This window comes from Vigna umbellata, chromosome 4, assembly GCF_029865625.1.
Source record: "Vigna umbellata cultivar VRB3 chromosome 4, Vumbellata_1.0, whole genome shotgun sequence".
Classification (NCBI taxonomy): domain Eukaryota; kingdom Viridiplantae; phylum Streptophyta; class Magnoliopsida; order Fabales; family Fabaceae; genus Vigna; species Vigna umbellata.
Window position 1 is genome coordinate 36,989,727 of NC_142168.1, and position 72,089 is coordinate 37,061,815.

At 32.4% G+C, this 72,089-nt stretch overlaps 3 protein-coding genes, 1 long non-coding RNA gene and 1 pseudogene across 5 annotated transcripts in view; 4 read left to right on the top strand and 1 right to left on the bottom strand.

Annotated features, from left to right (window-relative positions):
• The first annotated feature begins 9,864 nt into the window (after positions 1 to 9,864).
• On the top strand, positions 9,865 to 20,424 carry LOC124822667 (thyroid adenoma-associated-like protein). Its single transcript, XM_047294697.2, has 4 exons — positions 9,865 to 13,463; positions 13,752 to 14,002; positions 15,494 to 16,084; positions 17,798 to 20,424. Exons 1-4 carry the CDS (start codon positions 10,158 to 10,160, stop codon positions 20,187 to 20,189), a joined length of 6,540 nt encoding a protein of 2,179 aa, XP_047150653.1. The 5' UTR covers positions 9,865 to 10,157; the 3' UTR covers positions 20,190 to 20,424.
• Positions 20,425 to 20,612: 188 nt separating this feature from the next.
• Positions 20,613 to 24,641, bottom strand: LOC124822691 (ATP-dependent RNA helicase). The gene is made up of 2 exons (XM_047294725.2): positions 22,222 to 24,641; positions 20,613 to 21,228 (listed from the first exon to the last, which is right to left on the bottom strand). Exons 1-2 carry the CDS (start codon positions 24,639 to 24,641, stop codon positions 21,174 to 21,176), a joined length of 2,475 nt encoding a protein of 824 aa, XP_047150681.1. The 3' UTR covers positions 20,613 to 21,173.
• A 753-nt stretch (positions 24,642 to 25,394) lies between these two features.
• Positions 25,395 to 26,972, top strand: LOC124822630 (uncharacterized). 2 transcript variants are annotated; one of them, XR_007027585.2, is made up of 4 exons: positions 25,395 to 25,535; positions 25,770 to 25,981; positions 26,145 to 26,326; positions 26,454 to 26,972. It is a non-coding gene; the product is annotated as an uncharacterized LOC124822630 (long non-coding RNA). The 2 variants fall into 2 exon arrangements; XR_015786086.1 differs by lacking the exon at positions 26,145 to 26,326.
• A 21,361-nt stretch (positions 26,973 to 48,333) lies between these two features.
• On the top strand, positions 48,334 to 49,249 carry LOC148200062 (uncharacterized; annotated as a pseudogene).
• Positions 49,250 to 71,130: 21,881 nt separating this feature from the next.
• Positions 71,131 to 72,089, top strand: part of LOC124824941 (transcription factor MYB30-like) — a 1,661-nt gene continuing 702 nt past the window's right edge. Inside the window, exons 1-3 of the mRNA XM_047297462.2 lie at positions 71,131 to 71,563; positions 71,701 to 71,830; positions 71,916 to 72,089. The exon at positions 71,916 to 72,089 is cut by the window's right edge and continues 702 nt beyond it. Coding sequence (XP_047153418.2) covers positions 71,434 to 71,563; positions 71,701 to 71,830; positions 71,916 to 72,089 — 434 coding nt within the window. The 5' untranslated portion in view covers positions 71,131 to 71,433. The remainder of the gene's footprint in view (positions 71,564 to 71,700; positions 71,831 to 71,915) is intronic.

The window sequence follows — 72,089 nt, forward strand, 5'->3', positions numbered from 1 at the left end:
AAAAAACAATATTAATTTATTTTAATAAAAATTGAGATTTTAAATTAAATAAAAAATAAAATATAAGAAAATTTTAGACTTTGTTATGAGTACTTCTGTATCATAATGTAACATTCCATTTTTTACTAGTATAAAACTTTTAAAATAAGTGTCACAAATATGATAATTGATCAAAAACTTAAAATTTTTAAGTCACACACACACACACACACATATTCTAGACTTGATATGAGGGTTGTACACTTATAATAGTAGAACAATTGTCCTTGAATTATCATACAAGATTAGTTTGTCAATCACTTATGGACAAAGAACACCAGACTATAGGCTATGATCTCCTACTATTCCTCATCACATAATTCATTTTCTATCTGAGATGGAATGATCATTAGAACATTAGAATAATTCTCAAGATTTTGAGTTTCCTACATCAACCCCTACATTACACAACACCATCATGGAATCTCTCTACAAGAATCATAAAATTATGTTGATCTACCATGCAAAAAATCTAAATAAAATATTGTCAAATATGGAAGATATTACAAATGTTTTCTAAAATTGTTTAAATTTATATATTTTTAGAATGAAATTTGAGTTGATTCTCACTGCGAAAATTAACACCAATAAATATATATATATATATATATATATATATATATATATATATATATATATATATATATATATATATATATTAAAAAAAATTGAAAACATTTTCTCTAAATTGCAACCTTTATTTCTCTCTATTTATAATATAATATGTTCTGCATATATCCTAAACTTCAATACATTTTTATCTTAAAAAGTTTAAATATATTAATGAGATCCTATAAATTTTAATAATTAGAAAATATAGATATAGTTAAATATTTTAAGTAAAAAAATAAAACGATTTGTTAATTATAAATTAAAAAATTTATTTTAATTTAAAAATATTTATTTTTTAATAAATAAATTTTGGTGAATAATTGTTAAAAAAATTATTAGACGTAATTAGATATTAAGAGATATTCTTAAATACTATTGTTAGATAAATAATAATAAAACAATATATGATTTTTAAATATTAGGCTTATAAATATAATATGACAAGGTTTACAGAGAGAATTTTAATAGAAATTATGACAAACTCTAAAAGTTAAGTTTTTATGAAAAATAAGAAAAAAAAGTGAGGTAAGAGGTGGGAGAACTTACATTTTTGTTTTCTTTTCCTATTTTCTTTCTTCTATGTGTGCATGATAAATTAGGTTAAATTGTAGTTATTTTTTTTATCTTTTGAAGTTTAAAATAGTTTTTATTTAAAATAAGTTGGTATCTAGAGAAATTGATAATTGATTTAGATACAAAGTTTTAAAGGGTTTTTTTTTAGAAAGATGATATTTTGATGAAAGAATGTTTTTTCATGATTTTGAGTTTGAGAAACTTTTAATCAAACGTTTTTCTTTTTCAGTAAAGATTATGATGATAAAAAAACAATTTTTTATTAACATTTTTAATAAAACAAAAATAAATTTCTATTTTAGTTATTGTTAATTATATATTTTAGAAAGCGAAAAATGGAGACATTACATGTTAATGAATTCCAATTTCTGATCGTATTAACCCAATTTAAATTTAAATATGAGTTAAAAAGAAATCATATCTTAACTTCTATAATTAAATTCATATTTTGAAAAGTTAGATAAAATTTGAACATCAATTAACAAACTGTTTCGGTGTACATTTGTCCGGTGTGTCTTTATTGTTCCTGGCTGTCTGAGACGCTGTCTGGGACGCTTGCTCTTCTCCAATTGTTGCTCTTCTCCAATTGTTGCTCTTCATACTCGCCAAAGGAGGGGGAGGTACCTGCAAAGATACTCCGACGCTCAAGTCAGATGTGAATTATGGAGCCTTAGCTCTCAAGGGAATGATTATGATACTGCTCTGAAATATTATTCAGGGTCTCTAGAGCATAAAGAGAACGTACCTGGACCTTGGCCCTGTTACTGTATTTATAAGCAAAATAAGAAATAACCACCTTACCTAAAAATGTGGTTAGTGGCTTTATAAATATCTTAACCGTTTAAGATAAAATATCTTACTACATAACATGCCCCCCAAGTCCGAGTTAACCGTTCTGTTTTATGGACGTGGTAACTATAGGACTTATGGGTTTGAGGGAGGCTGTATTCGCTGTGTTGGGGGGTGTGTTTCTGGTTGTCGCTAATGTGTGAATTGAACGTTTTACATCAAGGATAACCGAGCAGTTGAGTTTGATGGATGAAAAAGAGGTGGAGACGAACGACAAAAAGCTAGAATGAGTGAGGCCGAACGTGAGGATATGTATGGCCGAGCGGTAGAAGCCGAAGGGAGGCCGAACGACCGACTGATTGAACGCTCGTACATAGAGATTGTCGAGCGGTCGAAACCTAAAGGTCGAACACCTTTAAGGCCGAACGGCCGATAGCTTGGACGCTTGTACACAGGGATTTCGAGCATTTGAATCCAAAGGGCGAGGCCGAGCGGTCGACTGTTTGAACGCTCGTACTCATTGATTGTCGAGCGTTCGAATCCAGAGGGCGAGGCCGAGCGGTCGACTGCTTGGACGCTCGTACTCATTGATTGTCGAGCGTTGAGGCTGAACGACCAACTTTGTGAACGTTCGTTGACATTTGATTGTCGAGCGTTGAGGCTGAACGACCAACTTTGTGAACGTTCGTTGACATTTGATTGTCGAGCGTTGAGGCTGAACGAACGACTTTGTGAACGTTCGTTGACCTTGATGGTCGTGCAGATGAAACCAAATGACGAACGCTTTCGATGTCGAACGACAGAATGTTTAAAAACTTGATGTTCTTGGGCGAACATAAGCTAGGTTAGGGGATGGTTCCCTAGGTTTGATGGTCTGGGTGTTCTAGGGCGAACATCTACCAGCGGGAGTGTATCCCGTAGAACGCTCGTGGACATGGATTGTCGAGCGGTTGATGTTCTGGGTGTTCTTGGGCGAACAAGGGCCAGAGGGAGTGTATCCCAATGTTCTGGGTTGTTCTTGGGCGAACAACGGCCAGAGGGAGTGTATCCCGATGTTCTGGGTGTTCTTGGGCGAACAACGACCAGAGAGAGTGTTCTTGGGCAATTTCCTCTGAGTCCGAACGACCTCCTGTTTGAGCGCTCGGTTTTCGGTTGATCGTCTACTGCGACCTGCACAAGATATATAATATATATGTAAAAATATGGAGCGTTGTAAACCTGGCGGTCGAACGTCAATAGGATCGCATGGTGGAGCGTGCGTGCCGATAGATGATCGAGCTGTAGAGGTCGAGTTGAACGAACGTTATTAAGGACAACGTCTAGATGCTTGATGCTGAATATTGCCGAACGGCGGTGAGACCGAATGGCCGAAATCACGTTGAGGCCGAGCGATCGAGAATAAGTTGAGGCCGAACGGGCTGAGAATATGCTGAGGCCGAGCGGCCGAGAATACGTTGAGGCCGAGCGACCGAGATCACATTGAGGCCGAACGGCCGAGAATACGTTGAGGCCGAGCGACCGAGATCACGTTGAGGCCGAACGGCCAATAATAAGTTGAGGCCGAACGGGCCGAGAATATGCTGAGGCCGAGCGGCCGAGAATACGTTGAGGCCGAGCGGCCGAGAATACGTTGAGGCCGAGCAGCCGAGATCACGTTGAGGCCAAACGGCCGATAATACGTTGAGGCCGAGCGGCCGAGATCACGTTGAGGCCGAACGGCCGATAATATGTTGAGGCCGAACGGCCAAGAATACGTTGAGGCCGAGACGCACGAGCAAGACCGTTCGACCAAAATGTTGAGATCGGATGTGACCGCTCGGTCAAGATGTTGATGCTGGACGTATGAGCAGGTAAGTCCGTTAGGCCTTGATGTACCGAAGTTGGTGAGCGTTGGTGGTGAGACTCTGTCATCGTCGATCGGTGCCAATAAACGAGCCTGATTTGGGTTACCGAGCGACGGCTCTTTACTCATGTCAAGGTAACCTCGCGTTCGGTCCTATCACCTGCACTTCCAATTGAAAATTCCAGAAGTAATGAAACTAGAGAAACTCTTAAAATCAAGTAATCTATTCGAAGATATCATAAAAATTAAATCTTGTTAATGTTGAGACCGGCCACGCAGTGATCATCATCGAGGAGACAGAACTGCTCGGGATAGTGAGCTGTGCATCGCCCTTTCGGGTTTGAACCAAGGCACACGGCCTTATTACCGCCACTGCTGAAGGTTGGTCTTAGCCCATTGATCTTCCCCTGCAACCTAGTCAGATGTTTCAGTTAAAAACAATTTTGAGCGGGAAGAAACAACAATGTAGTGGTCTCTTGGGCTCGTGATCGGCGGTGACAAAGACACCGAAACACTGGCCGTGTTGAACGAGCGTCGGGGCTGTCGCGGTTGCGGTGCGACCATTGATGGCGCGCTTCCGGGAGTCGTCGGGCACCATGGGGAGGTCGGCGGTGGCGTACCAGAGCCCTCGAAGGCATAGTGGGCGTGTGTGGCGCGGCGATGACGGAGCGATGATGGGACAAGATCGCAGTGACTACGCGAGGGCGGTAGTCGCTCTAATTTGCGGTGCGGGTTTTCTTCTTCCAGAATTGAAATTTAGGGTTTCAGGTTTCTTACCAAATTTTTCCCGGCTGGTGTAGTTGTTGAGCCGTGGCGGAACTGTGTCCGTTGTAACACCCTACTATTTTAAAGGGTATTACTGATAGTAGAGACTAAATTAATTTGATATCTCTTATAAACAATCAAACTTTATTTCATTTAATCCAAAGTACAATACCAAACTTACAAACTTTAAACAATATAGTCTTCACCATTGAAATTTCAACTTATAAGTTTTACACAACATAATCTTCCCCATACAAATTTATTCTTTTACAAAAACCCCTGAAAGTTTTTGCCCGCATCTCTCTCATCTCTAAGCTTGTTCAACCGCATCTGCAACATTATCTAATCACATATAACATGAGTTATATGATCATAGTACAAACAAATAAGGGTAAGCCAACCTTATCATAAAATCATTAAACTTGTAATAAAAATATTATAATCATGTATTTTTGCAATTGATAAAATATCATTATTCCGATGTCATTAATTCATCATTATCAAAGTCATCTTTCCCATTTCCATAAATCTTACAAGTGTACCATGCTTACTCATGAAGCCTTATGGTCAGACCGCTCTCTGCCTGCTTCCTTAAGCCTCACTTATATACTATGTCTTACTTTCTGAAGCCTTACGGTCAGACCCCTCTCTGCCTGCTTCTATATAACTTACGAATCATATGTTTATGTCAAAGCCTTATGGTCAGACCACTTTCTGCCTGCTTTCATAAACCTCAGGTGTTACTTTGCTCATACCAAACTCTCATGGTATAACTCGAACATACTACTCCCGGTAGTAAACATCATTTCATAAGTAATGATTTCTCATATCCACTCCAACATTTCATAAAACCAACAATTCATACCCTCTTATCCACCTAACTCAATCATGTTCATTCTTTAATCAAGAATTTATAATAACCCGTTTTGGTATCAATAAATTAAACATATTACCATATATTATGCTTCATATTATAAACTCATTTTTGCCCATAACGAGTATAACTCAACATATTTTCACCAAACAAAGATCATGGATCAACCAAAATATATCAACATATCGTAGGAACTACATATTAAAGTCTGGGCTCAATGTAATAATAAATAAAATATATATGAAATTTTTACCATGATAATATTATGCATCTACAATCAACTTGTTTTATTTTATTTTCATCCTAGTAGAGATTTTTCTTTATTCCAATTGGTCACCGGAGAGGACCCAGATGTCTGAACGCATCAAACTCACCTTCGACGTCAGCACATATGACTAGTCACAACTGACTGGACCAGGCCAGGGCTGCTCTATGATCAGGGATGTGCCAACTCAGGTTTTTAAGGTTCCTCTATCCTACCAACAAAGGGAGGCCCTCAATAATTAATCAATTTATTTATTTAATTTATCTACCTTGTTGTCTTATGCTCTAAATCTAAAATGTCTAATTTTAATATTTTTACTTCATCTCACAACAACCTCAAACAGTATCTGTATATCTATTTAATACTCATATATAAGCAATTACAGAACCCTTACTCCAGACCTTCCAACAAGATCAATTTCAGCCAACAAACTCATTCAATAAATTCATCGCATCTCAACATGTACAATTTAACAGTTTCAGTTATAACACCCAATATAATAAAAGTCATAAAACAGTTTCGCAAGAGAACACCAGTTCAACATTCGTATATTTATAAATTCATACAAAAATAATTAGTTGCCCTTACCATCAAAATAATATTAATATAAAAATTCAGGGGAAACAAGAAGTTGAATCTGGCAGAGCCGGTTAGACAACTTCTCATCCTTCCACAAAGATGAAATAAAAAGAATAGATAAAACAATAAAATTTCTGGGGAAACAAGAAGTTGAATCTGGCAGAGCCGGTTAGACAACTTCACATCCTTCCAAAAATACAAGATAAAGAAAAAAAAAAAACAACAACAAAAGCTTTGGGGAAACAAGAAGTTGAATCTGGCAGAGCCGGTTAGACAACTTCTCGTCCTTCCAAAAATACAATATAAAGATATAAGAAACAACCAAAGTTTTGGGGAAACAAGAAGTTGAATCTGGCAGAGCCGGTTAGACAACTTCTAATCCATTCCAAAAATGCAATAAAATAAATAAGTAAAGCAATAAATAGTTTGGGGAAACAAGAAGTTGAATCTGGCAGAGCCGGTTAGACAACTTCTAATCCTTCCAAAAGTGCAATAAAATAAATAACTGAAGCAATAGAAAGTTTGGGGAAACAAGAAATTGAATCTGGCAGAGCCGGTTAGACAATTTCTAATCCTTCCAAAATACAATAAAATTAAATAAGGAAAACAATAGAATGTTTGGGGAAACAAGAAATTGAATCTGGCAGAGCCGGTTAGACAATTTCTAATCCTTCCAAAATACAAAAAAAATAAACAACTAATAACATACAAGTGGCATAACATAATCAACATTACATTTTACAACTATCACACTTGGATATCAACACAAAGTATACTCTCATTTAAAATTTAAGATCATACAGAAACAAAATACTCCATATTCAAGATATAAGATCAGAAAAAGCAAAATATAGCATATCCAAGACTCAAGATAATACAAAAGGAAATACTCAAAGTTAGCTCCCCTTACCTCTATTCCAGACTTAGTTTCCTCTTCTCAAACCGTTCTCCGGAAACCTCCAGCATTTCCCCTCTTCAACTAGAATTTACTCCAACTCTCTTCTCTCACAATTTCTCTAGAATTTTGGTGTAAATTTCCAGCCTCCCCCCTTGGCTATTTATAGTAAAAAAATTTACTATTCATTTTTACTATTCATTTTTACTATTCATTTTTTTATTCATTTTACTATTACAAAAATAATTTTTTATTTGCAAATTGGTGAATTCTGATCTCAATGCTACGTGTAACACTTATCCTTTCCAAAAATAATTTTTTTTTTTTTACTATTCACTTTTTACTATTCACAATTTACTATTCACAATTTACTATTCACTAAATTTTTTTTTTATTTTTTATTTTTATTTTTTTATATTTTTTTTTTAAGTATCTAACAAATATTTTCAAGGATCTTACATCCGTTGTGATGGATGGGTCCATCTCACTCTTATAATCTTTCACGGTTTGGGATTGGTTTCGAGCTTTGTTGCAGGTCTGGGTTTCCCTAATTAGGATTAGGATTCCGGTTGAAAAGGTTAAGGTTTTGAACTGGGAAGAACTCTTTTAGGGTTCCGATGCTTGCGTTTTCTGTGTTTCCGGGTTGTTGTCGGAGTTGCGCGAGTGGCGCCGCCTGAGATTGTGCAGCCTGCGAGAGGAGGCAGGGATTTGATGAGGTTGTTCCAGGGGTTGAACCAATCTTGAAGCCCATAATGGGGAGGTTTAAGGCCTCCGGTTGCGGAATAGGATAAGGGGAGAATGTTGCTGATAAGGAACCGAATGGTACCGACAAGGGAGCGAAGCATTTCGAGGGTTTGCTTGTCGACCTCGACGTGGTCGATGGTGGTGGCGCAGACATCGGGGACGAAGTCCATGCACCACCCATGCTCCTCCTCTTGCAGCTTGAACGAACGGGCTTCCACCTGCTGTATCTGAAAAGCAAAATTTAGTAGAACCTGGATTGCAGGATGCGAAATTGTTTTAGGTACACCGATGTGAAATCTCAGCTGAGCTTGAGTTTCTTAATCAACATAATCTTATCTTGGATATGTTGAATAAAGCATTCACACCACGTCAAATTATTGCATAAAAGCAACTTATTAAAATATCATAAGTTTCTATGATATGATATGACTATTTTTCCTTTTAAAGTAAAAAAAGTTTTTTGCTTTCTTTTCAATATAAGTTCTAAAAAAATGAATATTTTTTAACAAAGTTTAACGGTTATTTCCTAAATAAAGGAGTAAAAGAAAGAAACGAGCCAAAATAATGTATTGTGACCTCCACTGGAAATTGACGCATTCGTCAAAATTGTTAACAACATCATTATATATCACATTTTTTAAAGATATATGTGATTGTCATATAACTAGAATAGGTGGTAAAATAATAAAATATTAATGAGAAAGTTTAGAATCTTAGGGATTTCCCACTCATCTTTTACTAAACTTCAACCGACGGCACCAATATGATGAGCCTTTCCGAATGTAGACTCAAGATCAATATCCAATATCTGAATATTCCTGGAAATTCTCAAAACAAAAAATATCAAATTTATTATTGAATTTTTTGCTCTTGGTGCAAAACCTGGTACTGATCCGAAGTAGCGATGTTGAGACCGAGCACGCGTCTGGTTTTATGTGGCTTCATGGGGATGCCGCTCGGCCCCACGGTGGGCGCCAAAATGTTTCGGTGTACATTTGTCCGGTGTGTCTTTATTGCTCCTGGCTGTCTGAGACGCTGTTTGGGACGTTTGCTCTTCTCCAATTGTTGCTCTTCATACTCGCCAAAGGAGGGGAGGTACCTGCAAAGATACTCCGACGCTCAAGTCAGATGTGAATTATGGAGCCTTAACTCTCAAGGAAATGATTATGATACTGCTCTGAAATATTATTCAGGGTCTCTAGAGCATAAAGAGAACGTACCTGGACCTTGGTCCTGTTACTGTATTTATAAGCAAAATAAGAAATAACCACCTTACCTAAAAATGTGGTTAGTGGCTTTATAAATATATTTAAGATAAAATATCTTACTACATAATATACTGAATTAAAACTTAAATAAAATAAAAGTAATAATAATTATAAAAAAATATATAAAAATAATAAATTATTCCAATTTCATTTTATATATGACAAAGAGATAAAAAAACACGTGAATAAATAAGATTATAATTTCAAGAATTTTAATTTTTTTAAAAATCATGACTTTAAAACATGTATAATTTGATAACAAAACACTTAAAATTTATAATCTTAAAATAAGCATAATTTGAAGTGCTACAGCGATAATTTTTTTATTTACAACATATAATTATAATTAATACAAATAATATAAATACTAAATAAAAATATCATATAAAATAAAAAAGCTATATTGTTTTGATATAATAATATATAATAATGTAACAAGTTTTTAATTGAGCACATTAGTTAGGATAATATGATGGTGACTATAAAATAACGATCTCAGATAACTATTATACTTAGAATTATGTGATTGCTAATTACTAATTTGCCACATTAATTAATTTCGTTCGAATATAATTTACCAATTCAAGAAATATGGAAAACCAACAATGTCACTTGATGGTCATAGCAAGAAAGACTTAAAAAAATTTAACTAATCCTAATTAAAAAACAGTACCCTAGTGCGGCGCCTCCTCCTCCTTCCAATCCATGCACCATAACCCAGTGCTCACTCTCCATCTGAGTGAGGCATTTCATCGAACATCATATCGGCACCTCTTTCCCTTCTAAACACCCAAAACGAACTCTCACACTCACGCATTCACTGTCTGTGTGAGGAATTTCGTCGAACATCGACGCGTCGCCACCTTCATTTATCTTCGAAGACTTTGTGAGAGGAATTTATTTTATCAAACATGTCGTCGGCGAAGTGGCGCGCCTTGCAGCATCGCCACCGCTACACCTACACCGCTGTGGTTTTCCCTCCGTCGTTCCTCTCCTCCCTCTCCCTCCTCCTCTCCGACCCTCTTTTCTCCCCCTTCCACTCTTCCCTCCTCCACTTCACTTCTCTCTCCTCCACCCTCTCCCAACTCTCCCACGCCAAAAACCTCGCCTCCACCTTCCTCCACCTCCTCCAATCCCACCCTCCCCCCGAACCTCAAACTCCTCTTAACCTTGCCTGCGAACTCTATCTCCACCTCCTCTTCCTCGAAAACTCCAACCCCCTCCACAAAACCTTCCTTTCTCCCCTCGCCAAAACCACGCCGTTCCGCTCCATCCTCGCCACTTCCTTCGGCACTCTCCTCCATAACAACCATGCCTTCCCGCGCTTCGCCGTCTCTCGCGCCGCGCTCTCTGTCCTCGGCATGCCCAAGCTAGACTACCTCGCCGCAGTAGTGGAAGATTGCGCTGTCCTCGTTGCCTCCGATGCCGTTAATGGCCTAACCGGCGTTGTTTCCGAGACTGAGAGGCCTTCGCCTGTTCTCATGGAACAATGCCAGGAGGCTCTGTCTTGTTTATATTACTTGCTACAGAAGTTTCCTTCCAAGTTTCGCGAAAGTGAGGGTGGTGAGAGCGGTGTTGTCATGGAAGGGATTGTGAGTGTTGTGTTGAGTGTTTTGAGTTCAACTGCGTTTTCGAGGGACTGTCTCGTGGCGGCTGGTGTGGCTCTGTGTGCTGCTTTTCAAGTTTGTGTGAGTAAAGAAGAGCTTGGTTCGGTGTTGATTCGAGGGGTGTTTAATAATAGCTTACAGGGTTTGGATTTGAGTGGTGGTGGTGGTGACATTGGTGAGGTCAGGGATGTGATTGGGAGGATTCCTTGTAAGGGGGATTTGTATTTTGGGATTTCTGGCCTTTCTGTGTTGAGTAGGCTTTGTTTAATTAGAGGGGTTCTCACTGCGGTTTCTAGGGACTTGCTTAATGCTCATTTTAGTGGTGTGGGTGGTATTAAGACTGTCTTGTATGATGGGGTTTTGCCTGAGCTGTGTAGATTCTGTGAGAATCCTGTTGATGGTCACTTCAACTTTCATGCGCTTACGGTGATGCAGATTTGTTTGCAGCAGATTAAGGCGTCGTTGTTGGCGGGTTTAACTGATATGTCCGGGGAGTATGAGCCAATTCCGGAGGAAATGGGGGTGCGGTTGCTTAGGATTATTTGGAATAACTTGGAGGATCCTCTGAGTCAAACAGTGAAGCAGGTGCATCTCATTTTTGACCTGTTTCTCGACATTCAGTCTTCCCTCTGTGAGGGTGGGGAGAGAATAAAGGAGTTTTTGGTGAAGATTGGATCGGATCTTCTTTCGTTGGGGTCTCGGTGTAAGGGGAGATATATTCCATTGGCATTGCTGACGAAGAGATTGGGAGCGAGGAAAATGTTGGAAATGACTCCAGATCTGCTGTTTGAGACAACACAGGCATATATTGATGATGATGTCTGCTGCGCTGCCACATCGTTTCTGAAGTGCTTCCTTGAGTGTTTGCGTGACGAGTTCTGGGAGAGTGATGGTATTGAAGGAGGATACGCTCTCTATAGAGGGCATTGTCTTCCCCCAGTTCTGTATGGGCTAGGTTCTGGATCATCGAAACTTCGCACCAATATAAATACTTATGCCCTGCCAGTTTTACTGGAAGTGGATGTGGACAGTATATTTCCCATGCTTAGTTTCATCTCGGTTGGGCCAAATGGGGATGAGAACAGACTACAATATACAGAACTTGTTTGCTTGGACATGGAAGTGAATCTCGAACAGAGAATTGCTATTCTAGTTTCATTGCTGAAGGTATCTCGGTCACTTGCTTTGGTTGAAGGAGACATTGATTGGGCAGAAGATCCTTCAGTGAATGAAAAGGAGCCTGGGCTGGGAATTGAAAGCCATGCTATTGTTTGCATTAAGGGAATAAATGTTAGGATCCATGTTCAGTGGCTAGTAAATGCATTGACTCATGTGGACGAGTCACTGCGTGTTGATGCTGCTGAGTCTCTTTTCTTAAACCCCAAGACAGCTAGTTTGCCTGCTCATCTAGAGCTCACTCTAATGAAGGAAGCTGTGCCTTTGAATATGAGGTGTTGCTTCTCAGCTTTTCAGATGAAGTGGAGCAGCTTGTTTCGTAAGTTCTTCTCTAGGGTTCGAACAGCCCTGGAGAGACAATTCAAGCAAGGAAACTGGAGCCCTCTCGAGCATGCTAAAGGTAATGAAGTTTATCCTTCTAAAGGGAATGATAAGGAATCAACAATCAAAAGAGCCGATCATCTTTTTCACTTTATGAGGTGGTTGAGTGGCTTCTTATTTTTCTCGTGCTATCCTTCTGCTCCTTACAAGAGGAAAATAATGGCGATGGATCTCATCTTAATTATGATAAATGTTTGGTCTATTAAGTCATCAATTGGTGATGAGTCTAATAGTTCTTTGCCGGGAAGTCAACTTTATCCTTACAACAAGGGGATGACTTCATCTGATTCAACTCTATTGTTAGTTGGGTCAATTGTTGATAGTTGGGACAGGTTGAGAGAAAATTCATTTCACATATTACTCCATTTTCCTAGTCCACTACCTGGAATTTCTAATGAAGACACGCTGAAGAAGCTAATTGCTTCGTCAATGAAATTAGTTTGCAGTCCACGTGTAAGGGAAAGTGATGCTGGAGCTCTATCCTTACGACTTATATTTAAGAAGTACGTGCTGGAGCTAGGTTGGTTGATTGAAGATTCATTAAATGTTGTTCATTTAAGCTCAAAGTCTGAATTGGTAAATGAAGTTAGCCAGTCCAATAAATCCAGAAATCCTGTAATAACGTATTTGAAATCAATGATTGATTGGCTGGATGCTGCTGTAAGAGATGGGGAACAAGATCTTTCTAAAGCATGCAAAAACAGCTTTGTCCATGGTGTATTACTTGCTTTGCGCTATACTTTTGAGGAACTGGATTGGAATTCTGATGTCTTATCATCTAGCATCTTGGAGCTGAGATATTTGTTGGAAAGACTTCTAGATCTTGTTGTTCGGATAACTTCATTGGCACTATGGGTGGTTTCTGCAGATGCTTGGCATTTGCCTGAAGACATGGATGAATTGCTTGATGAGGATAATCTTTTGATGGAGATACCATACGATGAGCATATGCCTTCATCTGAATGTGAAAATAATAATTCAAATCCTTCTCATGATGATGGCCGATCATCAGAACAGATAGTCATGGTTGGTTGCTGGCTTGCCATGAAAGAGGTACCTAATCTGAACAGTGTCTAAGAACTGTTAAAGCATTGAAATATAGTATGATGTTTTCTCTTAAAAGGGGTAAAGTAGAAAGACTAAAGATTTCAGTCTATCATTCATTGTTTCTTCACTTTAATTTTGCACGCCTATAATGTTAGAAACGATACCAATAGAATATAATATAGCGTACTAGTTATTTCAATGGTGAATGGAGTCAGAGTGGTTCAGTACACGTAATGGTATTAGGTCTACATATTTCTTCTCTTTCCTAATGTTTCACCATGTTTTCTTCCTCAGGTGAGCCTTCTTTTGGGGACTATTATACGAAAGGTGCCATTGCCAAGGAATACTTCTTCGGATTTATCTGATTTAGAGGGGCATTCTGTTGACTTTTCATCTGATTCTGTGCTTGACTTGGAACAACTTAAAACAATAGGAAATCACTTTTTAGAAGTCCTCTTAAAGATGAAGCATAATGGTGCAATTGATAAGACGAGGGCTGGGTTCACAGCTCTTTGCAATCGATTACTCTGCTCTAATGACTCAAGGTATGGATTTTTGTTTTTCTGTTTTGTTTCTGTGAAATGAGTATTGGATAATGCATATCAACAGAAAACTTGAGTAGAGAAGGATAAAAAAGAAGAAAGGAATACCCAATACGAAGGCTACAAATGTATTCTGTGTAAATTATGAGATACAATTTGTCAATTACAAAATACAGAGAACTGACCCCTAATTATACTGGAATTTCAGTTATCTATCCTTGATAGGATTATCAGTAACTGATCCCAAAAATGTTATCATAAGATAATAACTGATGGCAGGATGACTGTTTTACTGAAGATTATAGATACAAGATAAACACTTTATTTACACATAATAAAGGCTTAAGAATAGCAAAAATACCCAAAAATAAGACGTGTTCATATATCGGAAACTGTGAGATGTAAAGAACACACTACAGATGGCAAAGAGATTCAGAACAGGGGAATGGAATTATTTGTTGATGAAATCTATTATTTATTTTACCTTTTGACAAAAAAATAACTTTTATTGGAGTGAAAATAGCAGAAGTCCAATTAGGGGGAGGATAGAATACATTTGATAGAATTAGAAAGCATATGACAAAGGACCATGATTAACTATATAATCCTTATCTCATGGAAGTTTACAGGCTATGGGATGCTCTTGATGAAAATTTTTGTCTTTCTCTTGTATAGTCTATTCCAAATAATGCAAGGTACTGAGCTTGAAATTGAATCTTGCAAGTGGACTCGCAATGCTACATATCATGTTTGGTATACTGAGCTTTCTAAAATTAAAATTCTAATTCCAATTGACAATAATTAAAATAAAGCATTCTTGAATAACCTCTACATTTTGAAATTTTTATTTTGGTATTCTTTTTAAAATTAGAATTATAATTCGCAATTAATAGTGACAATTTCAAGCAATTGAAAACTAATGAAATAAAGCATTCACTCTGTAATCCAGACCATATAATTCTAACTACAGACTTAATATGGCGCTTTATATATTTTCGAGGTATTGTGCAATCTGTGTTATACTATGGCGCATTTGATTAGAGTATAACTCTTGTACGGAGGAGATTTCATTGGATCTGCTATTGACTGTTCACTAGGTCTAAAGGGACGGATTTATAGTTGCTGTACTTTCAAATAATGAATGCCTAAAGTAGGAGGCTTCATTGCTTCTTTAGTATCTATGTTTTGCTTATAAACGTTAAAAGCAATTTGGTATTTAAATTCCTATTTTCTTCACATATACCATCGTAAGATAAAACTATGACGTGATAAATGAGTTGTAAAATTTTAGTTACGATCTTGTCACTATCACATGCTCACATACAATGTACTTCATGAAATGAAGATTCTTGGCTGTTATGTTCTCTCGTATACATAATACAAAGAGAAATATGTTTGTTTGATTTAAATAAGGAAGTCTTTGTCATTTTAACTAGGCCATTATATCGGAAATCATATGTTTTTGCCATTTCTTAGATGTATCTTCCTTTTCAGACTTCATAGAATGACAGAGGCTTGGATGGAACAACTTATGCAAAGAACTGTGGCCAAAGGACAAGTAGTGGATGACTTGCTGAGAAGAAGTGCTGGAATACCTGCTGCATTTATTGCTCTGTTCCTTTCAGAGCCAGAAGGCACCCCAAAGAAGCTTCTGCCTCGGGCATTAAGATGGCTTATAGATGTAGGTAATGGGTCCATGCTGAATCAGATTGAAAACAATAGCTTCAATGGTGACCCATGCAAGTCAAATGATTCTGCAAATGGAAATAATTCTACACGGGCAGCTGAAAGAAATGTCAATCTGACGTCGTCAAAGATCAGAGATGAAGGTGTCATTCCTACAGTACATGCATTTAATGTTCTAAGAGCTGCATTCAATGACTCCAACTTGTCTACTGATACATCTGGTTTCTCTGCCGAGGCTTTGATTTTGTCCATTCGTTCTTTCTCTTCACCGTATTGGGAGATTAGAAACAGTGCTTGTCTGGCTTACACTGCCCTGGTTCGTCGCATGATTGGATTCCTTAACGTTCATAAGCGGGAATCAGCACGACGGGCAATAACTGGACTTGAATTTTTTCACAGGTATGAATGTTGGATCTACTTACTTTTAGCTATTTAAAATCATGTCATATGAGAAGAACACGTTCATATTTCAATCCAAGAAATTTTTTGCTAAAATTTGATTTATTGCTTCATGCATGTATCCTGGAAGTTTTTACGATCTTCTAATATTGGTGCTGCTTGCAATACTCATGAATTATGTTAGGGTAGATGCCTTGCAATTATAGTTTTTAATCGTGTGCTCTATTGGTATGGCCTCACGCCACTATTCATCAGGGGACGCTCTGTTGAAAGAGGGAAAATCCCCCTGTTACTTGTTTTATGAGACACTGGTCCTTTTTTTTGATATTTCAGTCTTCGAGAGATAGGGTTTCTGTTACGAGACCCACTCTGTGGCCATTTGAAGTTAAGAATGAACATGAGATCAAACAACTTTTCTAGTGACTAAAGGCTGTTCTTTCTATTCTCCAAGTTTTTTTTACCTTTACAATACACAAAGACGAGTTTGCATTGACCTTGACACCAAATACTGTTTAAAGTTTCATTTAATTGATTATTATTATTCCTTATACATATTTCTGGCAACAGGACAACTCTTTTAAGCTTTAAGTTCAATTTCTAGTAATTCTAGTGAGTTCAATTTCAGGGTACTACTCGGTTAGATTATCTGTATTATAAACTTTTTAAATTATTCATAATACATGTTAGGTCTGCAGTTATGCTACCACAGTTGAAATATGACACTGATTTTTTCATATATATGTAGACTTATTTTTACTTTGTTAAGCGCGTACAGAAGTTTGTTTATTCATATTATATACATGCATAGAAAGTATATTAAATTAAGAAGGTATTGAGATTGAATCCACAAAAGGAAGAGTAAAAGGTAGACAAGTAGATGAAATTTAATCACTTTTTATTCCTTCAAAGTCTTATGATCAAACATGTATTGTAAGTAAATTCTCTTTTTTTTTACATTAGGATGGAATTAATGAATTTGTTAAAAAGCTGTAGGTTAAAATACGTTCCGGTCCTGATAATTTTGATGATAATTCAGGCATTGATCTGAATTTTGGAGGTAAGGGATCTGAGAATAAACTCCAAGGAAGTATAAGAACTTTCTATAGAAAGGCGATGATTACTATTTAAGACTAATAAGCTGGATCTTAATCTTTTTATGATAAATGCTAGATTATAAAACTATTCTCGGGCTTCCACTTTGTAGCCGAAGCTTTTGATAGAGTTGATCTTTGGCTATAATCATCACATTGATAATAACATGCTTGCTGATAAAGTGGGCACAGGCTTAATGAATTTCTAAGATTGGAACATCTCCCATGTTGGAGGAGGTATATATATATCTGGCATAATCATAAATTTGTTATTATATTGCCTTTTTTCTGAATGTTGATAAGTTCTCTGGTTTCTGGCATTGCTTTAATCTGCATAGTGTATGTTGATAAGTATAGATATGATCGGATGATTTTTGAAAATGGTTCACTTGGCATTTGTCCATTGTTGTACTGTAGATGGAATGTGGTAGCAGTTGTGGCCGTCCTTTCTGTGTTCATATCACTCCACACTGTCCACTAATGATGTATGCAGCCCATGGGCTCGCTGTCCAAATCCTAACGTCATATATACCATTACTAGTTCTGGATATCACTGTCTGTTATGAGTGTGTATGTTCAGAGGTGGTGTGAACAGTTACTGATGACTTTTTTTTGGACCTAGGTATCCGTCATTGCATTCATTTCTGTTTAATGAACTGGAAGTTGCCACAGAGTTTTTGGGTTGTGCATCTTCAGAAGATTTAGAGTCCATCCGTGGAAATAATTTGCATCCGAGCTTGTATCCAATTCTGATTCTCTTATCAAGGCTCAAGCCTTCATCAATTGCTGGTGAGACAGGAGATGAGCTAGACCCTTTCCTTTTCATGCCTTGGATTAGAAGGTGCTCAACCCAAAGCAATTTACGAGTTCGTGTTCTTGCATCCAGAGCTCTAACAAGTATAGTATCAAATGAGAAATTGCCTGCAGTCCTTCACAATATTATATCCGAGTTGCCCTCTGTAGATAAACTGATCAAATCAACTAGTTTTCCAATTTCTTTCAACTTCATTCATGGAATTCTCTTGCAGTTGAGCGCTTTACTGGATATAAATTTTAGGAATCTCGCTGATAACTCGAGGAAAGATCATATCATTGGTGAGTTGATTCAAAATCTTCTACTACGGTCATGGATTGCAAGGCCCACTCATTGTCCGTGCCCTATCCTTAATGAAACATTCTTAAGAGTTCTGGATCAAATGCTCAATATGGCAAGAACATGCCAGATCTCAAAACATTTCCGTTCCATTTCCAAGCTGCTATTGGAGCTGTCAACAGAATGCTTAGATTTAGAATCACATAGCCTGTCATATTATGATCCAACCATTGCCAAACTTCGTGAGCAAGCAGCCATTTCATATTTTGGATGTTTTTTTCATGCACCTATGGATGAGGAAGAGACAATCAATATGAGACTAAGGCATTCTCTTCCCAATTCAGAATCATTTCCTGAAGATGAAATGGAAAATACATCTTTTGGTCTTTTGGATAGGTTGATTTGCTGCTTGTCAGACTCATTATATGAAGTTCGGCTTGCAACACTGAAGTGGTTGCTGAAGTTCCTGAAAGCATCGGAGCCTTCTGGCAAGGTCTATGATCTATTCCGTAATGACATCACGGCTGTTCAACTCTGGGTAAAAACTAACCTTCATGGAACCTTGGTGAACATTTTGGCATCAGAGAAGCACCACAGATGTACAAATTACATTCTGAAGATCCTTGTAGCTTGGAATTTGCTGCAGTTTGGAAAGTTGGGTCAAGAGAAGTGCACCGGTACAGGTTATGTTGGTGAAATGGACTTTGATTCCGTATTGAAATTTTGGAATGAATTAGTTTTCTTGTACAAGCAAGCAAGACATGCAAAGACCCAAGAGACCCTTGTTCGCTGTCTGGGAGTATGCATCAAGAGAATTACAATGTTGTTTGCAAGTTCTATTATACCAAATGACGGAATAGATTTTTCAGTATGTGGTGAAATTCATGAGGAGGAAATGGTAGTTTGTTTGTTTGATTGCATTGTTTTTTTCTGTAACATGATTAAACAATGTAGTTCATCATCTGAGCCGGCGAGTATGCGCTATGCAGCAGCTGAATCTTTGATAGCATCTGGTTTGCTTGAGCAGGCTGGGCTCCTTGGCTCATTTGTTTTAAATAACCAGATTCCCTTGGGCACTTCATCTTGTTTTGTGAAAAATGAAGCTATGAACTCGTATGCTCATCAGGTACTAGAGGTGTGGCTCACATGCATTAAGCTTTTGGAAGATGAAGATGATTCTGTTAGATTGAGGCTTTCCTCAGATGTTCAGAAGTGTTTTACTAAAGAAAAAAGTAGGAGCAACCACCCTCCTGGATTGGTTCCAATCCAAGTAGATAGAGTGATAAGACTCTGTTTTGACCACCTCTCTTCCATTTTTGGCCACTGGATTGATTATTTCGATTATCTTTGTCAATGGGTATTACGTGCTGAAAACTGTGTAGCACCCGAAGGAGATCTTGTGAGACGGGTATTCGACAAGGAGATTGACAATCATTATGAAGAGAAGCTGTTGATCAGTCAAATTTGTTGCTCCAACATGGAAAAACTACCTATTTTGAAGTCCTGGGCTGAAAGAGATGAATTCAGGAGCTATTTACATGAATGGAGAGCTAGATTTTCCCATCAACTAGTGTCATATGCTCAAGACCATATTGTGAAACAGGAAGGGAATGATTGGATAGGAGGCGTGGGTAACCATAAAGATGCATTTTTACCCTTATATGCAAATTTACTCGGTTTCTATGCTATTTCTAACTGCATTTTCCTTGTATGTAATGATGCCAAACTACTACTATCTGATATAGTTGTTCTTGGAAGAGCCATCAATCCATTTCTTAGAAACCCTTTGATTTCTAACCTATTTAAGTTAGTTGTAGAATCACATGAGAAAGTGGCCGGTGATGTTGCTGAAGGCTTGTTTCCTCAGATCGAAAATTGCTCTATCTGGGATAGTTTTAACCCTTATTTTCTTCTTTATTAGGATTTGTATACTGGGTGTCGATTCTCATAAAAGTCCTTTATGGGGAGCTTTTACCAAATTTTGAAACTTCCATACAATTTCCCCAGTTTGTGTATACAATTTTGTAATTGGAATGTAATTTGTTAACAGATTTTGTTTGACAAGCTCATTTCTTCCCAGGCCGATAACTATTTTCCATAATTTATTACTGTTTTGGCCAAAATATATATAATAAAAGATATTTGTTTTTCTTTAATGTCCGTTGCATCAATTATTTTATTTTACCAAAATATTCTTAATTAAAGTATTGATTGTAGTGGAAAATAAACAGAAATCAAATAAGTCTTAATGACATTTATTTATGAACTTTAGAACAATTTTATTACTATATATTAAGTCAATCAGTTACTTTAATTACAATAAAGTGAGTAATGAAATCTAAGATCTAGTAAATACACGAGATCAATTAGAACCACACTTACAACACAACACGATTTCTTCTACGTCAGTTTTGTATTACACAAATGTCAAGCATTTGGCAAATACTTATATGTCACAAAAAGGATAAACCTATAAAAACCTCAACAAAATCTTAACTTGCGGCATAACGAAATTAGTCAAGAATATATGTATGTTTCCTTCGAACGGTAATTATGATTGACCTATTTATCCACAGTAAAGTTGAACAAATCAGAATTTCTCGACTCCATTTTCACACCTCATGATTTGGTGAACTTGAAAATCCGTAAATCTGTTATAAATAAATCTCTTCTATTTCAACTCCATCTCAGAGCAATACTTACCGTTAACTTCAATGTTCCGATACTCCGGTAAAATGGATTGTTACCGAAATGAAGTGTGACAAACGGGTAACTTTTCATATTCATTTCAGAAAATTCCTATATGATCAGAACTTATAGGGTACTTATCCCGCAGAAAATAAACCTTAAAGATCCATCCCCAACAGAAGAGAGAATATTAGAACTACCTTAGGGTCATGACAATTTAGCTAGCTACTTTCTTTGACTTATCAAGCTGTAAAAAATCCTGATGACGATTCCTGAAGAAAAAGAAAAAAACCTTGTAGTCAGGTAACACCGATCATGGGATAGATACATAGATGACAGAAAAAAAGAACGATAGAGCATATAAAAAACAATGGATTTTGAACGCATTGAATTATAAAACGTAGAGCTGGAGAAGAAACAAAGCTAGCATAAGAAACAGCTCCAATACATTCATAGATAAATCATTAGCTGCAGACTTCAACCGTGAATTATTTCTTAATCCATGGACCCTTTTGATTTCCTATCATAGAAATAAAAGTTCAGCCTTCAATTGTATCACCAGTACAACTACACAAATTAACTATAGTGTTAGTAATATACTTTAGCACATTCTTCAATATTGATTCATTCTTCAAAATGTTATCACTTCAAAAAGTGATTGATTTGCATGATTAACTAGTTTGACCTTCTAGAAAATAAACTATGATATAGCATGTAGTAAGCATCTCTCCCTCCAGGATGTTGATCCCCTCCCACCAAACAACCAGTCACCAACAAATTCGAAAGGTAAAAAATATAGAAAACATAGTACCAGAAAATAATTTGAACTTACAAGTTTTTCATACTCAAAATGAAGTTGTACTTTTCTTTTGGAATGTAAAATTTGTTGTATGACATTTGTTCCCTAAAATAAATTTTCTTTTGCTTTTCGTCCACGCTATTTTATTTTAATCCTTCTAATATATTTACTTTTCGTTTCGGTCCATAATCATTTGGAGTTAGACCCTTTTAATAATTAACCGTAACATTTTACCCCCTCTGATAATGTTTTCAACAATCATAATTTGTGTGCCACAATGATGAGCCACCAAAATCTCACAAGATATCATCACAGCCAGCCTTTCCCTTAGATAAAGAAGCCATATGCTTAGATAGTAAAACAGAAGAAGTTTGCAGCAAAAGAATAGATCTTTGAATTCAAATTTAGTGAAATTAAACAAACACTTGGATAAAGATGGTAGACAGATAGATCCAGGGATTCTTACTTATATAATTTTGTAAGTGATTGTGGCCTTGAATAGTTCATTCCCCGTTTTACAGTTTGTAATTGAACTGCACTCCCTGTTTCTAGTTGCCTTTCAATTTTTTCAGTTTTTTGTGTCCCTTTATTCCTTGGTTCAGGTTTCCAGTTAGCTTTGACAAGAGATTCACCCAGTAAGTGAGCAACTTCTGAAACCATTGCCTCTACTTTCTTCGCATAAGGAAATGTCTTCTCGTCAAATTGGTTCGACAACCACAAATACATAGATAATACTTGATGCCTAGTCTCAAGGTCTAGGAGTTCAGCATCATTTCGAGCAGAACTTTTTGGCATGCCCATAGCTACATTTACAGGGAGCTTCTGACCAAGCGATGTTGCATATCTAAGTAAATGGTGCATAGCTTTTGGTTCTCTAACATTGACAGGAGCAAAACAAAACTGAAAACGATCTTCTAGAGATAATCCCTGAACCCTCTCTAACATATTAGCAATCTTCTTGATGTGACCATGTTGACACAAGAAGTATGACCCGTCCAAACGGCAACTTTCACCAAATTTTTCTAATATCTGGCTGAATGTCAAATCCGGAAGTTGCCCAGCAAACAATTCAATCTGTTCATAATATGGAAACAGGCCTACCTTTTTCACATTATCAAAAGGTTGCTTCAAACACTCAATTAAGTAGTCCAAATCATCTAAATGCAAGGTTGTGGCAAGTCCATCAGGATATAGGCATCCTCTCCGGCCAGCTCTTCCTGCAATTTGCTTAACTTGCGATGCTGGAACAGGAACCATTTTGTCACCATTGTACTTTGAAAGGCTATTAAAAATCACCCTTCTGATGTTAAGGTTCAGGCCCATTCCCACTGCATCACTGGCCACCAGAACATCATATTCATTACTTTGGTCGTTGAACAAACTAGCCTGCTGTCTACGAGTTTCAGGTGGTAGAGCACCGTATATCACACAACAACGGTGTTTAGTCTGCGTCTCAATTGCCAACTTAACCTCAAATATCTCTCTTCTAGAGAATGCAACTACACAATCCCCAGACCGAATATTTTCGAGATTTCCTAGCAGTGTCTTAGCTTCAACCACCAATGGTTTGAACCTCTCATAATTCTGTTCATACAACTCATCCCCAGTGTCTTGACAGATCTTCTTGACAATATCCACAACACTAGGATCACCACACAAATGTATCTCATCAGCCTTCAACCCAAGGAGAGCCCTTGTCCATGCATATCCCCTATTAGGATCTGCCATCATCTGAATCTCATCAATAACTGCCACATCATACAATTCCTGTGTCGATGCCATTTCCACAGTACATGCAATATGATCTGAAAACGGTACACGCTTGTTTTCCTGCCCAGTCAACAGGCTGCAATAGATCCCCTTTGCATTAACCTTGTCAAAAACTTCCATAGCCAACAACCTAAGTGGACTACAATAAATCCCTTTCTTCGCCTCCATAAACCGCTGCAAAGCATTATACGTCTTGCCGCTATTCGTCGGCCCACAATGATAAATAATCTTCCTTTTCATCGCTCGTGCGAATGGAAACCAAGTGTGTGGCTTGGTGAGGTCAGCCGACTCAACCATATTCCTGAACCTCTTTATCTCATCAGGAAAATTCTCCAAACAAAACTCCACAAATATGGGAAACAAAAAACTCACCGCCTCATGGCTCGGCCCAAGATACACCAAGTACTTGGCAACATCAGCAGGGCAGTTCTTCATGAGAAACCTCTGGAACTTGTGTACTGCTGTGGGAAAAAATGACAAACCAATATAAATGGCAAGGGCCTGATTGGATGCCCAACCTGATTTGGCAAACCAAAGGCACACTTCTCGCAGCACCTCTACCTCTGACCTATCCAGACTTGCACCCCGTTTCCCAGTGCACATTTCGCCGTACAACTCGACGGGATCACGTGATGCCATGTGAACAAATTCATCACTCTTCTTCCCTAACTCATCGCCATTATCACTACCACTACTAATACTACTACATTCTTTCAAAGAATCAACAATCTCTAAATTGCATTCATTACTACCATCATTTGCAACAAGCCCATATTCAGAAAAACCATGAATACTACTACTAGCCTCATTTCCAAGCTCAAAATCAATGTTCTTACCACAATCTGCGTCGAACTCAGATATCGGCGTCTCGCCGCCGCCGCCGCCGCCGCCCTCCTCATCCCCGTATGCGGAAAAAGGTCTTGCGAGGCGGAATCTTTCGCCGGTAAGTCTCGAACTTTGAGAGAATCTCGGGCGAAGGAGCGGGTTTGAGAAACGGGTCAAAATTGGGGAAAGCGGGTTCTGAAAAGTGTGGAAATGGGAGTGGTTGAAGAGAAGAGCTTGAAGCTTTGAGAGGGTTCTCTTGCGTGTGCACAAGTGGAAGAGGCCTCTAGCCATTGGAATAGGTTCAACAAAGAGAACGAAAGAGAACACAAGGGTTTTTATTTTGTTCTAGCAATGGTGGATATTAGAGGAAAAGAGAAAGGGTTGGATGAATTTAATATTTGACAATTACGGCGTGGAAGTGTGTTTTGTGAGAATGAACGGGAGGAAAATTAGGGAAGGGTCTGGTTAGGGATTTAGATTCGGAATGGTATAAAGGTTTATTGCAAAGGACGGTTGTGAGTTTTTTTGTATTTTTTTATCATAAAAAATTTAATATCACAAGTTCAAATTTTTTACTTTAAAGAAAAAAAAAACAGGTTACCCTGTGTTAGTTTCAAAGGAGGGTACTCTAGAAGGGAATCTGTAAAGACATATTGGAGTGGGTATTAATAAAGATTATGATTTCGTTAATAAGAGAAGAGACACCTGGAAGAGCCATTGACGCTGGAGCGAAAAGAGAACCGGTAAGGAAGCCCTAGAAGGCTAATCGAAGGAGATGGGAGGAGGGATGGCGGCAGCGGGAAGGAAGAGGGCAGCGGACGGTGGTGCTGACGGAGAAAGGATGAAGACAGCATTTCACATAGTTAACTAGTTAATTGCCCTAATATTATTACGGTTCAGTTCTTTTAACCTTAACTATAAAATAATTTAATGAGTTTTTAGTAAAAATAGTTTAATTTTTTTTAAGTATAATATAATAAGTTAACTGTAGTTTAAGTTCAGTTTGGTGAACTATGACCAGCCCTGATGCTTCTTGATTTCTTTCTTCTTGTGGGAGCAGCATCCTGCCTTTTTCAGATTCAAGACGGGTGTTCCTTCCACTGCTGGATAAACCTTCAAGCTTTCCATTCTTGCTTTCACTTTTGATATCTTTTTCTCGAAAGAGTTGCTCATCATTTGCATTGGGTTAGGTTTTCTCAAACTTATGATCTCTGCATGTTTGTTGATATGCCCATAAGAAAGTGATCCCGTGTGCATATGATACTTCTATGTTTTTTAACTAACAACGTTCTCTATAATAATGCTAATTAAGGAATAACATTCTACTTAAATTTTCATAACCAGAACATCATAACATGCTAATTATGATCTCTACATGTTTGTCGATGTATTATCTGAATTTGTGATGGGGTTTTTCAGGATGTTGCTGAGGATTTAGGGGTCTACATTGTATCATTTGACAGACCAGGGTATGGGGAGAGTGATCCTCATCCAAGCCAAACTGTGAAGAGCCTGGCACTAGATATAGAAGAACTTGCTGATAAATTGGGACTAGGATCCACATTCTACATAATAGGTTTCTCTCTTGGGGGTCAGGTTGTTTGGAGGTGCCTTAAGTACATCCCTCACAGGTATGATGTATTCAGGTTTGAGGTAACTCTGTTGGCCTCAAACAGAACATTCTTTGGTTTTTTTTTCTTTTGTTGGCATGTAAATGTTTGTCCCTTTGGTTGAACTTGCATTTTAGTTCTTTCAGTGATATAAGATCTTTGTTACTCTGCACTTATTATGCAGAATCTGTTGGTCCAGGCGGTCAAAACAAACTTTGAATGAATATTAATGTTAACTTCACGAGTGTAAAATGCTGAGGTTTGGGAAATTGGTGGGGTGATTATGCTTGTCTATGACATCAAGATGAGTGGGGCAACTGTACTTGTCATACCAAATTATGCAATACTTAAGACTCTCATTTCTGTGTAAGTATGCAGTACTTAAAGAATTGTCTGCAAAAACTACACGAGGACATCAAATTTCTTGAAATAAGTTATATGAATCTATGAGCCACTTTCTTTATCTGTATTCTTTAAAATTTCAATGGTGCAGGTTGGCAGGTGCAGTGCTGATTGCCCCAGTGCTGAACTACTGATGGACTGGTTCTCATCTGGTGTGGCTTGTAATTTGTAGATTGAAATGGTTCTATCATGGCTTCCTGTGTAGAGTCTCATGCGATTCAGGTGCGTTTCCAACCCTATTTTGTGAAATTGTACCTTAAAAGGTCCTTTGAAAACTCACAAATCCTCTACGTCGAGGATCTGTGTGATGAAGTCATCGATACGTTGTCAGGGGAAGAATTCATTTGGCTCGCACCATTATATTTTGTTATCTGTTGGCATGAAAGAAGCAGATCGGTAATTAATCGTTAGTTTCTGTTATATTAGTAAGTAATCGTATAGTTAGATCTATTATTTAGAAATATAGTGTCATGTTTAGGAGATTGCCTACAACTTCAGACAGGCAGGTGTAGAATCTGTGTTCTTTTGTTGTCGTTAGATTATAAAGTCTATCGTCTGTTATAATTGGTATCAGAACTTCTTCATATAACTGATTCAGAATTTTATTGAATGTTTTAACGCATCTGTGAGAAAAAAAAAACAGTAGCAACGGTAAATGTGAGATAAACAATCCTTTGCATAGAAAAGAAGAAGAAACAGGGGAGATTCAAACACCAGCAAATATTTAGAACCTGCAATTTCTATATTTGATGAGTTCGATGGGCACTGTTACATTTCCTTTGTCGTTCTTGTATGTCTATTCATCCATGTCAAAACTCATACATGATACATTATCGTTTCTATTGCCACATTTAATCATATACATTTTTATATATATTAAGTGCAGGATTTCGATGTAGTTATGTATCATTTGATGTCATCATTAAAATCCCTTTATCGCACTGATAACTATAATGTGTTATTCATAAATAATGATTTAGAGGTTTTGTTTAGTGGTGCCTTCTGATTAACCATATATTCAAGGTCCACACTATTTTTTAAAGACTTGCACATATAATTAAGACTACTACTTTAGTTTTGTAATGGACAACTTTAGTTTCATAATTGCCTTATGAAGTTTTAATATATATTTTTTTTATATTTGAATGTTTTGTTATTTTGGTGTAATTATGTTATTTTGATTAACATAATTTTCATTTATTTTTTATAATTTTCATTTTTTACTTTTACTTTCTCGCATTCTATTTGTTTCATTTCTAATTAATAACTTTAGTTTTCTTTTATCTTAAATTGTAATCTCTTAAACACGGTATCAAATTTAAATAAACCATCACAATAAATAAATAAATATATTAAATTTAAAATTAATATGTTTGCAAATTAATTAAAAAATAATTAGAATTATTAAGTACTAGTGAAAATACATTATATGTTCAATTTTCTTTTATAATAATAAAAAATAATAAATTATTGTTACTATTATTATTATAACTAACATAAATATAACCACGTGTATTCGTATTTTTTAAATGTTTTTGTTATATTATAAGTTAAAAGTATAAATTAAGTTAATATATAAAAAAAAATTAAGGGTTAAATATGTTTTTCATCCCTTAAGTATCACACGATTTTGTTTTTAGTCCCTACTCAAAACTTTGATGGTTTTTAGTCCTTATAGTTTTGAAACTCTGAATATTAGTCCTTAAAATTGGACGGTGTTAAGTTTTAGTGGATATGGCAAACGGCGTTCTTGATTGAAATCAGATTTAGGGTTCATAATTTGTCAAAGTAAATTTTTCAATTGGGAGGAAAAATAGTTTTACTCGAAGCATTATACTCCAAACATTGTACTCGAAACCTTTCACTCGTAATATATGAACAAGAAGAATAATAATTATAGTAGCAATACAGGAGAAAAGAAAAATTATTGTTTTCCCTTCAATTGCAAATTGAAAGAGACAAATATTATGCGAACGAAGGAACTCTAGATTTTCCTCAAGATAAGGCTCGGGTCACAGGTATCTGCACCAATTTGCAACCTCGTATTTAAGTTTCACGCTTAAACATTAAAAAACACAACAAAATCTGCGGAAAAATCAAAATATGAGACACATTACAGAATTCTTTAATTTAATTCTTTATTTGAGGGGAGCGGAAGGGGAAAAAATGACTTCAAGCGTGAAATAATCTTGAAGAATGAAAATTGAAGGTAAGGAGCGACAAACACGATGGAACGAAGGTTTAGGGTTTGGAGAAAGGGGAAATTGGAGGAGGTAGGAAAGCTGGATCGGAAAATGCAGTCCTCGACCATGGCGAAGTTAGGGGGCGGAACGAGAAGGGCGTCGTTGTCGTCGCCGTTCTCGACCTCCACGATCAACCCCATCGTTGGTTGTTCCAAGCCCAATGTGGTTTGTTTGAATCTCTCACGAGTACAATCCTTCGAGTAAAACTACTTTTTCCCCAATTGAAAAAATTACTTTGACAAATTATGAACCTTAAATCTGATTTCAATTAAGAACGTAATTAACATACTTAATCTCAGTTCAACACTTAAACATCCAATGTGGCATAGAGTGAAGAGAGCAGCTGATATTTCACGTGGCATCACCGTTTGCCACATCCACTAAAACTTAACACCGTCCAATTTTAAGGACTATTAGTCAGAGTTTCAAAACTATAAGGACTAAAAACCATCAAAGTTTTGAGTAGGGACTAAAAACAAAATCGTATGATACTTAAGGGACGAAAAACATATTTAACCCAAAAATTAACAGTAGAAACTATAAATATGAAAAAAAAAACTTGTGATAGTTTTATTCAAAATATTTTAAAATAATTTAAAATAGCAGTTACAAGTAAAATAAAAATAAAAATTGTGTAGAGATATATATTTATACATAACTATAATTATAGAATTAAATATAAATAATTTTTTAATTTTATTGTAAATAGATTTTATTTATTTTGTAGATAATTTTTTAATTTTTTAATTAAAAATGGTTAAATTTAAAAACAATCAAATAAAAAGAACAGTCACTTAAACACAATAAATGAGTAAAACAGTTAGATATTATAACGGATGAAATTAAATAATATAATAAAAATGCAAGTAAGGTTCTCGATAGTATTATAACGGATATTATTTTATAAATTTTTCAATTATGTTTTTTAAAAGTTCTTTTATTTTGTACGTGTTAATTTATAAAAGGATTAATTATATTTTTTTAGATGACTTACAAAGAATTTCGTTAATATATTCGTTTGCGTATTTTTGGCGGGAATAGTTGAGGCTTGAAAAATGAGAAAGCATAATCTTTTGCCTTAATACCCTTTTTTGTTCTCATTTTTGTTGGATAATGTCAATTCAGTCCTCATTTTTAAAAGTGTTTGGAATTTAGTAAAATTTGTGTCTAATTTGTTCTTTCCGTTAAGTATAACCAAACGGAGTTAGTGTGATGATGATTTGGCACCGATTATTGGTAACGTGTCAATATATTATTTGGTGTGTGCTAATGTGGTGAGGTTTTTAAAGTTAGGGTTTTTATATTAGGGGGAAAATTGATTTAGGGTTTCTACAATGCGACACCGACATCAACCTCTCCCTCCTCGGCGACGCCGACATCCGCCTCTCCCTCCCCGGTGACGCCTTCGACCTCGTCATCCACGCCAAGACCACCCTCGTCGCTCCGCTGGTCCAACCAACATCGTCACTACAGATCAGACATCGCAAAACAAAGAACCCTAAAACGTGCATAGAAACACTTCAGATAACAATCTGAACCTCCGCAAAAACGAACGCAAGAACAGGAAATCAAACCCTACTTCTCGCCACTGATCGGCAAGATGGAAGAACCTCAACCCAAATCGAAATCAGAAAAATCAAGAATTTTCCCAAAAACAGAGCGAAACAAAACTCTGCATCCCAACTCTAAAAAATCAAATATCAAAAGAGAACCCTTAATGAACCCAATCAATAACAGAAGAGGAGGAGAAGAATTGGCCGTGAATCGGAGAGAAGGAACCTCCGTCGCGCCTTCGCTGCCATTGCGACACCGTTCGCACCCAATCCGCGTCCACCCTCACGAGTTGCTTCGAGAGCCGCAACGAGAACTTCCACGAGACCGTAGAGAGCCACTACTGTGGCACACACTGCCACGAAAGAAACGTCGCGCCTGGTTCAACGAACTTGAGCCCCTCCTCCCTACGACCACCGCGCCAGAACCCAAGGAAAACAGAGCCTCTAGTTTGTGAAACGAAGCAAGGCCAAATAATTTGGGGAAGAATAGGTTCCTGAACGAAAAGAAAGAAATATCTTCAATTACATTATGATTCCCAACAAGTTACAATGACCCTGCTACGAGACCATTCCTGGAGGGCTTCGCCAAGGATCAAGCTAGGTTCTTTAGGGTTTTTGCCTCGGTGATGCAGAAGCTGAGTCTGCTCAATGTGCAGACAGGGAGAAAGGGGGAGATCTGACGCACGTGTGATCAGATTAATTGATTCTTTCTTCTTTTTGGAAGCTGTTGATGATTTGATGATATAAGATCTTTTGATTTAAGATTAGAATGAGAATGAAACCTCTGTTGTGCATGAATTTGATGTTTTTGAGGTTGATTATACATACATAGAGCTCGGTTGTGTGAGGTGGGGAAATGGGGGAATGAATTATTAAAGAAGAAGAAGACAAACAGAAAGAAGAAGACCTAATTATGTAAGAAAGTAACACGTCAGCACGCACAAAATAATATATTGACACGTTATCAATAATTGGTGCCAAATCATCAGCACACTAACTCCGTTCTGTTATACTTAATGGAAGAGGATAAATTAGAAGCAAATTTTACTAACTGTGAACATATTACAAACACTTTTAAAAGTGAGGACTGAATTGACATTATCTAACAAAAGTGGAGACCAAAAAGATATTAAGCCTAATCTTTTTTCATGTAACTTAATATAAAATATAAATTATTTACAATATTTAAATCTTGATTTTTTAATTCTAAAATAATAACTAATTTCTGAAATTGAAATATATTTTTAAAAAGAAAAATATTTCTTAAAAACTAATTTAAATAAAAAAGATATTAAATCATCATTAGTGAGTTATAATTATATTAGTTAAATTAAATTAAGGGTCATCGTGGCATTTTTTTACAAAAGGTTCAATGAACAATCAATCGAAAATTAACGAATCGAAAATAGTCATTAAATGACTTGATTTTTTTAAATTATTAACTTGAGAATTTTCCCTTTACATTAAAAACATAATTATGAATTTTAAATTTTACAGAACAAAGAATAAAAATATAAAGAATATTTTAAAAATTAATTACATAATAACATTAATTTAAATTTTAGAAAAAATAAACGCATGAAAATCACTAAAGAAAAAACTATGTGATTAGTTATTATAAATAAATTATTAATTTTATCAAAAGATTTTATGTAAAATTTGTTTATACTTAATTAGAAAAAATTTTGCGCCAAAATTAAGTTCATAAAACTATGAATATGTTGTCTCTGAATTATTTTAAAAGTAAAATATTTCTTCTAATATACAAAATTTTTATTTTTATTTTATTTTTTATAATATTATTAATTAAAATTTTAAAAATACAATCATTAAAAAGATATAATCATTACTATTTTTTATAAATAATATTTTATGTAAAGTTGTTATAATATTTTTTTATATGTGAAGATTTTACTGTTATTATCTAATTATTTCTAACTATTTTTATTATTTTTTATATATTATTAACTTATTTTAAGTGAGGAGACCACAGTCTACTAAGAGACCATTGTTGGGAATTGGAGATGGAGATAGAGATGGAGATTTCTTCTTTTAGAATGCTCTATGATGATCTCATATCAGAAATTTTGTCATGGCTTCCTACGAGTAGTCTCATGCGATTTAGGTGCGTTTCCAAGACATGGAATTCTCTTATCAATAATCCCTACTTTCTGGAATTGCACCATGAAAGATCCATTCTCTTCCAAGACTTAAGTGATGAAATCCAAACTTACAATACTATGGGAAAATATTATATGGCTCGTGCGTTTTTCGGGAAGGGAAGTTATGTTGCTGGTAATAGAGAAATAGATCGCGCCAACAAGTGTTTCGATATGGCAAAACAACTTTCACGTGCCGCCGGCGTTCCTCGTTTTCCGATCCACTCTTCTCCGGTAATCCCGTTTTTGCAGGCCTTGGGTATGCTCTCCATCTCCTTGCCCATTTAATCTTGTTTTTCCATCAGCTGTTCCTCGTCTCTCTTTTCTTTCCCAATAATTTCTATCATCCTCTTTTCTCTGTCATATATTTTCTTTTATAAGTAGAGATATTAACTTTTGTAAATCAAACTTTGATCTTTTTCAACATTTTTGGATTCTTTCATTTTCAATCTATTATTTTGATTTGGTTTTCGCGCTTCATCCTCGTTCATTTTGTTGTTTTCGAAATCTGTGGCTATGCTTCTTCTTGAAGCAGATTTACAGAACATTCACTCATTGCGTTGTGTTTTTGGGTTTAGGGTTCTCGTAACTTCTGATTTTGTCTATTTTACTTGGTTGGATGCATGGATGTATGGGTTTAATGGTAATATATTATTATTTTCTTAAAATTTGAAATTGTTTGTTTAAGTAATATAATATTATATTAAAAATGTGTTCTTTGATGGATTAAGATTTGTATATATTATTTTTTGAAATTTGAAATTGTTTATTGGAGTAATATAGTATTATATTAAAAGTGTGTTTGGTTGTGATTTGTATATATTATTTAATTATTGATTATTATGGATGATTATTGATTGGTTGTGTATTTAATAATTTAAGTTAATTATGTTATTTTTTGTTTCGTGTATCGAAAAAAAATCTTCAATGATTGAATATTAATTTAATTGAGAAAATTAAACACAAAGAAATTCATCAATTTATCGTTAAATATTGTATTCAATAATTTAAGTTATAATAAAAATAAATTTTAGTTATTGATAAATTTATTTTAACATGAAATCAAATTTACAAATAAATATAAAATATGAAATATCTTGTAGCCAAACAAGGAAGTGGAAAATATTTAAAAACAATTTTTCATTATATATATATATATATATATATATATATATATATATATATAGGTGTTCAAGTTTTAAGGTTAAGGGTATTTTAATAATTTTCATTCTCAAAACTTAAAAAAAAAAAAAAAGAAACCCCCAAACCCTTGCTCACCTCTCTCATTCCTCTCAATCATTTCTCTTTCATCTCTCTCACTCTAACCTTTTCTCTGTCATCCTACTGTAGTTCCAATTGAAAAAATCAGAAACACCCTCTTGTCTCTGTCATCCCTACTGGAGTCTCAATTGAAAAAATCAGAAACACCCTACTGTAGCCCCAATTGAAAAAATCAGAAACACTTGCCGTTAAACAATCTTACAAAAAAAATGATTTTATAATGAGTTTTGATCTTATAATTTTTGTCTCATCTAATTTTATCCAATTTTCACAAGCATGAAGGAATTGGTAATTGACCTGGAAAAAATCAGAAATACTTGTTAAACAATTTCTTACAAAAAATGATTTTATAATGAGTTTTTATTTTATAATTTTTGTCTTATCTAATTTTCACAAGCATAATGACATCAGAGGAATTGGTAATTGGCCTGGAAAAAATCAGAAACGCTCGTTGTTAAACAATTTCTTACAAAAAATGACTTTATAATGAGTTTTCATTTTATAATTTTTGTCGTATATAATTTTATCTAATTTTCACAAGCATAATTGACATCCGAAAGAATTGATAATTGGCCTGGAGGGTTTTTTTTAGAGATGATGATTCAACATATGCAGATGATGAAACTAGAGAAATTAGTGAAGATGGTGAAATTGAAGAGATCTTGAATGAACCTTTGCCTGAAGGTGAATATGTCAATGACTCAACTCTTTACAAAGGCAAATTGTTTAAAGGCAAGTGTTTCTGATATTTTCAATTGGGACTACAGTAGGGATGACAGAGAAAAGGTTGGAGTGAGAGAGATGAAAGAGAAAGGATTGAGAGGAATCAGAGAGGTGAGCAAGGGTTTGGGGGGTTTCTTTTTTTTTTTTTTAAGTTTTGAGAATGAAAATTATTAAAATACCCTTAACCTTAAAACTTAGAATCCATGATATATAAGGGTATTTTTGTCTACTAAAATCCGGTACACATTGCTAAAATGTACCAACTGAAAAACAGGCGTACGCGCGTTAGCAAACCCCTATATATATATATATATTTTGGTTGTTCAATTATTTTATCTAAAATTAGTTTTTATATAATATACTAAATTGGTTTCTATTTAAAATATCTATATATTTCGTTGCTAAATTGATTTCTATACATTTGGTTAGTGGCTAAATTGGTTCCAAAGATAATTGGTTGTTAAATTGGTTTCTGTATATTTGATTACTAAATTAGTTTCCAAAGTGGAAACTAAAAATGGGTAGCTAACATTTTCTACCAATGTTTCAGTTATTTATGACTATTTGATCCATTAAACATATAAATATATATTATTAATATAATTTTTTATTATGAATTTTGTTTAAAATCTATTATAGGATACATGCGTTTAATTACGAGTTTGCATTTTTTATATAAGAAGTTTGATACAAATTTAAGTGGGACTTAAACTTATTAAGTTTGATATAAGTTTGAGGAAGTGAATTTTAATTTTTTTTATTCTATCAAAATTTAAAATAATTTTTGGTGGGTGTGACAATGAGAGAAAAATACATGCAATTAGCCTTTAACATGAAATTGGCATTTGAAATCACTTCCCAAATTTTACACTTTTTTCTAACGATGAAAAGGTTGAAAATTTTCTCTTCTCAAACCTAATCTCACATCCAATTTAGTTTGTACATGATATTATCAAAATAGTTTTTTACCCAAAATCACCCTTATATATTTTCATGAGTATGTAATTTTATAGAATGCAAAATATTTATCTTTTTTATGATTATTTAGTATTTTAGATATAGAATTTTAAGATTAAAAAAAAGTTAAAGTTTTAAGTATTTTGATTTTTTTTAATTAAATACTATATTTTTATTTTAAATTCTTAATTTAAATAAGTAATTTAAAAAATAATAAATTATTGTTATTATTATTATAACTAGTGTAAATATAATAATGTGTATTTGTATTTTTCTAAATATTTTTATTGTATTATAAGTTAAATATAAGAAAAAACAATTAGCAGTACAAACTATATGAAAAATTAAAAAAACAATCATAAAGAATATTCATAAAATAGACAAAGATTCATCATGACACATAATTCATTCATAACGATAAACATATCACATTTAAAAACTCTTACTATACTCATTTTATTCAAATAATGCCCTTGAATTAGACTAGTGAATCTTGGGGTCATTCTTATGAAAGGACCACTTGTCACTCCCATCACCTAATCATTGTCTTCTACATCATGAGTATGAATGATTCGATTCCTTTCTTGGAAATTCCCTACAAACCATCCATTCATATTTGTATTTCACTTTAAAAACTAGAAACAACATTTACCAATCATTTTCACAACAATATTATCACTCAATAAATTTCGATAATACTTTTAAACATGCATAAACTCCATAGTGAATCTATCTCAAAAAAGTCAAAATAAAGAAAAATTCCAACGTACACACTAACACTCGGAGGTGGTGCTTACCGCTAAACTTTTCGTAAAATGTGACACTCAGCAGCACTCCTAGCACTTAGCGTTATTCTTCTCACAAAAATGGGCGTTTGAGGAAACTTTCTGGTGCTCAGTGCCCTGAAACTAAAAATGCTCCACACTTGTAGTGAAAAATGATGCTTCAGCGACTTGCTACCGCTCAATGTTAAAACATTCAAATTTTATTTTGCGCAGAGTGGTACAAGACTGATGTTCAGCGATCTGGAGCTAAAATGCTCCTAGACTTGCACAAGGAACTGACCTTCAACATTATATCAAATATCAAGAGATTAATTTATATTTTGGGGAAAATGGAACCTGTTCAGTTGATCAAATTGGTATTCCCTTCTTAGATTTTGGTCAAATTCAACATTTAATGTCAGGACACATACCAACTTGCTCAATTGATCAAATCCTAAGTTCTTCAATCAACACAACTCAACCAAGACAAAGAACAATACAAGCATTCAAAAAACCAAATTCAGCATAACAAACCTCATCATATAACTCAATCATGCACATCACCAATTTAGATATATCTATAACTTAAAATAATGAAATTAGGTTCCTTACTTGAAAGACAAACCAACTACTCAAGAATTCCTAAAAACACCTATAGACACATAATAAGCTTTATTTGCTCTATGAACAACACAAACACGATCAAGACACACCATTAAAATCACTAATCATAGAAAGCTTAAAAACTACATGCAAACTAAGATAGTCCACATGTACAAAAGAATGCACATACTAAGAAAATGACAGAAAATTAACTTACTCTATTGGAGATACTGATGAGATAAAAGTGGAGAGCTCGCCTCAAGAATCACTCTAGCAGTCTTTGATTTTTAAATAGATGAACTGATAGTTAGAAAATCTAGAGAAAAGGGAGAGAACTCTAAAAAGAAAAGGGTTTAGAGAGATGGCGTGATTTTGAAATAGTAGAACTCGTTTATAAGAATTCTATTTATACTTTAAGTTTTTTATTATTAAAATAATCGAGTCTTACTATTTTAAATACACTACCAATTCTAAGACACAATCTTTGTTACTCTTATAATAAATTATAAATTAAATATGAATAATTTTTGTAATTTAATTGTAAATAGATTTTATTTATTTTGTAGATAATTTTTTAATAAAAAAATGGTTAAATTAAAAAAAACAGTCAAATAAAAAACAGTTAAAATTTAAAAACAATAAAATCGGTACAACAATTATTGTAATTTAATATTGTTCCAATGAGAAAAACAAAAAACAAACACCATAGGTCACTTCAAGGGCTATTATATAACTATCTCATATAAACAATTTGACACAGAGTGAACTTTCAAATATTATCATGATAAACAATTGGGCTCATTTATACACTTTAAAATGTAAAATATACTTAAAAATGTTTATTAATACGTGATGATATGATTTTACTACAAAATCAGATAAAAACTAATTTTTCGTAATTTATAATAATTTTGTAATTTTTTTCAACAATACTTTTATTACTTTAAGTAATTTTTTTATAAAAAAAATTACTTAAAATAACATATCTTTTCTTTTTGCAATAAAATGTCATTCTTTTACTTTACATAATTGACAAATTATAATTAATGTGACATCCCAAAAATATAGCACACAACTATATACAGGTGTTCACATTTAATAATATGATAGAACGATTACTATAATATGAACATCAACATATAACCGAACGTTCAACATATAACCGAACGGTTATATTTACAGAACAAAAATGGTGAACATTTGGTTCACCAAAACTATAATTACTATATCACCGAACGATCATCAACTATTCAACAAGAGTCTCACCACCCAGCTCCTGCTCTAGCGTAAGCTCTTCCCCTTCTGCTCACATCCAACAAGGATGATCATTGCAATAGAAAACCGAACGGTAACATGGATAAAACATAAAACAAGGGTAAGCTACTATAATTCAATTAAGCATGTATTCACACATGTAATAAACTACAAGCCCTTACAGAACGAACGTTATAACATACATGAGCCAATATAGATATCACACATAACTGAAATATAATAATACTATACAATCGACACTTGACTTGACCATCCGGATTGTATGAATACGTAGCTTGCGGCCGTTCGTGCACTCGGGTGGTGGAGTAACTGGAAAATCATCAGCTGCCACCCGAGGTTAGTTCGTTATAACTCACCCAAGAACCTATGGGCTAGGACCTCCCGCCATTCTCACACAATGACTTACCCATCTCTACTTGAGAATTGGTAATCATCAAAATATCAGGATGAATTCCGTGAATTTCACTATCCGTATTCATACTTTACCACAACATTATCCTTACACTGAGACATTCCTCCCCGAAATTCTCTTTCATATTACTTGAAACATAAACTTTTACTTGAATACCAATAATACTTCCCATACATAATAGATCATTGTGGTAATAAACAACCAGCACCAAGCCATAACATCAGCATTGAAAGATCAAACAACATTTCACATAAGAAGATCGAACGCTCAAATAACACCACCCTTAGTTACCAACGAACGGAAAGGATCTAAACAACAGACAAATATAACCGAACGTTTATTTAATAGATATGACTTTGACATGAGCCGAACACAGCTTAAGAATAGAACACTCTAATTAAACCAAATACTTAATATAAGACTGAACCATATTTAACTATCCTCAATACTCGAACGAACGGTATTTCAATATCCTCAAAGTAATAACGAACGATATTCTACTTATACTCAAAACAAGAACGAACGCTATTTCACTATTTGACAAAACCGAACGCTTAGAGCTTATATCGAACACTTATAACTACTGATCCTTAGTGTAAGATCGAATGGATATTTTACTTATTTTACAAAACCGAACGCCTAGAGCTTCTACCGAACACTTATAATTACTCCTACAAACTATTCATCAAACTTAGTACTTTTAAGGAAACCGAACGTTAAGACATTTTAGCTGAAATACCCATAAACTTGTATCTGATCATAAACGAACGTAATTTAAGCCTAGTCTAAGTACGAAGTCTACTATTAATAATATATGAGTTATCACAAACTAAAATACCTAATCCAATAAGACTGATTATAAAAGTATATAACCATCAACACTTGATATATTAATCACTTCCTATAAAACGAACGACTACAAACTGGTAAGGCCAAAATGCTAACTCTATTTATAGTTTATTCACTAACCATAACCGGACGGTTGAAACCGAACACCCAACTATTCTACGAAATTTTGCAGAATCTTTATTGACTTATACAGAACCACCAAAATCCAGAAATCATACAAGTCATACGCTCATATACAAATCATCAATCCATTCATTCCATACATACACAAAATCAACACATGCATAATTAAATTTAATAGCTTCCCTTACCTTTGAGCGTGACCGGACGTTCACAAAGGCAGAATACAGTTCACCACTACCAGTTCTTCTACCCTCAATGCTCGACAATTTTCCAACAGCTCAGCTTCACAAACCGAACAGTTTATCTGGAAGCTCTTGACGTCGGAAGTGCTTCTACGGTGGCTGAACGGAGATCAGAGAAAAGAAAGGGTGAGATTTCGTAGAGAGAAGATGAAGGAGATTTAGAGAGAAGGAGGAGAAAATGAAGTTCCAAAGTTTGGAGGAGAGGTTGCATGCAAAGAATGGCGTGGATTTCTGAAAACTCAAAGTTTTCCTTCCAACGTAAAAAACGAGTGTTCGCTCATCTGCCGACACCTGCCTTCCACTATCTGATTTCCGAATCCTCTTCGCTTGACACCTGACGTCCGTCATCTGAGTGTCGAGGTCCCCTCTTGACACGTGAACTCCACTAAAACGAATCCTGAGTGCGTTTTAAATGGGCTCTGACAATTAATGTAGTCTTAAACTTTACAAAAATACATAAATAAAAATAAATTTTGAAAAAAAATTCACAATTAAAAAGAATAGAGGAAGCATTGATTAAAAAAATAATTATTGAAAATTATGATAGAATTAAATATATTTATTAATAAAATAAATATGAATCAGTCATAACTTTAAATTATAACTTTTTTAATTAATAGTTCTGTACTATAGCACAAATTTGTTTCCTTTAGTGGTTTATGTAAATTTGTATTTAATTAAAAAAGTTATAAAGGAAACCCTAACACCAACTATATGTTTCCTTTAGTGGTTTATGTAAATTTGTATTTGTATATGTATATGTCAATGGGTTAGTTTGTTCACATGAAAGCTTGCTCTAAAATATTTGTAGAACAGGTAATCAAGGTAAAATAGTCATTTACGAAATTGGAAGTGTGCAAAGCAATTGTGGGTGGTGCATAAAGCAAAAATAATATATTACATATATTACACCACTTTTTGGGTTAATGTTTTCATGGGCTTAGTCTAGTTTTACGAAATGGGTCAAAACAAACTTTGAATGAATACTAATGTTAACTTCACGAGTGTAAAATGCTGAGGTTTGGGAAATTGGTGGGGTGATTATGCTTGTCTATGACATCAAGATGAGTGGGGTAATTGTACTTGTCATACCAAATTATGCAGTACTTAAAGAATTGTCTGCAAAAACTACACGAGGACATCAAATTTCTTGAAATAAGTTAAATGAATCTATGAGCCACTTTCTTTATCTGTATTCTTTGTCAGTGAAACAAAATTTCAATGGTGCAGATTGGTAGGTGCAGTGCTGATTGCCCCAGTCCTGAACTACTGGTGGACTGGTTCTCATCTGGTGTGGCTTGTAATTTGTAGATTGAACCTCTCTTTGAGAGAGAGAATGCTAGAGCATTTAGAATGTTGTGGCTATTTGTTTGATACTTACATTCTTGACTGCTGCCAGGTGCACAGAGGCAACTTGTTTGTTCTTGATGTAGAAACCTTCTCGTTCTTTTAAACTATTTTATAGTTAACTATAAATATTTACAGTACAGTTCAATTTAGTATACTTTGTCCACCTCTAGATATTATTATTCGTTCAAAGGAAGAATTATTTGGAAGATGCAAAAATTGTTTGATTTTCACGGAGGAAATAGATTTGTAGTGGTTTTTTTGTAAAAAACCAATATTATCTCCCTTAGTTATCATTTAAAACGAGGCAAAAAAAAGGCATGCAACATGATGAAAGTGGTGAGGTTGGTTGGTGTATGAGGGCACATAGTGCAATCGTAGACGTGGATGGAAAAAGTGGAGGTTGAGGATTGTACTCTAAATCACTGGAGCTCTTGAAGACAAATACCCAACCCGTATTGGATTCCAAGAAAGGATTCCATCTTATGTACAAAACCGTGAAGAAGTCATATTACGAGCATAGTATATTTGGTTCCAACACAGGCATATTCTATTCCAACATAGGCGTTCGGTTCCAAGTTTGGTTGTTTGATTCCAATGACAGGTGTTAGTGTTTACTTCAATACAATTTTTTTCATATTATATATTATTAACCATTATCATTTTATATTACTTTTACTATTAAAGGTATTTTGATAATCTTCAATTTCTACTAATTAAACTATTTTTTTTATTTGTCACGTTAGTCACATCTTACATTAATTTTCAGAAACTTTACTTCTAAATCTACTCTCACTCACCTCTAAATCTCTTCAAAAAAACAACAATATTCAACTTACTTCAAATCTCCTAAAACTCATCCATTCTCTCCCCTAAATACATCCTTCAATATATTAGAGAGAAAGCACTACAAAAGGTGATGCTAGAAGGATATCCATGAGATATTCTCGTAGAAGAGGTCGTGTAGGTAAGGAAAAGCTGCACCATTAGCTCTTTATGTTGTTGATTAGGATGTTGTTAAACAAGATGACGTACATGGATATCTTAGAAGATCATAAAACACTTCTTTCCTAACTAGTTATGCAGAGCACATAGCATTTTCATTGTGGAAAGGTCATGTTAGTAAAATAAGTATTTTTTTTGTCTTGATGATTATATGTACGGGTAATAGATTACATTGAATTCGTTCGTTCATCTCTTAACGATTTTAACATTACATAATCGATTACAATTTTTTGTAATTGATCATAAATGTCAAAAAAAACGTGTGGAGTACACAAGTTCACATTTTTAAATTAAAGTTGTGTGAAGGTTAACGAGTTACGTACACAAAAAATTCTATTTCGCTAATAAGACAATCAAATTTTCAAAAACCCATGCATGACAAAAATGATATTGCACACCTACCTACAAGTTATAGGTTAGCATGTACGACAAATTACAACATGGTAATTTTTGAAAGTTTAATTGTGTAGTTATTTAAAAGGACATATTCCTACATAGTTTTTATTTAAAAGTACATATTTCTTCATAATTTTTATTTCCAATTTATTCTTTATGATATAGTTATTAACTAATTTTAAAAAAAATATAATTATTAATTAATTTTTTTATAAATATTCATTACTTTGATATATTTTGTATGAAACTATTATATATATAAATATATTTTCTTTATTATAATGGTAGCTTTTTACATTGTGTAAGTTCTTATTTTATTGTTAGTTTTATACATTACTAACTTAAGTTACATTAACTTATATACACTTAAAATATTTAAAAGATACGGAGTAAACATCGCAGGAAGAGACTATTGGTAGGGTTTCGGAAGAAAGATGGCGATTTCTTCTGCTCGAAAATTGCCAGATGATCTCATACCGGAGATTCTGTCATGGCTTCCTGTGAAGAATCTCATGCGATTAAGGTGCGTTTCCATGACATGGAATTCCCTTATCATGAATCCCTACTTTGTGAAATTGTACCTTAAAAAGTCCTCTAGAAACCCCCAAATTCTCTTCCACGAGGATCTGTGTGATGAAGCCATCAACACGTTGTCATGGGAAGAACTCATTTGGCTCGGGCCATTATATTTTAGTATCTGTAGGCATGAAAGAAGCAGATCAGTAATTAATCGTTAATTTCTGTTATATTAGTAAGTAATCGTATGGTTAGATCTATTATTTAGGAGTATAGTGTCATGTTTATGAGATTGCTTACAGCTTTAGACAGGCAGGTGTAGAATCTGTTTTCTTTTGTTGTCGATATATTATAAAGTCTATGGTGTGTTACAACTGGTATCGGAACTTCTTCATAGAACTGATCCAGAATTTTATTGAATATATGAATGCATCTGTGAGAGGAAAAACAGTAGCAACGGTAAATGTGAGATAAACAATCCTTTTTCATAGAAAAATGTGAGATAAACAATCCTTTTTCATAGAAAGGAGAAGAAACAGGGGAGATTCAAACACCAGCAAATATTTAGAACCTGCAATTTCTATATTTGATGAACATTTCCTTGGTCGTTCTTGTATGTCTATTCATCCATGTCAAAACTCATACATGATACATTATCGTTTCTATTTCTGTAGTTTCTCTTTAAGTTTTAAAGAGGACTCTGGGCACAAATTATACTTGAAGCATTGCCACATTTAATCATATACATTTTTATATATATTAAGTGCAGGATTTCGATGTAGTTATGTATCATTTGATGTCATCATTAAAATCCCTTTATCGCACTGATAACTATAATGTGTTATTCATAAATAATGATTTAGAGGTTTTGTTTAGTGGTGCTTTCTGATTAACCATATATTCAAGGTCCAGACTATTTTTTAAAGACTTGCACATATAATTAAGACTACTACTTTAGTTTTGTAATGGACAACTTTAGTTTTTATACTCATCCTAATTATAATTATTTTATAATTATAACTTTTTAAAAACAATTTTTAAAAACTTAAACTTTAATTTTTATTATAAAATATCAAACATTTATATTTATCAAACCAATTCTAATTTATTATCATAATTTTAAAAGGATAATTATATTATATTTTTAATTATGAATAACATTCAATTTGAAAAAATATTTTTTTATTGAGGATAACCTCTAAAATAATTGATTATTTATTAGAAAAAGAATTTATTACTATAAGACTGATTCTATTTCTGTCAATTTTCATTTAACTATATAACTAAAAAAACTACTTAGTGCATATAGGAAAGTATTACTCATACAAAATATTAGAAATGGACAAAATTCCAATTAATTATTCCTTAATTTAAAATTAAACTTAAAACTGTGACTTACTCTCTTCCATACTTCTTTGTCTAATTTGTGTAGAGTATGATTGTAAAGGAGTTCCTTGTTTAGTGATTTCACCTATCATCTTAATTTAATATGTTAACAATTTTTTATAACAACTCCTTAATGATAAACTATACTTACTATTTTATTAATCTATTTAAATTAATTTTAAAAAAATATTTAAAACAAACCAGTCATAAATTATTACGTAAACATTATAAAAATATTATAAAATAAAGGTTAAAAAAATATTTTCCTTTCACATATTACAGAACACTCTTCATCATGTTATAAATAACGCTTCATCATGTTATAAATAATGAAGACTAATTTTCTCACTCTCAACCTCGAAAAACATCCACAGAACTTCTACAAATTTTGGTATTTCCTTAGTTTGATTATTAGTCTTTCCTTCAAATAAATCTTTCATTTATTTTTTATAATTTTCATTTTTTACTTTTACTTCCTCTCATTCTATTTGTTTCATTTCTAAATAATAACTTTAGTTTTCTTTTATCTTAAATTGTAATCTTTTAAACACGGTGTCAAATTTAAATAAAACATCACAACAAATAAATAAATATATTAAATTTAAAATTAATGTGTTTGTAAGTTAATAAAAAATAATTAGAATTATTAAGTACTAATAAAAATGCAAAATGCATTGTATGTTCAATTTTTTTTATAATAAATAAAAAATAATAAATTATTGTTATTATTATTATTATAACTAACATAAATATAACCATGTATTCGTATTTTTTAAATATTTTTGTTATATTTTAAGTTAAAAGTATAAATTAAGTTAATATATAAAAAGAAATTAACAGTAGAAACTATAAATATGAAAACAAAACAAAAAAAAACTTGTGATAGTTTTATTCAAAATATTTTAAAATGATTTAAAATAGCAGTTACAAGTAAAATAAAAATAAAAATTGTGTACACAACAAAAAGAGATATATATTTATACATAACTATAATTATAAAATTAAATATATATAATTTTTTTAATTTTATTGTAAATAGATTTTATAATTATTTTTTAGATAATTTTTTAATTAAAAATGTTTAAATTTAAAAAACAATCAAATAAATAATAACAGTCACTAAACAATCACTTAAACACGGGTAAAACAATTAGATATTATAATAGATGAAATTAAATAATATAATAAAAATGCAAGTGTTCTCACTAGTATTTTAACGGATATTATTTTCTAAATTTTTCAATTATGTTTTTTAAAAGAAAAAAAAAGTATTCTTTTTTTCTATTTTTTTTTCTTTTATTTTGTACGTGTTAATTTATAAGAGGATTAATTATATTTTTTTAGGATGATTGACAAAGAATTTCGTTAATCTATTCGTTGGCATCGTGAAGTATTTTTGACGGGAAAAGTTGAGGCTTGAAAAGTGAGAAAGCATAAACCTCTTTCATGTAACTTAATATAAAATATAAATTATTTATAATATTTTAATCTTGATTTTTTAATTGTAAAATAATAACTAATTTCTGAAATTGAAATATATTTTTAAAAAGAAAAATATTTCTTAAAAAGTAATTTAAATAAAAAATATTAAATCAATATTAGTGAGTTAAAAGATTCTCCTTGTTTATAATTATATCAGTTAAATTAAATTAGGGTATACTCTTAATCGCATTTTACAAAATTTTCAATTGATCGAAAATTAACGAATCCAAAATAGTCGTTAAATGATTTGATTTCTTAAAATTATTAACTTGAGATTTTTTCTTTTACATTAAAACACAATTATGAATTTTAAATTTTACAGAACAAAGAATAAAAAAAATAAAGGATATTTTAAAAAGTAATTGCATAATAACATTAATTTAAGTTTTAGAAAAAATAAACGCATGAAAATCAAACTATGTGATTAATTATTATGAATAAATTATTATATTTATCTAAATATTTTATGCAAAATTTATTTATATTTAATTAGAAAAAATGTTCTCCAAAATTAAGTTCTGTGAATATGTTGTTTCCGAATCATTTTAAAAGTTAAAAAACTATTTATAATTGCATGCGTATTTTCATTTATACTATTTATACTTGTTTACAGAGATATATTTTTTAATATACACAATTTTTATTTTTATAATATAATTATTAATGAATTTTTAAAAAATATAATTATTAAAAAGATATACTTATTTCTGATTTTTTATAAATAATATTTTGTATAAAGTTGTTATAATTTCTTTTTATATTTGAAGATTTTACTGTTAATATATATCTAGTTATTTCTAACTATTTTTATTATTTTTTATATATTATCAACTTATCTTAACTAATAGTACAATAAATATATAAAAAGAAACTCTAGGGAGGCCACCATTACTAGTGTTTTTGGAAAGGAGATGGCTATGGCAATTTCTTCTGCTACAATACTTCCTGATACACTCATATCAAATATTCTGTCATGGCTTCCTGCGAAGAGTCTCATGCGATTTAGATGCGTTTCCAATACATGGAATTCTCTTATCATCAATCCCGACTTTCTGAAATTACACCATGAAAGGTCCATCCTCTTCCAAGAGTTAAGTGATGAAGCCAAAACTTTCGTTATCATGGGAAAAAATTATTTGGGTCGTGCTATTATGTTTTCCGGGAGAGGAAGTTATGATACTGCCCGGAGGGAAATAGGTCGCGCCCGCCAGTGTTTTCGTGTGGCAAAAATACTTTCAAGTTGTGCCGCCGGCCATGGAGTTGTTCGCCGTTCCCCGATCCACTCTTCTTCGATAATGGAGTTTTTGCAGGCCTTGGCTATGCTCTAATCTTGTTTTTCCACCAGTTGTTCTTCGTCCCTCTTTCCCCAGATCGCACGTTGATTTTTTCTTTTCATGTGATAATTTGATAATCATCATAGGTAGAATAAGAGGAAGGAGATTTTCATCTTTTTCAATATTTTGGGATTCTTTCAGTTTCAATATGTTATTTTGATTTGGTTTTCACTCATTTCGCGCTTCCTCCTCGTTTATTTTGTTATTTTCGAAATCTTGGCTATGTTTCTTCTTGAAGCAGATTTACAGAACATTCACGCATTGTTTTGTGTTTATTGGGTTTATTAGGGTCTCCTGATTTTGTTTATTTTACTTTGTTGGATGTATGGATGTATGGGTTTAATGGTAATATATTATTATTTTTTTAAAATTTGAAATTGTTTGTTTTAGTAATATAGTATTATATTAAAAACGTGTTCTTTGATAGATTAAGATTTGTATATATATTACTTTCTTGAAATTGTTTATTTGAGTAATATAGTTGTGTGTTTGTTTGTGATTTGTATATATTATTGGTTATTGATTATTATCGATGATTATTCATTTATCGTGATTTAATCGAAAGAAAAATTTTCAATCATTGAATATTAAACTTTTCAAATTTGAAGTCGTTTAAATAAAAAAAACATAGAGTGAATTTAAGTAATTTTTTTGTGACAAAATTAAATACGATTTATAGTTAAATATTGTAATCAATAATTTAAATTATAATAAAAATAAATTTTAGTTATTCATAATTTATTTTAACATTATTGAAATCAAATTTACAAATAAATATAAAATATGAAATATTTTGTAAGTGGAAAATATTTAAAAACAAATTTTTATTATTTAAAAACTGAACATCTTTTGGTCTTTATATATATATATATATATATATATATATATATATATATATATATATATATATATATATATTTGGTCATTCAATTATTTTCTCTATAATATGGTTATTAAATTGGTTTTTATATAATATACTAAATTGGTTTCTATTTAAAATGATTTATATTTTTCGTTGCTAAATTGATATCTATACATTTGGTTTCCAAATTGGTTTTAATATAATTAGGGGCTAAATTGGTGTATTTGATTACTAAATTAGTTTCCAAAGTAGAAACTAAAAATGGGTAGCTAACATTTTCTACCAATGTTTTAGCTATTCATGACTATTTGATCTAAATTAAACATATAAATATATATTATTGATATAATTTTTTTATTATTAATTTTGTTTAAAATCTATTATAGGATACATTCCACTACTACAAATTCATTGATTACCGAAGGATTATTACCGAAGGTCTCTTACCCCTCGGTAAAAATGACAATACCGAAGGATTTCCTGACGGTCATTAAAATTGGTCATTACCGAAGGCTTTTGCCCTTCGGTAATACACAGACGATTTACCGAAGGCTTTTGGCCGTCGGTATATGCATTCACTTAATAAAATCTGAATTTGGGATTTCCCTCCTCCATTTTCCCAAATGCTTTTTAGGAAAGCTTCTCCCAAATTTTCACTCCCGTCCCCGCGCCACCGCCACCCTTCCTAGGATTTCCCTCTTCCATTCACCGGAACCGGACGTCCATGCGCCACCGCCACCCTTCTTGCTCCAGTGCCCACCGCTCCTGCAGTCCGCACCGCCGCTCTTCAAGCAGCGATCATGGTCGCCGGACGCCTACCGTGATGAAGCCTGGCTCCGCCGCAAGGGAAACTGGAAGAACCGTCCCCAAGACCATGACCACCACGACCACGCCGTCTTCCTCTGCCGCATCTGACTGCGAAGACACTCCTTCCCCGCATGGCCCACTCTGCCATCTTCACCACAGGTACTTAACACTTAGCTGATCTCTTGTTTGCTTTCTATAATAATGGCAGAATTATAAAGTTTGCATAAATAAACTCAGGTTATCAAATTCTTTGAGAAATATAGATAAGGACATTTAAATCTTGGTCTTTCTATGCTTAATTTGTGTTGATTGTGATTGAAGTAGATTAAGATGTGATGATATTTTTTCTGAATTATTGGGTTGTTTGATGTGAATTAATTATGAAGGTGATAACCCTCAGACCATGAAGACAAGACTGAGGCAGTGGGCTCAGGTTGTTGGATGTGCAGTGCGTCAAAGAAGCTGTGTGATGAGATGATAATTGTTTATTCGAGTTGTTAAACCTAAACCATTGCAATAGAAGCTGTGTGTGATTGATATAAATGACAACCATTGCAATAGGCCCTCGGTAATTACCGAAGGCTTTTGACCCTCGGTAATTACCGAAGGCTTTAGGCCCTCGGTAATTACCGAAGGTCAAAAGCCCTCGGTAATTGTTAGCGACAAGGGATTTACCGAGGGCTGATTGGCCGTCGATAAGCCGTCTGTAAATGGCATTTTCCTAGGGCTTTTGGCATTTTCCGAGGGTTTTTGGCCTTCGGTAATGCCCTTTTTTTTTGTAGTGTTCGTTTAATTACGAGTTCGCATTTTTGATATAAGAAGTTTGATACAAATTTAATTGGGACGTAAACTTATTAAGTTTGAGGAAGTGAATTTTAATTTTTTTTTATTCCATCAAAATTTAAAATAATTGTTGGTGTGAGAGAAAAATACATGCAATTAGCCTTTAACATGAAATTAGCACTTGAAATTACTCATAACTTTTACATTTTTTCTAATAATAAAAAGGTTGAAAATTTCCTCTTCTTCAAAATCCAATTGAGTTTGTAGATGATATTATCAAAATACTCTCTACTTCCTCTTATTCATCCATAAAGAAAAATATATGATTATCAAATTATCATATAAAAAATGAACTTATGTGGACAATGAAATTATTGGCGAAGGGAAGAGGGTCGTGAAAAAAAAAATGACTGGAAACCTCGTCGGTGTTGGGAAAAACAAAATTAACATACAAAAGGGATGGAGGAGCATACCCTGGCTGAAAAAATGGAATTACCTGCAAGGATGTGAAAGAGGAGCACGACATGAAAGACGAGTAAATACGGAACCACGTGAACGATTTAAAAAATGAAACTATTTGCAATTTCTGGTGGAGTCAAATTATCTTCAATACGAGTCAAGGGAATAAACCCCTGTTCTATTGTTTCCATATAAACGATACTCTCATAAGTAAGAGTACGAGTAAAAATACCTCGTTCTTGAACTCCTGTTATTATTCTGATAGATTGAATATCGTTCATAGGTATTTTTTTAATAATACGACGATTTTTTCCAGGAAATCCCCAACGAAGAAAACATACTTCTTTTTTCTTTTTTTTATCGAAGATATCAAAACCACCGCCTATATTTAATGTCGCCTCCATACACCTTTCGAAGCGTCAAATTTCATCATAGCCAACAACATAATTTTCATTTCTTATAAACATTAACAAAAAAGTCAAATGATTTTTTGCCATTTTAGTGTAAGTTTAGGTTTTATCTCTTAACTTCAACTCCAAGGGGAAGAGACCATACCTTTCTTGATGCAATTTCAAGAACTTAGGATTGGTGATAAGGAAATTAGAAACACACTTGAATCGCATGAGAAACTTCGCCGGAAATCATGACAAAATTTATCATAAGTTTATCAGGAAGAGTTTCAGTGATCCTTGAGCTGAAAGATTTATTGTCAATCAATTAGTTCAGTGACTTGAGTCAGTTAGTTTCATTTTCTTTTCTTAGTGTTTTGGTTTTCTCGTGCATGCAAAGGAAATTTTGTTGCATGTGTTCATCAGCTTCTTCTTCTCAATTCTGATCATGTTATTGGTCTTTTGGTTGATCTTTTCTTTTCAATCGATGATCTTTAGGTGTTCTTAGATTTTCTTGAAGTTCAAACAATTTTCCTGAAGGTGTAAAAGTTTCAGTCAAGAAGTATGGGAAACTAGTTAATTTAATTGTGATTTTCTATGTATGAAATTACTGTTTGGATGGTTGCATCTGTGTAACTTGAATGTTTGATTGAATTGTGTTGAATCTGTGAATGCTGGAACCTGTGAATTGGTTGGATTTTCTTTGCATAAGTGTTCGGTCTGTTATGATATTAAGGAAGTGGGTATGCTAAAATGAGAGTTTGGGGTTGAGAGTGAAATTGGTCAGTGGGAAGAATCTGGGCAAGTGTAATTGGACTTGTTAGCACCTTTAAGTCCTTCTAAAATATGTAAAAAGTAGGAAAATGAATTTTTGGTCATTGAGTTGTTGATTATGTAGAATTTGGAGTGAAATTTGGTATGAGACTCTTTGGGATGATGTTAGAACGATTTTAGGTACCTTTGGATAGGCGTAAATTGGTATATGAATCATGTTTGGAGGATTAGAAGTTGGGAAGTTGTAATAAATTGGTGAAGATAGTTGTTGATCATAATTTTGCATTCATTGACTGTTGACTTTCTTTTTGTGTTCGATCTTAACTGAGTTTCTACTTCTGTAGAGCTTTTCAGTTAATGACTGTTCGGTCACTTTAGTGATCGTTCCTACCTGAGTATTTTGTCTAAGTCCAGAGTGCTCAGTCTGGTACTAGTGCTTGATCTTGTACTAGTGATTGGTCTCGTACTTGTATTCGGTCTTAACTGCGTTCGGCTTCTCATGGGCCTTACCTGTTAATGATCGTTCGGTGATATTTTAGAAATCGGTCTTATACTAGTATTCGGTATTAACTCTAAGTGTTCGGCCTAAGCTATAGGTGTTCGGCCTAAGCCATAAGCGTTCAGTCGCCAACGTCCACAAGAAGTTCGGTCTTACATGAGATTTTCCATTGTGGTTTGAGAACTTAATAAATTTAGTTATATGAATCTTTTGTGCATAAATGATGGTGTGGTTATTTTATTAAGGTATTATGTTCCAATTAGTATGAAAGAGAATTCAAAGAGGGATATCTCGGTACTGGTTATCAAGGTGGTAAAGTCTGAATATGGACAGCGAAATTTATGGCGTTCATCCTGAAATTATGATGATTACCAATTCTCAAGTAGAGATGGGTAATGCATTGTTTGAGAATGTCAGGAGGTCCTAGCCTATAGGGTCTTAGGTGAGTTATAACGAATTAATTCCGGGTGGCAGCTGATGGTTTTCCAATTACTACACCCCGGGTGCATGAACGGCCTCAAGCTATATATTCATACAATCTGGTTGGTCAAGTCAAGTGTTAGGTCATTTCTTGTAATGTATGGTTGTTCATTGTATGCTTTAAAGTGTTTTGTTGACATATGCTTTATGTATTTGTTTAATTTGCATGATAACTGTAATCAATTAAATTACTCTAGCTTACCCTTCTTTTCTATCTTGTTCATGTTTTCTGTTCGATATTCTTTATTTGCAATGATCACCTTATGGGTGTGAACAAAGGGAGACGAGTGTTCGCTGGAGCAAGCGTTGGACGACGAGGATTAGTCTAGGACCGTTCGGTCATATAAATATAATATGTATAGACCGTTCGATCATGCATATAGTTTTGCAGATAGGGTAGATTTTTGTAAAATTTAAATTTATAGTTATTTTGTGGATAAGTTAATTTTATTTCTAGAAACTGTTTTATAATATTATGACTCTTAGACATATAGTTTTCAGTTTATTTTTGGAATGTTAGTATCGATATTTACAAGGTATACACTGAAATTTGTATATTTCTCATCACCTCAATTACACAATAGGTCTCGTTCAAGTTCCTATTTGATCAAATTATTATATTATATAGAAAATCAAATCAACATCTTCTCTTGACCAAAGATAATAAAAAAATGCTGAAGCTTGCACAACTTCAAGGGCTCATTATATAACTATCCCATATAAACAAATTGACAGAGTGAACTTTCAAATATTATCATGATAAACAATTGGGCTCATTTATACACTTTAAAATGTAAAATATACTTACAAATGTTTATTAACATGTGATGATATGATTTTACTTTACTACAAAATTAGATAAAAACTATTTTTTCGTAATTTATACTAATTTTTTAATTTTTTAAACAATAATTTTATTATTTTATGTAATTTTTTTATAGAAAAAGTTACTTTAAATAACATATATTTTCTTTCTGCAATAAAATGTCATTCTTTTACTTTACATAATTGAAAAATTACAATTAATGTAGTCTTAAAATTTACAAAAATACATAAATAAAAATAAATTTTGAAAAAAATCCACAATTAAAATAATAGAGGAAGCATTGATTAAAAAATTAATTATTGAAAATTATGATAGAATTGTCAATGGATTAGTTTGTTCACATTCTAAAATATTTCTAAAACATGTAATCCAGGTAAAATTGTTATTTACGAAGTTGGAAGTGTGCAAAGAAATTGTGGGTGGTGCATGAAGCAAAACTAATATATTAAACAACTTTTGGGGTTAATGTTTTCATGGGCTTAGTCTAGTTTTACGAAATGGGTCGATCCATGAATATCTTACTTTTTCACTCTTATGGTTTCTTCATTCACTTCCATGATATGTTTTAAAGGTCTAAAATGTCTATATTTTAGATTTTAGATTGTATTGTATAATTTGAAAATATGTTTTAGATTACATAATATAAATTATATTTATATAAATCTTGAATCATAAAATATAAAAATGTATCTTAGACTATGAAATACATTTTTAAGTTTCTAGATTGTGCAACCTATGAATATTTTTTGGATTATGAAATTTATAATATATTTCTAAATTTTTAGGTTACGCAATCCAAAATGTATTTAATAAAAAATGTTTTTATGAATTTTGTAACATAAAAAATGTCCAAAATGAATTTTCATGTTTTCACAGTAAAATCTTAAATATATTTCTAAATTACAAAATCTAAAACATAATTTATATTATACAATTTAAAATATATTTTTAAATTATGTAATTTAAATTATTCTAAACTTTACTGTTAAAAATAAATATTTAGATATAAAAATATTTTAGATAATACCATCTATAATACATTTTTAAATTGTGTAGTTTAAAATATATTTTAAATTTTAAATTATGCAATCTAATATAAATTAAAATACTTTTTAACCTTGGATAATTACCCTTTTCTACACTTATAAATGTGAAAATAAATCTGAAAAGAAAGAAAGTATGAAAATAACTCATGAGCCTAATTAATGTTGTTAAAATAATTGGAATTATTAATTAACCAGTCTAATTAGACCACTCTAATCCATCATTTGAATTAATATAACTTAATATAAAAGAATATGTTATATAGTAAGAATTTTGTTAATATATTAATGACTAATTTCTTCAATCAAGAGGGTTGAATTTTTTTTTCAATTTCAAGATAATATTGAATTAATAATTTCTTAATCAATATGATGTGCAACTTAATCAATATTTTAAGATATAAAGTTAGTTATGAAAGAAAAAATAGAAAAATTTATACTAGTTTTATTTTTTTAAGAGTCTATATCTAATTTCTTTCTAGCAACTTTAATTTGCTAAAAAGTTTCAATAATATATCAAGAGTTAGAGTTATAAGATAAATCTACATAACATATACTAGATATATAAAAGAACTTGAAATGCACTTCAATAATAACAAAGATAATGTTACATACAAATATCTTAATGTATGACCAACAAGGTAAAAGGAATACTGAAAAAAGGTTATACAAAGGAAAGAATTCACTCTGAAGATATTACAAATTGACCTATAGCCAAGTAAGTTTTTATAATTAAATGATCTTTATTAATTCTTTGAAGAATTCCAAGACAACAATAAAAAATTTCTTAAAAGACTCTTAATTCTCTCACGTAATGTTTAAAATAAAAACCCTTAGTTAAAAATTAGAAAAAATAATTGTTAAATGAAAGACAATTATTAAGTATTTTAATTGATTATAATAGTGAGATAATCGATTAAAGATATGAATCGATTAAAGATAATTTTGAGTTTCGTAAAAGTAAATTCTTACCATTTAATATATTATATTAATGTTATCGTTGATTAATAGCACTCATGTCTTAAACTCAATAACATGACAAATAACTTCAGACTTTAAAATAGGCAAATTAAAATATAATATAATTAGTTTATAAAAAATATATAAGACTTTAAAATAGGCAAATTGCCACCAACTTACATTTTTAAGTCCTAGAATTAAAAGAAGATACATCCCATTAACCCATATAATTTAAGTATTATTATAATTTTAATTTATGACGTGGAATTTAATTTAATAATTATTTTTATTTATTTGATTAAGTCTATAATTGTTTGTATATATAATAAATTGTTATAATTATATGTTTACACATTAAAATTAAAAGCAATGTAACATCCAAATAATTTTTTTCATCTAGTATAGATTTTATCATTTTATTACTATTTAATTCTAAAAATGTTAATTTTTATTTTTGTATATTATATTTATTATCATTTTATCTTAAAAAATTATAAAACACTTAATACAATTTGTAAAGACCTAAAAAATGGTATTTTAAAATTTGTGTACGAAATGAATTCATCAAAACAAAAGAAAATAATACATAAAGTAGTTAATCAACGTACATTTTATAAAATGAAAGAAAGATTACATGTGTTGGTCGTCGAAAGCTTCGTTCTAGAATGTTTGAGCAGAAAAGAAGGTTCCGTATAAAGATAGTGAATAAATTTTCACCCTCCCGCCTAAGTTTTAATGAATTCACTAACATATATAACATTTGAAATGTAATGTTTCGATTTTATAATTTTTTAACATTTGAAATTAGAGCATTTAACGTCATATGTGGATACATTTCATCTTCGTATAAAACAATTTCATGAAATTTATACAATATGGTGTCAGAAATTGAAAGTTCTGACGTCTGATGAGCGTATGATGTTGAAAAGTATAAATTCCAACTTCGAAATTGAACATTTATTTACAAAAATATCACTGATAATTTTACGTTAACTTTTTTGTATTTGGATATTAAATGTGAGATGTTGAAGCCTTATTTTGTATATTGCCTTAAAAGAAAATATGAAACAAATATTAATATAGAAGATAGACAAGTTGTAACACTCTTAAATGTCTAAAGTGTGTTATGCCACACCAAATGACTTGAAATATACCCAATTTTGACTTCTTATTACTACCAATTTATTTCTTTTACTTTGATTGACATCCCTTGCCAATTGCCAAAGGTTTTCTTCCAATTCCACAATGTACAATGTGTATATGTTATATTAGAATATAATATGTGTTTCTTCTTTTTTATTTTATTTCGTTAGGTTAATTTAAATTTGGAAAATAATATTTAAAAGAATACGGGGTTATAGAGAAATAAAGAAGAAAATAGTTAAGTAATAAAATTGGATAAATTAAATATGATAAGATTTATGATTGATTGATTGATCTCAAGTAGTATTTCAATTTCGGAGATGTGAGAATCTCAAGCAAAATGAAATTCTAAACCAATAATTAACAAATAAATTTATTGATAAACATTGCAATAAATCTAGTATGAAATGTGGTTATACATAATTAATACCTAATTTATAGTAAGTTGTCATTGTACTTGTTTAAATTGATAACTTCTAATAAATACATCTTGAAACAAGTCAGATATTAGGTCCACTAGTAGAAAAATCCATTTTTAACTCGTGATATATGTCCCGGTTTTGTAAAAACCGAAGCATTAAAGACGCGGTGGCAGTTTAGAAATTAAAATGAAGTTATATGTTTCGGTTATACAAACAACCGAGGCATAAAAAATTTACGACACCGGTTAATGAAGGACCGAGGCATAAGGATCTGATACTGCTTCGGGTTAATGTAGGACCGAGGCACAAGGATGCACGTTTTCCAGTTACGGCCTCGGTTAATAAAAGAACCGAGGCGTAACGTGTTCACCTTTTCAGTTTTCAGGCAGAGACCTTTCATTTCCCACTTTTCATTTCACCTTTTCAGTTTTCAATTTCCCACTTTTCATTTCACCTTTTCACTTTCCCTCATCCCCTCCCTCCTCTCCTGCAACCCCTTCCTCCTCTCCCTCCTCTCTTGCAACACCTCCCATTCTCCAGTGCGGCGACAGTGCGGCGACGGTGCGGTGACAGTGCGGCGACGGTGCGGCGACAGTGCGGCGAGGCGAGACGATACCAGATCTGACGAGACGAGGCGGTGACGGTGACGACACGAGACGGTGCGACGAGGACAGATCTCGCGACGGTGCGGCCAGGCGACACGGCTCGCGACGGTGCGGCGAGGCGAGAGCTCCGACTGCGCGACGAGGCGAGAGAGATCTCGACGGCGCGGCAAGGCGAGAGAGATCTCGAAGGCGCGGCACGGCGAGGGAGCTCGCGACGGTGCGGCGAGAGCCCGCGAAGGTGCGGCTGGAGCCCGCGACGGCGGCTGCAATGGAGGAACTACGTTTTTTGCTTTTTGATTTTTGGTTTTTGTTTCTGTTTCTTTGCAAGTGGATAATGGATCTCTGATTTTTTGTTTGGTTTGGATCTCTGATTTTGGTTTGGATATCTGATTTTGGTGTTTGGATCTTCGTCTGCTCTCTGTGCTTCCTGTTCTTCATGTTTGAATGAAAAAAATTGCTCTCTCTGCTTCCTGTTCTTCATGTTTGGATGAAAAAAATTGCAGAAAATAGGAGAAAAGAGGAAGAAGTTTAACCATACAAAGAACAAACAAACGTAACAACACTGATCTTGGTTCAGAATAAAAAAATTAAACAACTTTACTGCCTCGGTTGTCTGTGAACCGAGTCAGAATCTGAAACCTTTTGATTCGGTTCAAAACCGAGTCAAAAAATCCATTCTTTTTACCTCGTTGGAATATGCACCGGTCCTAGAACCGGTGTCTATAAGTGAAAATGACCGAGGCGATATGTGCTTATTGCACTAGTGGTCTAATAATCAATTAATTGTTGAATTATTTTGTGTAAGATTGTGTAAACGAGTTGACTTGTGTATGTTCAATTTTTATTGTGTAATAATTTAACTTTTCTATGTATATATTATTATCTAATCTATAAATCTAATGTAAAAAAACATACTATGTGTATATAATATATTATATCATAACATAACTCAAGTATGAAATCACGATATAATATATTGGTACTTGTTAGAAATATTAAATCTTTTATCTTTCAGTTTATCTTTCAGTTAGTTTGTTAATATTTATTATTTGTATTTTGGGCTTAGCCCATATTTTTTCTATTATAAATAGAGAACCCTACGTGTGTTTAACACAAGGGAGATTAATCCCAAATATAATTTTCATTATGTTTAACATGGTATCAGAGCAGGTTTTCTGATATCTTCCGGTGGTCTTTGTTGTCTGCCGGCGGCCGACCGTCATGGTCGCCGGCAACCCCTAAAAATATCCAGAATCAGAGACAAGTCTCCTAGAAACCACTGCCTCCTCTGAATGACCGGACCTCCCTCTCTCTGTTTAGACCTTCCAGAGTAGTGATTGTTGCCATCAAAATCTGTCTTCTTCTCGTCGCATGTTTCTGCATCTTCGGACCTCCTTCTTTCTGCGTAATTTGCTGTAGAGGGTTTCGCCTCTGTATTGCTGTAGAGGGTTTCGCCTCTGTATTGCTGTAGAGGGTTTCGCCTCTATATTGCTGTAGAGGGTTTCGCCTCTGTATTGCTGTAGAGGGTTTCGCCTCTGTATTGCTGTTCTTGCCTTCTTCTTCCTTTCTTATTGTATCTGTCACACAGATCTGAAGTGTTTGTTGCTCCTTCTCTGCTGCTCTCCTTCTCTGCTGCTCTCCTTCTCTGCTGCTCTCCTTCTCTGCTGCTCTCCTTCGTACATTTTTGAAGTTGAAAACCTAGTTTAGTTATTTCAAGCTTGGTTCATACAATTTGTATGCTCCAGCTTGAGGGGGAGTGTTAGAAATATTAAATCTTTTATCTTTTAGTTAGTTTGTTAATATTTATTATTTGTATTTTGGGCTTAGCCCATATTTTTTCTATTATAAATAGAGAACCCTATGTGTGTTTAACACAAGGGAGATTAATCCCAAATATAATTTTCATTATGTTTAACAGTACTTAAACAAATTTTTATATAATTTCTGATTAATTTATAAAAGAGCGAAGTTTTAAATAAATGATTATCTTCTCTACAATTAATCTCTAAATTAATTTGTCGACACACATGTTTCCTTCTTTATATACAAACAAAACATTAAAATTTAAAATATACTAACGAAACATTAAAGTTTAAGATTCTTACAAATGGTTGAACAAATATTCTATACACCTGTTAGATTCGAATGAAGAAGTGAAAACTTCTTAAATGCTTTAACTCATTATCAATCAAACATAATTATAAAATTTGAATATAATTTTGTACTTAAAAAAATATTAAACAAGCATTCATTAATTTCAATTTGAATTATTACAAATAATCTGTAATTTTAATTATGTCAAACGCTAAGACCCATGAAAAATATTTACAATTTTATTACTAATAAAAATATATTTCTTTAGGAATGGAGAATATAATAAGTTTATAAAATGTGGAAAGTTAAAAAGAAAAAAGATATTTTGGTAGCTTAATTGGTAGAAAATTTTGGTGATGGATTCAAACTCTTTTCTACCTTTTTGTAAAAAAAAGTAAAAATTAAAATTAAAATATTGATAATGAAAAAACATTCAGATTTGAAGTCATAATTAAGGAATTCATTATGAATCCATTATGTAAGTGGAAATTAAGAAATTAATATAATATATATATATATATATATATATATATATATATATTAAAAAAATTGATGAATAGTAAATTTTTTTTACTATAAATAGCCATGAAGGGGAAGGATAATTTTGCACAAAGAGAGGAACAATCAAGTGAGAAACCTTGAGAAATAGAGAAGAATGAGTTAGCAAGAAATTTTAGTTGCAAGAAGAGTAGAGGCTCTGGAGAGTTTTCGGGAAAACGAATTCGGAACAAGAGAAGTCTGGAATAGAGGTAGGGGAGCTAATCCTTCTTATACATGATTTTTATACATATTATGATCATGAATATGAGTTATGAACATGTTAAAATTTTGGTAATGGTAGTTATCTATTCACTTGTATAAATTTAGTTTTCATGATTATAATTTTCTTATTTTCGAATTATTGTGGTAAAACCTTCCTTTTAATTGTTTTTACCATTGGATTTAGCTAAAAGTTTAATATATGAATTCTAAGACCTATTTCTTCACTTTGACCGTTCGGATAATTAATTAGAAGTCTGTACTTGGAGAAATAAATTCTGCATGTTTGAGTAAATTAATTACCCCTGTAGTTCTGTTACCCAGTCTTCTCGGTAAAATATAGATTCTGACCTAGTTGACCGTTAGATCAACCTGCAAATTTGATATATGATTCCTAAGATACATTAATACACTTTGACCGTTCGGATTTGTAATTAGAAGTCTGTACTTGGAGAAATAAATCCTTCATGTTTGAGTAAATTAATTACCCCTATAGTTCTATTACTGAGTTCTCTCGGTAAAATATAGATTCTGACCTATTTGACTGTTAGATCAACCTGAAAATTGGATATATGATTCTTAGGATATATTACTACACTTTGACTGATCGGATTTGTAATTGGAAGTCTATGTTTTGAGAAAGTAATTTTGAAAGTTTGAAAAATCTGATGAACACTATATTTCTATTCTTAAGTTATCATGGTAAAAACTTTAGATATATTTCATTTACCGTTAGATTGAGCCCAAACTTTAGTACGTAGTTCATAAGACATATTAAGTCATCTTGACCGTTCAGATTTGTAATTAGATGTCTTTTCTTAGAGGAATTCGTTCCGCATTTTGAGTATAACTGAAAACCACTTAAAAATTTTGTCCCTGAGTTACCTCGGTAAAACCGCAATATCTATCTAGTTAACCGTTGGATCAACCTGAAATTTTAATATGTAGTTTCTAACACATAGTGAATTACTTTGACCGTTCAGATTTGAAATCGGAGTTACATATTTAGAAGTATTAATTTCGTATCTTCTCAGGGATCTCAATATTGCTTAATTTCTGTTTTTGGACCATTTATACAAAAATTATGAATTATAATTGTGATGATTGTATTTTATTATATTGGATTTGAATTTATGCGTCTGAACATGATGTGATTTATGTGGGAAGTATGTGAATGTATGAGATATGTTGGATTCACTGTGATAATATGATGGTATCCGGTTATTCATGTCTTGGGTTAAGTTTCAAAGTAACAATATGGTTCATGGACGTAATTCAATGATTCTCAAGGAGAGGATACATGGTGGTGATCTGGGGGTGTGTAGAATGATTGCATGGTAGCTCAGTTTTGGGGGTTATCCTGAAACTCCAATGGTCTTTCTTCTCACGTAGAGAGGATTGAACCATGTGGTGAGGAGTAGCAGGAGGTCCTAGTCTTGGGTACTTCCAGTATGGCCCAAGGTGAGTGATAACGGATTAACCTCGTGAGTGTGGTAGGATGGGGGAGCCCAAGTTTCATAAGCCACCATGAGTGCAAGACCCGCCATAGCTCGGTAATCATTCTAGTATGGACGAGTCGGTTTATAAAGTAACAAGTCCTGTGATGTCATTTTACCATGTTTGAGTGATTTTTGCATGTCGTGTGAGGTTGAATAACATGCTTTTTATGTTTAGCTCACCCCTACTTGTTTGTGTTTGTGTTTGGGTATGTGCGATGATCACCCACTTGGGTGGGAGCAGATGGCAAGGAGGATAATTTGGAAACCGTACTTGGGTGCATTTAAAGTTTTAAATTCTCTGTAATTTCTAAGGAGAAACTCTAATACTTTAGTTTTCAATTCCACGCTATTCTAAGGATGACTGTAATCCTTAAAATTACTCTTGACTGCTTTCCTATATTATGAAATGATGACGTCTTTATTATATATGCTTTCTTGGGATGTCGCACTAACCTTCCTATGTAAACTTGTTATTCTTTTGAATAACCATTGGTGATATTTTTAAGTATCTCTTGGTAGATAATTTTTTTTTTTACTTTTAAAATAATATAAGTTTATTTCTTTACATTTAGTTAATCTTTTAAAAAAATAATATTCATAGAAAGTTGTTTCTTGAAAATAGTTTTTAATCAAAATTTTAAGGAAAACGTGAAGATTAAACAAAAATAGTTATTAAACAAATATCAAACTACTAGTTAAATAGCTAATATTAACAAATGAAAGATTCACAAATGAGAGAAGAAAAACTAAAAAAATAAATGAATTTATATCAAATTCCTTATTTAAATTTGTCTTATTTTTTAGCATATGCCTAGCTTAATTTTATCTTATAAAAGGTGTTACATTTCTTTTTTATTTTCCTCAAGATTGCAAAACTCATTAAATAGATGTGATAACTAAACTAAATCTCTTTTAAATGCTTATATAAAATATTGTTTTCATGAAATTCGTGTATCCAATTCAGTCCACCTACAATTTATTTCTTGGACAATATAACTTTGTTTCATTCAACTTTGGAAGGAAAAGTCATCCTTAAAATTCATGAGTTGCAATATTTGTAACTCATTATAATAGTTTCATTTAATGAATAAAGATATTATATTAATTTTTTTTCTATTCTAAATTTTGACATTGAACACAAATTAATTATTGATAAGGATTGAGATATCTCTTAGCCAAGAAAATTCAACTTGTGTTCAACTAGAGAGACTGCTAACTAACCATAGAACTTATAGATTTTGATAGGCCAATGTAATATCATACATTCATAATTTGTTGACATTTTCCTTTATCCACTCTTTCCAGTTGTTTCCAACTCATATTTATTGTGCAAGCCTTCTTGATAAATAATATATTTATAAAATAGATTGACAAATCGACTAAATTTATTAATATAACTTTAAAAAATATTTTATAAATGTTAAATTTTATAGTTTATACAAACTTAAACTTAATTCTAAAGACTTTTTTTTTCTTTTTAGTATTCTAAATTGAAAATTATTATTTTCTTAATCAGTCTCTAAAATAAAATAATAATTCAAAAAACTTGCTTTTTAAATATGTTATTTTCTCAGCAATAAAGACTTTTTAAATTATTCTTTTAGTCACTAAAATTTAAGTCAAATTTTACTTTAATTCCTCAATTAAAAACTATTTTTCTAGTCTTCCAAATTTAAAGTTAGTTTTAGTTTAACATTTTTTATATTTAAAATTGAATTCTTTATTATATTCAAATAAATATTAATTATTTCAATTTTGTACAAACCAACATTAATGATAATCCATTATTACACTAGTGAATTCTGCATTATTTTTCAACCTATAGTTTGGTTATTGATTTCCAGATCATCTAACATGCTTCAATATATTTTTTTATGAACAATATACATACACAAGTTGTCAAGCGATAATAAACCATTACATCAGCTCTTAAATAGCCGAAAAATATCTTTTGACGAATATTTATGTAAGTATTTACTAAAATATATTTTCTAATATATATATATATATATATATATATATATATATATATATATATATAGTTTTTAAACACTAAATTTTAAAAGATAAATTTTAAATGAATGAAGAATAAAAAGTTTATAAATAAAGTATAAGTTCAATTCCAACAACAAATTTAATATCTTTTCTTGTTTTTAATGGTTTGAAAAATATTCTTAGTATATTGACACTTGTGTCATTTAACTAAATTTGTGTTGAGTTATTGGAAGTGACTAAGAAAGCATTTGTTTATATATATATCCATGTAAATAAAGTTAATATTAACATGAAAATTATAGAAATCGATATTATAAATTGGATAAAATTAGATAAAGTCATTTTTTTTTAAGAAATTGTTTAACAACGAGTATTTCTGATTTTTTTCAGGTCAATTACCAATTCCTTTATGCTTGTGAAAATTGGATAAAATTAGATAAGACAAAAATTATAAGATGAAAACTCATTATAAAATCATTTTTTTTGTAAGATTGTTTAACTACAAGTGTTTCTGACTTTTTCAATTGGGGCTACAGTATTGGAGTGAGAAAGAGGAAAGAGAAAGGGTTGAGAGGAATGAGAAAGGTGAGTAAGGGTTTGGGTTTTTTTTTTTTTTAGTTTTGAGAATGAAAATTATTAAAATACCCTTAACCTTAAAATTTAGAATCCATGGTATATAAGGATATTTTTTCTACAAAAATCCGGTACACATTGCTAAAATGTACCAACTGAAAAACAGGCTTAAGCGCGTTAGCAAACCCCATATATATATATATATATATATATATATATATATATATATATATATATATATATATATATATATAGTTTTTTGTGGCATCCCAAATATATAATAACCACAATCATATAACTTAGGCGTTCACATTCCAATAAAGAGAACAGTCAGAGTAGAATAGTAGTTCAGTAACTGATATTACAGTCATCCACAAAAGGACATAACTTAAAACTTAAACCGTTTAGAGCACTTCAAAATAGCACCAACTTAAATTTAGAAATCCTAAAAATACTATACTGCATCATCAGCATTCTCCAACTCTTGCTCCAAGGGAACCTCCTCAACAACATCTGCTCCCATCCAAGTGGATGATCATCGCAAAGGAAAACATACACAAGCAGCACACAACAAAGAAGCAAGGGTGAGCTAGATAAACAAGCAGTAATCATATAGTTCAATCAATAAATATCATCGTGCTTAGCTACATATAAAGAACAATCAAGGCATACCACTTTAAATCATGACTCAAACACTCACACGACTCATCCGAATTGGTATAACTGTCGAACTATTGGTTGTCTTTGCACTTGCGTAGTTCAGCTGACACTCCCCAACACTATGCAAGGTAAATCCCCCATTTGTCTATGTCTAAACTCTAAGACTATAGACGAGAACCTCCCTCTACTCTCACCACTTACACTGTCCTCCTCTATTTGAGCATGAACAGTGCTTCGAGTGTAGGGATAGACATACCAGTTCAAAGCTCCAGTTATACAGAACAACAACAACACCCCACACATCTCTTTCAATCATCTTACCCTGAGATGTCCACTTCATACTCAATTACATCATTGTAGTTCACATTCATATGCTTTACAACCACTCAACAACACCATACATACATCCTGCCAGTCAAACAACATCAATCAATCCAAACAGAAGAAGAAAAAAAGGAGTGAGATCCCCTCCATGCACCAGTTTACATTTATATACATATACACACACACACATATATATATATATATATATATACACATCATGGTTCTTATTTGGCAAACTACTTGTCTAATCTTCATCATAGTAGAGATCTTACTTTCTCCAAATTGGTCACCGGAGAGGGTTCAGATGTCTGAACGCATCAGACTCATCTTCGGCGCTAGCACATATGACTAGTCACAACATACTGGACAAGGTCAGGGCTGCTCTATGATCAGGGATGTGTCAACTCAGGTTTTTAAGTCCTCTCTATCCTACCAACAAAGAAAGGCTTTTAACAAGTTATGATTTAATTATCTAAGTTATTAAAACTGTCCTACAGTGTTATAGACATCAGATACCCAATTATATATATCACCATTCCCCTCACAGTAGCCTTAAACAGTACCTGCCCATATACATGCTATCACAGAGCCCTTACTCCAAACCCTCCAACTAGAACAATTTCAACCAAAACAGATTAATTTCAATAAAGACACTTACAAACATAATTGCCACATGTACCAGTTCAACACCAAAGAATAAATTATTTAAGCACAATTCCACAGTATCAGTTATAATTATCCAATAAAAATTAACATCGTAGAACAATTTCACAAGAACACACAGTTCAACATTCAACCTGCATATATTTGTATAAAATAAATTCATACAAAAATAATTAGCTCCCCTTACTTGGAAAACTTCACAGTTTACTTGACAAGGATGATCTAAATAGTGCTCCTCAAAACAAAATTCAAAGACACCCTATAAATCACCAATGGTGATAGAATTAGCTTTTTAGGCTAGAAATTACCACAAATTTGAAGTAGAACACTTCTAGTGGCATGCATTCAGTAAAATAGCAATGCCTTAGGTGCTAGAAACAGTGGAGAAAAGGAGAAAGTGACTTACCGGTTGGAACAAGAACCCGTTCCGTTACAGAGCCCTTGACGCGGTGAACGTTTGAGCACCACCTATTCAAAAATTTAACGGTTCAACAGGGTGGTATTTTAGAGAGAAGGCAGAACAATATTTAGAAGATGAGTTTTTAGAGAGAGAAGAAAAAAGTTGGCAGAGTGGAAGAAAGACTCCTCCTAAGGTCATGTGCCTTTGATCTGATGGACCTGGATGTCCCACATAAGGCCCAAAGCCCATTTATTAATTTTACAGGCCCATACATTTTTAAACCCTACATTTTAAAAGATAAATTTTAAATGAATGAAGAATAAAAAGTTTATAAATAAAGTATAAGTTCAATTCCAACAACAAATTTAATATCTTTTCTTGTTTTGAATGGTTTGAAAAATATTCTTAGTATGTTGACACTTGTGTCATTTAACTAAATTTGTGTTGAGTTATTGGAAGTGATTAAGAAAGCATTTGTTTGTATATATCCATGTAAATAAAGTTAATATTAGCATGAAAATTATAGAAATCGATATTATTATTATGCACACAATAAAAATCTTCAATGACTAATAAGAATGTAAATATATAAATTGTATTGAATATAAAATGAATCCATTATGAAGTAAAATCTATCAAAGTTTCCTACACCAAGAAAGATATTTAACCAAAAATTAAATATACTTAATATTTATTTTAATTTACTCTCGTTCTATTTTATACTATCATAATCAAATCTTAGAAGTACAGTCACATCTTAAAAGTACAGTCCTGCAATGAAAAATTAGGAACCTATTTGTATTAAAATATCTAATTATAGACCTTCCTTAATCTTTTTGAGAAGTACCCTTTTGACTTTTGCAGCTAAACTTAAAATATCATAAAATTAGTGATAAAAGTGGGCCAAAATAGAAAACTATCACTATAAACTTGATTATTTTTTAATAGTTTTGGATTAATTCCATATATTTCTCTCTCTCTCTCTCTCTCTCTCTCTCTCTCTCTATATATATATATATATATATATATATATATATATATATATATATATATATATATATATATATATATATATATATATATATATATATAAAACTAGTTAAAAGATGTGGACTAATTCACTCACATATTTGGATGAGTTGAAGTGTTAACTCAATTGAGTCTAAATCTTCTGTCACCCGACACATAACATCTTAAGGAAACAACTACTCCTAGTTCAACCGATTGACTGAATCTTACTATACTATATAACCTTTTTCTAATATACTTACTTTAATCACCAGTTAATGTTAGTTTACTTTAAATAATTAATTAAACACATGTTAATTTATTATCTTAGTTCATTTGTCACTACTTTTTATAATCTTTTGCATTTGTTTTTTTATTTAACATTCGATTACCCAATCTTATTATAGAAATTTTCAAAAGGGATTTATCCAATCTATTTCCAATTGTTCTTACTTTCTCATTTTCTATAAATACAATTATTAGCATTGTTTTCATCTAGTTTGAAGTTTTAAAACGAGATAAATAATTAAAAATTAAAACGTTCATTAAAAGTATAATATAAAAAAAAGAGAAAAAGAAAGAAAAATTAAAACGTTCATTAAAAATATAATATAAAAAAAAAAGAGAAAAATAAAGAAAGATCATTTCCCCTGTTTCTTTCTAATTATCTTTAAAAGTAAATTTTAAATAAAAGTTTAACATAACTCTGAAACAGGTAATTAAGAAATAATTCGTTATGAACATTCGAGAAATTAATACGAAGAGAAAGTTTCAAGCCCATAGTCTAATTCAACTCAGTAAATCAACAATGCAGTGAACAAGTCAAATTAAAAGATTTTCTCATTCAAAACCTCACTTTCATAGTTTACTTATTAACTAAAGGCTTTTTAACATAGTATATCAGAAACCATAAAATCACATTTATATATAAATATAAATCAAGTAAATTATCAGATTAAATTTGTTAACTTGCCATAGTCAATTTAGAGTATAAAAAGAATAATTTATTAAATATATCTAATGACAGAGCTTATAAGCAGGACATACCAACGTCAAATCTTATTTTCAAATATTTTTCTAATGATTATTATTGATGATTAAGATGATTGTAACTTTGTCAAATCATTTATAAAACATTTAATAATTCTACATCGTTTAAAAATTAAGACACAACAGTTAATTTTTTTTTTCTTTTTCAAAGTATATTTTAAGAACAAAATCAACAAACAATATTTTAAATGTATAATAATCGATCTGTGACTTGGTGGTATATAAACATAGTATATTAAAACAAGTCTGAATATCTTCTTGCAACTTTATAGAAAATAATTCTACAATAACTTTGCATGAAGATTTTTAATTTAAATATATTATTTTAATTCTAAAAATGATCGATGAAGATGAACATTGAACATATTCTTTGATAATAGATTTTAAAAAAGACTGATCAGAGAGATAGAGAGAGTGAATTGCAATAGTGTTGTGCTATTGAGATTAGACAGTGCATTAAGAGGTTGGAGTTGTGTCTGGTGTTAAGTGTTTGAGGAAAGAAATTACACTAAAAATGGTTGAATATATCATAAGAAAGAATTATGGTGGTTTGGCATGTTCTTTAAGAGGTTGGACTGAAGATTGTCATGATGGGAGGCACATGCCTAACCTCTTAAATACTCTGATAACACTATCAGAGTTTAAAGTCAAAATCAACCCACCTGTTAGCTGTATCCACTGCTATTTACCCACAGCTTATAAATGTATTAACCTAGGTTCACTACACACTCACTCTTGGTACATGCAGCTTTTCTGTTCTTTCAAAATTATATCATTGAAACACACAACATATCATTAATTAAACCCATTTCTCCACACAGTAATCATCATTAACTTAAGAGTTAATGCATTTCATTATACTTCAATTTTTCTTTAAACAATCTTTCCTCTTTTGGTTAACTTTTTTTTTTGTTTTATAATCTCAAACATAATTTGTTTTGTCAAATTTTCTATTACATGATTATTTTTAACCTAGCAGATTCTTTTTAATAAATTATGTAAACACTAAAAAAAATTAATTAGAAAAAGAAAACTTAGATTTATGATTATAAAAGGTAGATTTTTTTTATTTAAGTATTTTCAAATAAATAAGCAGGAAGAAAACTTTATGAAAAACTAAAATAAAAATTATATTATTGTTTCTGTGGGCAACCCTAGTAAAAGTGTGGTAATGTGTAAGCAATTCCAAGTAGTTTCCATAAGTCCAGCGGTTTGACCCTTTCTTGGAAGAAAACACCTAACCGACTGAATTTCACATGAAAATAGAAATTTAAATTGACTTTCATTCTTTGTAAGCAAAACCTTATTAAATGCATCAATAAATATTTTATTGGAATGATATTTCAAATTTAACTCAATTCATCATCAAAATTACCCTTAGCATAGTGTTTTAAATGCACTTGGACATATTCATGTGCACCTCCTTCTATATAAAAAAAAGACAAACACTAACAATCACATACCATCTCTACCACCTATTTTTTAAGCACAATTTTTCCATTGAATTATTCTTTAAAAGAAAAAAATCTTGTTGGATATGGTAAAATATAAAGAAATTTAAAGCATTTAACTCTATTTAGCTTCATTATTTTCTTATTACTATTAGGTTTACATTCAAACATTATTTTCAATAAATATAAGTAAAAAATATATGTATAAATGAATAAAACTGAATAAACTTAATAATATATATTCCTAAATTTAAGTGAGAGTTCCAACAATGCTTATTTACAAGATAAATAAATAAATAATTTTTAAAATTGAATTTTAGAATAAAAGAGTATTTAAAAACATGTTGTTGATGTTAATTTACTATTTACACAAGAATGCTTAATGTTAAAAGGTGTGCTGCTATGGTTGCTTACTCTTTCAAATGTCTTTCATAATTTATCATGAATATAACAAAATAAAACCAATTTGACTTGTATTTGGTTTTCCATCACAAACTTGTTTCAACCAATTGTCTACCATCACCATTTATGATCATGTATGTGAACTGTATCAAGGAAAGTTAAATGGATGTAATTTCATTGGCGAAACACCAACTATATCTTACTTTTGAGTATCTTAATATATAATAGTATAAAAGTAATTTTAAGAGAATTAATTATTATATAATATTTATATTTTTAATTTAACAAGAGCAAACTTATAATATTTAGAATAAATAAAAATATAATTCACTTGACTATTACCAACCTAATAAGACTCTCTTCTTACACATTATAGTTTAATATATTTAAAACACCAACACCTATCATAATAAATGATGTTATTCATCATTTGAAAAATCTGGACACATAAAATTTCTTTAGTATAAATGAACTAATTCTATCAACAAGAGAAATTTACCACACCTAATTATAAAACAACAAATGAACTAATACTACATATTATCATCCAAACAAAAATGACCCATTTTAAATAACCAATTAGACATATCCAAAACATTTTTTTTTTCACTTTTCACAGTTATATATAGTATGTATGCACACCAGTCTAAATCACTTTCAAAGAAAAAATTTACTTGAATTAATTTTTTTTTCTTTTTTTAAAACTACCATCACTACAATTTGATACATATACAAAAGATATTTAGTTGAAAACAAAATCTCAATCAAATAAAATTACATTTTGAGTGATAATATATAGTAGCATTAAATAATTTGAAAAACATTGAAATTTAGTATTTGAGACTAATTAAGTAGAGTCTTTTATATCTATATGTATATTAAACATTGGAAGGAGAATTAGATGATTAATGTGAAAAAAGAGGTAAATTATTGATAAGTAATTGAAAGAGAAAGGAGATGGTGAATTGATTGAGAATTGACAAGTGTTGTTGAGAAGCAAACAAAAGAAGTGCATATAATATAATAGTATTAGCAGAAGAGGTATGTGAAAGCTCTTGAGTTTGCAAGAGTCACCACCTTTATCTAATTAACATTAATGTTTGGTTTGATGGGGTTAGAGACTTGAAAAAGTAGTAGAGAACCATTGAATGCTCCCACGCGGTTTTGAGAGGCACAAAGAGAGCCATTGCTCCAAACCTCAGCTGACTTTGCCCTTCTTTCTTCCCTATAACAGTTAATGCTTTTGCTGTCAACTTTTGACTATTTGCCTTCACTTCTTTTTCTTTTTTTCTCTCTCTCTCTTCAGTCAGCGACCCTTCACACACTCTTCTTCCCTTTCTTTTCACTATTTATACACCCTTCATTTTGACTCTTGCCTTGGCTCATTGCAATTGCAAGCAAGAGGAAATCCAAGAAACACAAGAGATCTAGCTATACTATATACTAAAAGTATAGTGAAGTAAAAGAAAAAGATACACACAACAAGGCAAGATGGGAAGGCCACCTTGTTGTGATAAAGGTGTGAAGAAAGGACCTTGGACTCCTGAAGAAGATATCATTTTGGTGTCTTACATACAGGACCATGGTCCTGGCAATTGGAAAGCTGTTCCTACCAATACTGGTTGGTGAATTTTCCACTTTCAGATCTTAATTTGCTGGCTTTTTGGATGATTCTTCTGTCATGGTTTTAGCAAGTCAGGGAAATTTTTTTGATTCTGGTGATCTGAATGGTACTTTCTTTTTGTGTTTAACTTTCAGGGTTGTCAAGGTGCAGCAAGAGTTGTAGACTTAGATGGACTAATTATCTGAGGCCAGGAATCAAAAGGGGTAACTTCACTGAACAAGAGGAGAAGATGATAATCCATCTTCAAGCACTTTTAGGGAACAGGTAAATTCATCTTACAGCTTCTGCTTAGTTATTGAAATCTGTTAATTACCATATTGTAACCTAAACCTCATTGATTATGATGTAGATGGGCTGCCATAGCTGCATACCTGCCACAAAGAACAGATAATGACATAAAGAACTACTGGAACACCTATCTGAAAAAGAAGCTGAACAAATTGGAAGCAAGTGGTTCTGAAGGAAGCTCGGGGCATGGTGGGGTTTCAGTTTCTCAGCCAATGTCTAGAGGGCAGTGGGAAAG

Excerpts from the sequence above, each read along its gene's own strand:
- LOC124822667 (XM_047294697.2), top strand. The coding sequence starts at position 10,158 with ATGTCGTCGGCGAAGTGGCGCGCCTTGCAGCATCGCCACCGCTACACC. Across the intron at positions 14,003-15,493 it reads CTCTGCTCTAATGACTCAAG|ACTTCATAGAATGACAGAGG; the intron begins GTATGGATTTTT and ends CTTCCTTTTCAG. Across the intron at positions 16,085-17,797 it reads GGACTTGAATTTTTTCACAG|GTATCCGTCATTGCATTCAT; the intron begins GTATGAATGTTG and ends TTTTGGACCTAG.
- LOC124822691 (XM_047294725.2), bottom strand. The coding sequence starts at position 24,641 with ATGGCTAGAGGCCTCTTCCACTTGTGCACACGCAAGAGAACCCTCTCA. Across the intron at positions 21,229-22,221 it reads TCACTTACAAAATTATATAA|GAATCGTCATCAGGATTTTT; the intron begins GTAAGAATCCCT and ends CTTTTTCTTCAG.